General features: G+C 35.4%; 1 pseudogene; it reads right to left on the bottom strand.

Annotated features, from left to right (window-relative positions):
- Positions 1 to 39,158: 39,158 nt before the first annotated feature.
- On the bottom strand, positions 39,159 to 57,108 carry LOC149540148 (uncharacterized; annotated as a pseudogene).
- Between the last annotated feature and the right edge of the window lie 14,981 nt (positions 57,109 to 72,089).

The following is a 72,089-nucleotide window of genomic DNA, read 5'->3' as shown; positions in this document are numbered from 1 at the left end:
TTTTCAATTATGTTAAGGAAAAGTAATTTGATAGGTTGAAGTTTCGAATTCATTGTTTTATGTATTAAAAGGAAATAAAAAATCCTACATTGTGGACAAAATAGTTATCTCTTCCCTTGTTAAATTATATCATGGACAAAATCAAATTTATTAAGAATTATTCATCTCCTTGATTTCTAAATGAAAGGATCATATACACTTTTTGTATGATGAATTATAAAACATAAGTTATAACAAGAATAATCTTAGTCTCATCCTTGTAGTAGGATGCTTGTTAAAAGGAAACAATGTTGTTACTAAAGGAGAAATCACTCCTTGTATAACAAAGAAAATATAGCAAGAAGAACATACCAACACTTCGAAAAAAATGACTGGCTTAAAATTTTTTTTTGCATTTCCAAGTCTAAAAAACTCTCTGGAAAATGTATGGCAATTTTTTTTTTAATTCCCCCATGTCACAGAGAATATTCTCTGAATTATTTCCCTTTGAATTTCATCAAAGTCATTGTTAGACCCTTTAAATATTATAAAGCAAAAAAATTCAAAAAAACATATCCCTAAATTAATATGTTAATGTTTTATTTATTCTCCGTTCTCAACAATAAAACTTTTAGCATTGAAGTGCATGTAGCTTAAGGCAAGGTACTTTCCTAGGTCATCATACTTATTTACATTTTTTACTCAAAAATCTAAGCTACCCACTAAATTAATAACCCCCCCCCCATTCTCTTACCATTTTCCTCTATCCCTTAAGGGCTAGGCCTGGGCAAGGGTACTGTTATCATCACGCCACTTATGGTACCTCATGTCATTTGGGGGAGCAGAGAGAGAGTCCTTTCTAAATCCAACTTAAATGTTTTTAAAACAAAAATCAAACTTACCCCATTTTATCATTCTCCCCATGCGCTGGATCCAACACATGAAAATCAATCGTGCAGGGGGCAGGGAGAAGGTTGCAGACCTGGGTCAATGCATGGTACTTTGGGTAGTGCGCTCCCCCTTTGGATGTTGGTTCACGTAGGAGTGCAAGCCATTTGGGCATCATGTTATCCTTTGGGGTAGGCCACTTGGCTTGGGCTACGGGGAGAGAGCGTAGGTCTTAGGATAAAAAGGGAGGTAATTTTATGTTTAATTATGTAGTGTAATTAACAGGTTAGTGTTAGGCATGGTTTATATTTGAGTTAATTTAAATAAACTTAGATTAGTTTTATTATGTGTTATTAGTTGGGATTAGATTTGTTGAAGTTTTAAGTTAGAAAGTTAGTTTAAGTTTTATCATTTAGCATTAGCATTAGCATGTTGTAGTTAGTTCATATTAAATTTGTTTTAGTTTAAAAAAAATTGTTGTGTGTTTTGCCCATATATTTTGGGCATGACATTTTGGTATTAGAGCCTATGTTTGAACACTAGGAACCTAAAACCATTATGCTTCTAAAACTTATAGCTAAACTTTAAATTTTGTAGGATGCCTCATGTTACTTGATGCAACCGATAAGGTAGAGGTTGTAGGGTGAGAGGTGGTAGAGCGAGATAGGAGGATGGACCACCTCCACCACCACTGAACCTAAACCAGGACATTTTAGATGATCTTCAGAGTTTGATAAGTGTAGTTCAATGGAGGGTAGTACCTATAGATCAGCCTGGATAGTAGATTACCATAGTGGAAGCAAAGGGACCTAGAGGAGGCAGACTTAGAGGTAGAGAGAGGACTAGAAGTCCCCCATCAAGGCAGTTACAGGGTCAGGTTGAGCACAAGGGTCAGTTAATACACCAGAGAGGACCCCCACATGACAAACCTCCTAGGCATATAGGAGATGATATCAAGGAGTTGATACATTTTGGACCACCATTATTTACCAATTCTATTGAGAGGATATTAGCATAGGCCTAGTTACAAAGCCTACAGTGGTGCTTTGGGTTACATCATTATGGGAGTAATCTAAAGGAACATCTAGCAGTCCATCAACTAAGAGGAGATGCCTCCAATTGGTGGCATTAGGAGGAGACCATAGGACAACTGACGATGGATAACCTCACTTGGGAGTTATTCTTGGAGAGATTTTGAGAGAGGTATTTATCAAAGCATTTCAGATAGAAGTAGATAGAGGAGTTTCATTCTCTATATCAGAGGGGCCTTCCGATAGCTCAATATGAAAGCAGGTTTCCTGAGGTCCTTCCTTATGATGAATACATGAAGGATAAGAAATTGTGAGTGCATCGCTTTATCATGGGTCTAAATTTCTCACTTCAAGGTCCAGTTCGTATGGCCTTCCCTACCACCTTCAGATAGGTAGCGGAGATAGCACTAGTGGTTGATGATACTCAAGGTAGGCAGGAGTCACGGGATCAGTCTCAGAACACTCTACCTGATAGAAACCCCCTTGGAAAGGGAATCATAACTATATCCTAGGCTCCTCTAAGGGCCAACAGTCTCAGCAACAGTAGTAGTAGTAGGAACCTTCACAGGGCTATCAAGGCTCCAAGCCCAGAAACTAGTTGTCACAAAAGGATCAAAAAGTACATGCCCCATAGTTACAATCAAAGATGACTCAAAAATCTTCCAAGGGAGAATACATTAGGTCTAGTAGGTCAGGAGGCCCATAGTATTCTGGATTATAGGATGCATGATCTTATATTTGAGGGCCATGCTACACTTGTGGTGGCATGTTTCATATAACTAGAGAGTGTCCACAGGGACAGTCATCCAGTGGTCGGAGAGGGGTTTTTTTAGAGCTGACAATTGGAGGCATGGGCAAGTCCCACAGAGTTTTTATAGTGGTTAATAACTATCAAGCTGAGCATTAGGCTACAATTATTGAGGCTACAAGTGGAGTTAGATAGGTGGCTAGCACTAGAGCCTATTTGTATTATTGCCCGTCAGACCCTAGCACTTTGAGGTCGAGAGCTGGACCAGGTTAGGGCCTAGTGTGATTGTTGTGATGAGGTCACATCTTCATGGTTATCTTTTGATGAACTCTAGGAGGAAGTTCATGCCTAGAGGGGAAGGATGTGAGGCCCCAACCCCAACCCATCCTAGCATCGATGATAAATTATTATTTTCTATATTCATGACACGATATGTGAGAACATTATTTGATGCACTGAACATTATTATGTTATTTATGATGTGTGATGCTTTACTTTTAGATATTTGTTTTCATTATTTAATGCTTTATGAACATGTACGATGATGAAGTAGATGAATGCAAAACTAACACTTTGATTATGCATTTTTAACAGTAAACAATATGAGTAGAATTAGATAAACAATTGATTATTAGAGAAATGGATGTTTTAATTTATATGATTTTTTTGATATATAAATTACATAATGCATGTGATTTCTTGAACCTACTGATATGTGCAATGAGTTTGCCAGAAATTTAGCTGAAAAACCCAACGGAAAGACATAACTAAAACCCCTTGTTAATTTGTGCCATTTTTGCATTGTTTTCCTTTGAAGGTTGTTATATAGTTTAAAACCCTCCTATCTTTTTTTGGGTTCTATTAAGTCTTTAAGGCATAAAAATATTCAATTTAAGTTCCCTAGGGGTAAGGGTATGGTTGGGGAGTACTTTCCACCACCTTAGCCTCTTTGTTTGACTTTTAGGGTCACTCAAAAACCCTATTTTTGGTTGATTGTGAAAATTGATTGTCTCCTCCAAGTGTTGGTGACTCAAACTCCATCTTGAGTTTTCTTGAAGTCTAGTTGAGTTAAGGATCATACTTAGAGTATTTTTGAGTAGTTTTGGGGTTGTTACCCAATCTATAGATTTGGAGAAAGTTGGAAGATTGAAGGAAGAAAAGGAAAATCTCCTCTCAACTAACCATTTTTTCCATAACTCTTTTGGTGAAGGTAGGAGTTCTTCATTTCTTTGAATTGTTTTCTTCATTTGTTCATGCTTGAACCTTGCTTGAATCATGCATAAGGCATTGTGTTTTTTTTGTATTGCTTGCTTGTGTGTTGGGGTTGATTGGGAGGGATTTTAACTTGTTCTTGATGTTTTTTTCTTATGCTTGTCTTGATGATTTTTTTTTTAGGGGATTTCATGGGAATTGTTTTGGCATTACTCACCCTTAGATAGGGAAGAAGTGGGCATGTATGGGGGAAAGGCTTTAGTTGGACCTAAATGGTGTACAGTCTCCTTTCATGGTGAGAGGAGGGAAAGAGAGTAGGTCGTATGGGCCCCTACTTGTCATCACATACCTTGTTGATATTGTGAATACTTGAATATCGACAGGAATGAAAATTCTTGTGGAAATAGCCTCGAAAGGGCCTTGTAGAAAAATGAAAGTTCTTGAAGTTTTAACCCCGAAAGGGCTATGTTATGGAATGGTGATTGACATCTCCCATTGAAAAAATCCACCTTCCCCCTAGTTAGGTTCTATGTTTGAACCTATTGTGTAAAACTAGGTTGGGGTATGCTTGAAATGCTCTTGATGTTGTGATGTTTCACCGCGGGTCAGCTCTTGTCTTCCCCTTGTTTCCTTGAAAAATTGAATATATTGGAAGGAAGAACTTGTGAAGTATTTAGAAGTGAATTCATTTGAATTGTAATATTATGTAAAATGTATTTTAATTTTGATGTATTGGAAAAGACATCAAATTTTCTTACTGGTTCTTTCCTGATAGAGCCTTGAACCAGGTTGAATAATAGACAAAGAAAAAGATTGTGAAAACCTTCTTGCATTTCTCTTATGTGATTTCAAACTTTGCATATGAATGTTAGAAAATAGATTAACAAATAATGTTATTGAATTATGAATTCTCAAGTTTTCAATTATGTTAAGGAAAAGCAATTTGATAGGTTGAAGTTTCCAATTCAATGTTTTATGTATTAAAAGGAAATAAAAAATCCTACATTGTGGAAAAAATAGTTATCTCTCTCCTTGTTAAATTATATCATTGACAAAATCAAATTTGTTAACAATTATGCATCTCCTCGATTTCTAAATGAAAGGATCATATACCCTTATTGTATGATGAATTATAAAACATAAGTTATAAAAAGAATAATCATATTCTCATCCTTGTAGTAGGATGCTTGTTAAAAGGAAACAATGTTGTTACTAAAGGAGAAATCACTCCTTGTATAACAAATAAAATAGCAAGAAGAACATATAACCACTTAGAAAAAAAAGACCGGCTTCAAAAAAAAAATTGCATCTCTTGGTCTAAAAACCTCTTTGAAAAATGTATAGCAAAATTTTTTTTAATTCCCCCATGTCACAAAGAATATTCTCTGACTTATTCCCATTTGAATTTCATCAAATTCATTGTTGGACCCTTTAAATATTATAAAGCAAACAAATTCAAAAAAAATATATCCCTAAATTAATAGGTTAATGTGTTATTTATTCTCCGCTCTCAATAATAATACTTTTGGCATTAAAGTCCATGTAGCTTAAGGAAAGGTACTTGCCTAGGTCGTCATACCTATTTACATTTTTCACTCAAAATTTTAAGCCACCCACTAAATTAAACCCCCCCCACCCCCCCCCCCCCCCCATTCTCTTACCATTTTCTTCTATCCCTTAAGGGCTAGGCCTGGGCAAGGGTATTGTTATCATCATGCCACTTATGGTACCTCATGTCATTTGAGGGAGTAGAGAGAGAATCCTTTCTAAATACAACTTAATTTTTTTTTAAACAAAAATTAAACTTAGCCCCTTTTATCATTCTCCCCATGTGTTAGATCCAATGCATGGACATCAATCATGCAGGGGGCAGGGAGTAGGTTGCAGACCTAGGTAAGTGCATGGTACCTTGGGCAATGCATTCCCCCTTTGGGTGTTGGTTCATGTAGGAGTGTAAGCCATTTGGGCAGTGCATTGTCCTTTGAGGTAGGCCACTTGTCTTGGGCTATGGGGAGAGAGGGTAGGTCTTAGGATAAAAAGGGGGGTAATTTTATGTTTAATTATGTAGTGTAATTACTAGGTTAGTGTTAGGCATGGTTTATGTTTGAGTTAATTTAAATAAGCTTAGATTTGTTTTCGTATGTGTTATTAGTTGGGATTAGATTTGTTGAAATTTTAAGTTAGAAAATTAGTTTAAGTTTTATCATTTAGCATTAGTATTAGCATGTTGTAGTTAGTTCATATTAAATTTGTTTTAGGTTAAAAAAAATTGTTGTGTTTTTTGCCCATATTTTTTGGGCATGACATTTTGGTATCAGAGCTCGTGTTTGAACACTAGGAACCTAAAACCTATATGCTTCTTAAACTTAAAGCTAAACTTTAAATTTTGTAGGATGTCTCATGTTACTTGAAGCAACCGACAAGGCAGAGGTTGTATGGTGAGAGGTGGCAGAGTGAGACAGGAGGATGGACCACCTCCACCACCACTGAACCTAAACTAGGACATTATAGATGCCCTTTAGACATTAATTTTTTTAGTTCAGTAGAGGGTAGAACCTAAAATTTATCCTAGATAGTAGATTCCCATAGTGGAAGCAAAGGGACCTAGAGGAGGCAGACCTGGAGGTAGATAGAGGACTAGGAGTCCCCCACTAAGGCAGTTAGAGGGTCAGGGTGAGCATTAGGGTGAGTCAATACACCAGAGAGGTCCCCCATGTGACAGACATCCTAGGCATATAGGAGATGATATCAGAGAGTTTATATGGCTTAGACCACCATTATTTACCAATTCCACTAAGGGGATAGTAGTAAAGACATGGTTACAAAGCCTACAGTGGTGCTTTGGGTTACGTCCTTATGGGAGTAATCTAAAGGAACGTCTAGCAGTCCATCAACTGAGAGGAGATGCCTCTAATTGGTGGCATCATAAGGAGACCATACGAGCAATGAGAATGGATACCCTCACAAGGGAGTCATTCTTGGAGAGATTTCAAGAGAGGTATTTATCAGAGCATTTCAAATAGAAGCAGATAAAGGAGTTTCATTCTCTATATCAGAGGGGCCTTACAGTAGTTCAATATGAGAGCAGGTTTCTTGAGCTCCTTACTTATGTTGAATACATGAAGGACAAGAAATTTCGAGTGCATCACTTTATCATGGGTCTAAATTTCTCACTTCAAGGTCCAGTTCGTATGGCCTTCCCTACCACCTTCAAATAGGTAGTGGAGATAGCACTAGTGGTTGAGGATACTCGAGGTAGGCAGGAGTCACGGGATCAGTCTCAAAATTGAAACTCTACTCGACAGACACCCCCTTGGAAAGGGAATTAGAACTATATACAAGGGTCCTCTAAGGGCCAATAGTCTTAGCAGCAACAGTAGTAGGAACCCTCACAGGGCTATCAAGGCTCCAAGCCCAGACAATGGTCGTCACAGCAAGATCAAAAAGTACATGCCCCATAGTGACAGTCAGAGACGACTCAACAATCTTTCAAGGGAGAATACATTGGGTGTAGTAGGTTAGGAGGCCCACAATATTATGGATCATAGGATGCATGATCTTATATTCAAGGGCCATGCTACACTTGTGGTGGCATGGGTCATATAGCTAGAGAGTGTCCACGGGGACAGTCATCCAGTGATCAGAGAGGGGTTTTTTCAGAGCTGACAATTAGAGACTAGGCAGGTCCCATAGAGTTTTTGTAGAATTTAATAACCACCAAGCTGAGAATTAGTCTACAATTATTGAGGCTATAGATGGAGTCAGATAGGTTGCTAGCAATACAGCCTATCTGTATTATTGTCTGTCAGACCCTAGCACTTCGAGGTTGAGAGTTGGACCAAGTTAAGGCCCAGTGGGATTGTTGCAATGAGGTCATGAATTTGTGGGAGGATACAGCATGGATGTAATCTTAGTACCCTTATCTTTTGATGAACTCCAGGAGGAAGTTCATTCCTAGAGGGGGAGAATGTGAGGCCTCACCTCGACCCATCCTAGCATCAATGATACATTATTATTTTCTATATTCATGACTCAATATGTCAGAACATTATTTGATGCACTGAACATTATTATCCTATTTATGATGTGTGATACTTTAATTTTAGATATTTGTTTTCATCATTTAATGCTTTATGAACATGTACGATGATGAAGTAGATGAATGCAAAACTAACACTTTGATTATGCATTTTTAACAGTCAAAAATATGAGTAGAATTAGTTAAACAATTGATTATTAGAGAAATGGATGTTTTAATTTATATGATTTTTCTGATACTTAAATTACATAATTCATGTTATTTATTGAACCTACTGATGTGTACAATGAGTGTGCAGGAAATTTAGCTGAGAAACCCAATGGAAAGACGAAACTAAAACCCCTTGTTAATTTGTGTTATTTTTGCATTATTTTCCGTTGAAGGTTGTTATATAGTTTAAAATCCTCCTAGCTTTTGGTGGGTTCTATTAAGTCCTTAAGGCATAAAAAAATTAAATTTAAGTGCCCTAGGGGTAAGGGTATGGGTGGGGAGTACTTTCCACTGCCTTAGCCTCTTTGTTTGACTTTTAGGGTCACTCAAAAACCATATTTTTGGTTGATTGCAAAAATTGATTGCCTCCTCCATGTGTTGGTGACTCAAACTCCATCTTGAGTTTGCTTGAAGTATAGTTGAGTTAAGGATCATACTTAGAGGATTTTGGAGTAGTTTTGGGATTGTTACCCAATCTCTAGATTTGGAGAAAGTTGGAAGATTGAAGGAAGAAAAGGAAAAGCTCTTCTCAACCCACCATTTTTCCCATAACTCTTTTGGTTAAAGTAGGAGTTCTTCACTTCTTTTAATTGTTTTCTTCATTTGTTCATGCTTGAATCTTGCTTGAATCATGCATAAGGCATTGTGTTATTTTTGTATTGCTTACTTGTGTGTTGGGGTTGATTGGGAGGGATTTTAACTTGTTCTTGATGTTTTTTTCTTATCCTTGTCTTGATGATTTTTTTTTAAAGTGGATTTCGTGGAGATTGTTTTGGCATTATTCACGCTTGGATAGGGAAGAAGTGGCCATGTACGGGGGAAGGGCCTTAGTTGGACCTCAATGGTGTAGAGTCTCCTCTCATGGTGAGAGGAGGGAAAGAGGGTAGGGTGTATGGGCCCTTACTTGTCATCACATACCTTTTTGATATTGTGAATACTTGAATATGGAAAGGAATGAATATTCTTGTGGAAATAGCCTCGAAGGGGCCTTGTAGAAGAATGAAAGTTATTGAAATTTTATCCCTAAAAAGGCTATGTTATGGTATGGTGATTGACATCTCCCATTGGAAAAATTCATCTTCCCCATAGTAAGGTTCTATGTTTGAACCTATTGTGTAAAATTAGGTTGGGGGTATGCTTGATTTGCTCTTGATTTTGTGATATTTCACCCTGGGTCAACTCTTGTCTTCTCGTTGTTTCCTTGAAAAATTGAATATATGGAAAGGAAGCACTTGTGAAGGATTTAGAAGTGAATTCATTTGAATTGTAATATTATGTAAAATGTATTTGAATTTTGATGTCTTGGTAAAGACATCAGGTTTTCTTATTGGTTCTTTCCTGATGCAGCCTTGAACTAGGTTGAATAATAGAGAAAAAAAAAGATTGTGAAATCCTTCTTGCATTTCTCTTATGTGATTTCAAACTTTTCATATGTATGTGAGAAAATAGATTAATGGATAATGTTATTGAATTATTAATTTTCAAGTTTTCAATTATGTTAAGGAAAAGTAATTTGATAGGTTGAAGTTTCCAATTCAATGTTTTATGTATTAAAAGGAAATAAAAAATCCTACATTGTGGACAAAAAAGTTATCTCTCTCCTTGTTAAATTATATCATTGAAAAAATCAAATTTATTAAGAATTATGCATCTCCTTGATTTCTAAATGAAAAGATCATATACACTTGTTGTATGATGAATTATAAAACATAAGTTATAAAAAGAATAATCTTATTCTCATCCTTGCAGTAGGATGCTTGTTAAAAGGAAACAATGTTGTTACTAAAGGATAAATCACTCCTTGTATAATAAAGAAAATATAGCATGAAGAACATACCAACACTTAGAAAAAAATGACTGGCTTCAAATTTTTTTTTGCATTTCCAGGTCTAAAAAACTCTCTGGAAAATGTATGGTGAAAATTTTTTTAATTCCCCCATGTCACAGAGAATATTCTCTAACTTATTTCCCTTTGAATTTCATCAAAGTCATTGTTAGACCCTTTAAATATTATAAAGCAAAAAAATTCAAAAAAATATATCCCTAAATTAATATGTTAATGTTTTATTTATTCTCCCTTCTCAACAATAAAACTTTTGGCATTCAAGTCCATGTCATGTCATTTGGGGGAGCAGAGAGAGAGTCCTTTCTAAATCCAACTTAAATGTTTTTAAAACAAAAATCAAACTTACCCCATTTTATCATTCTCCCCATGCGGTGGATCTAACACATGAAAATCATTCATGCAGGGGGCAGGGAGTAGGTTGCAAACCTGGGTCAGCGCATGGTACCTTGGGTAGTGAACTCCACCTTTGGATGTTGGTTCATGTAGGAGTGCAAGCCATTTAGGCATCGTGTTTTCCTTTGGGGTAGGAAACTTGGCTTGGGCTATGGGGAGAGAGCGTAGGTCTTAGGATAAAAAGGAGGGTAATTTTATGTTTAATTATGTAGTGTAATTACTAGGTTAGTGTTAGGCATGGTTTATGTTTGAGTTAATTTAAATAAGCTTAGATTAGTTTTAGTATGTGTTAGTAGTTGGGATTAGATTTGTTGAAGTTTTAAGTTAGAAAGTTAGTTTAAGTTTTATCATTTAGCATTAGTATTAGCATGTTGTAGTTAGATCATATTAAATTTGTTTTAGTTTAAAAAGAATTGTTGTGTGTTTTTCCAATATATTTTTGGCATGAAATTTTGGTATCAGAGCCTTTGTTTGAACGCTAGGAACCTAGAACCATTATGCTTCTAAAACTTAAAGCTAAACTTTAAATTTGGTAGGTTGCCTCATGTTACTTGACGCAACCAACAAGGTAGAGGTTGTAGGGTGAGAGGTGGTAGAGTGAGATAGGAGGATGGACCACCTCCACCACCACTGAACCTAAACCAGGACATTTTAGATGACCTTCAGACTTTGATTGGTGTAGTTCAGCAGAGGGTAGTACCTATAGATCAGCTTGGATAGTAGATTACCATAGTGGAAGCAAAGGGACCTAGAGGAGGCGAACTCAGAGGTAGAGAGAGGACTAGGAGTCCCCCACCAAGGCAGTTAGAGGGTCAGGGTGAGCACAAGGGTGAGTTAATACACCAGAGAGGACCCCTACGTGATAGACCTCCTAGGCATATAGGAGATGATATCATGAAGTTGAGACAACTTGAACCACCATTATTTACCAATTCCATTGAGAGGACATTAGCATAAGCCTAGTTACAAAGCCTATAGTGGTGCTTTGGGTTACATCTTTATGGGAGTAATCTAAAGGAAAATCTAGTAGTCCATCAACTGAGAGGAGATGCCTCCTATTGGTGGCATTAGGAGGAGACCATAGGACGACTGATGATGGATACCTTCACTTGGGAGTTATTCTTGGAGAGATTTTGAGAGAGGTATTTATCAAAGCATTTCAGATAGAAGTAGATAGAGGAGTTTCATTCTCTATATCAGAGGGGCCTTACAATAGCTCAATATGAAAGTAGGTTTCTTAAGCTCCTTCCTTATGTTGAATACATGAAAGATAAAAAATTGTGAGTGCATCGATTTATCATGGGTCTAAATTTCTCACTTCAAGGTCCAGTTCGTATGGCCTTCCCTACCACCTTCAGATAGGTAGTGGAGATACCACTAGTGGTTTACGATACTCAAGGTAGGCAGGAGTCACAAGATCTATCTCAGAACTAAAACTCTACCCGATAGAAACCCCCTTGGAAAGGGAATCATAACTATATCTCAGGGTCCTCTAAGGGCCAATAGTCTTAGCAACAGTAGTAGTAGGAACCCTCACAGGGCTATCAGGGCTCCAAGCGCAGAAAATGGTTGTCACAGAAGGATCAAAAGTACATGCTCCATAGTTACAGTCAAAGATGTCTCAACAATCTTCCAAGGGAGAATACATTGGGTCTAGCAAGTCAGGAGGCCCACAACATTTTGGATCATAGGATGCATGATCTTATATTCAAGGGCCATGCTACACTTGTGGTGGCATGGGTCATATAACTAGAGAGTGTCCACAGGGACAGTCATCCAGTGGTCAGAGAGGGGCTTTTTTAGAGATGACAATTAGAGACATGGGCAAGTCACAAAGAGTTTTTATAGTGGTTAATAACTACCAAGCCAAGCATTAGGCTACAAATGGAGTCAGATAGGTGCCTAGCACTAGAGCCTATCTGTATTATTTCCCGTCAGACCCTAGCACTTTGAGGTAGAGAGCTGGACCAAGTTAGGGCCTAGTGGGATTGTTGCGATGAGGTCACAGCTTCGTGGTTATCTTTTGATGAACTCCAGGATGAATTTCATTCCTAGAGGGGGAGGATGTGAGGCCGCACCCTGACCCATCCTAGCATCGATGATACATTATTATTTTCTATATTCATGACTCGATATGTGAGAACATTATTTGATGCACTGAACATTATTATGTTATTTATGATGTGTGATGCTTTACTTTTAGATATTTGTTTTCATCATTTAATGCTTTATGAACATGTACGATGATGAAGTAGATGAATGCAAAACTAACACTTTGATTATGCATTTTTAACAGTAAAAAAATGAGTAGAATTAGATAAACAATTGATTATTAGAGAAATGGATGTTTTAATTTATATGATTTTTCTGATATATAAATTACATAATGCATGTGATTTCTTGAACCTACTGATATGTGCAATGAGTGTGCAAGAAATTTAGTTGAAAAACCCAATGGAGAGACAGAACTAAAACCCCTTATTAATTTGTGCTATTTTTGCATGTTTTTCCTTTGAAGGTTGTTATATAGTTTAAAACCCTCCTAGCTTTTTTTGGGTTCTATTAAGTCTTTAAGGCATAAAAATATTCAATTTAAGTTCCCTAGGGGTAAGGGTATGGTTGGGGAGTACTTTCCACCACCTTAGCCTCTTTGTTTGATTTTTAGGGTCACTCAAAAACCCTAATTTTGGTTGATTGTGAAAATTGACTGTCTCTTCCATGTGTTGGTGACTCAAACTCCATTTTGAGTTTGCTTGAAGTCTAGCTGAGTTAAGGATCATAATTAGAGGATTTTGGAGTAGTTTTAGGGTTGTTACCCAATCTCTAGAGTTGGAGAAAGTTGGAAGATTGAAGGAAGAAAAGGAAAAGCTCTTCTCAACCCACCATTTTTTCCATAACTCTTTTGGTGAAGGTAGGAGTTCTTCACTTCTTTGAATTGTTTTCTTCATTTTTTCATGCTTGAATATTTCTTGAATCATGCATAATGCATTGTGTTGTTTTTGTATTGCTTGCTTGTGTGTTGGGGTTGATTGGGAGGGATTTTAACTTGTTCTTGATATTTTTTTCTTATGCTTGTCTTGATGATTTATTTTTGAAGGGATTTCATGGGAATTATTTTTGCATTACTCACCCTTGGATAGGGAAGAAGTGGCCATCTATGAGGGAAGGGCCTTAGTTGGACCTCAATGGTGTAGAGTCTCCTCCCATGGTGAGAGGAGAGAAAGAGGCTAGGGCGTATGGGCCCCTACTTTTCATCACATACCTTTTTGATATTGTGAATACTTGAATATGGAAAGGAATGAAAATTCTTGCAAAAATAGCCTCGAAGGAGGATTGTAGGAGAATCAAAGTTCTTGAAGTTTTAGCCTCGAAAGGGCTATGTTATGGTATGATGGTTGACGTCTCCCATTGGAAAAATCCACCTTCCCCTAGTCAAGTTCTATGTTTGAACCTATTGTGTAAAACTGAGTTGGGGGTATGCTTGAATTGCTCTTGATGTTATGATGTTTCACACCAGGTTAGCTCTTGTCTTCTCCTTGTTTCCTTGAAAAATTTAATATATTGGAAGGAAGCACTTGTGAAGGATTTAGAAGTGAATTTATTTGAATTGTAAGATTATGTAAAATGTATTTGAATTTTGATGTATTGGCAAAGACATTGAGTTTTCTTACTGGTTCTTTCCCGATGGAGCCTTGAACCAAGTTGAATAATAGAGATAGAAAAAGATTGTTAAAACCTTCTTGCATTGCTCTTATGTGATTTCAAACTTTGCATATGTATGTAAGAAAATAGATTAATGGATAATGTTATTGAATTATGAATTTTCAAGTTTTAAATTATGTTAAGGAAAAGTAATTTGATAGCTTGAAGTTTCCAATTCAATGTTTTATGTATTAAAAGGAAATAAGAAATCCTACATTGTGGACAACAAAGTTATCTCTCTCCTTGTTAAATTATATAATTGACAAAATCAAATTTGTTAAGAATTATGCATCTCCTTGATTTCTAAATAAAAGGATTATATACCCTTGTTCTATGATGAATTATAAAACATAAGTTATAATAAGAATAATCTTATTCTCATCCTTGTAGTAGGATGCTTGTTAAAAGGAAATAATGTTGTTACTAAAGGAGAAATTAGTCCTTGTATAACAAAGAAAATATAGCATGAAGAACGTACCAACACTTAGAAAAAAAGACTCGCTTCAAAAAAAAAATTGCATCTCCAAGTCTAAAAACGTCTCCGAAAAATGTATTTGGAAAAAAAATTTAATTCTCGCAAGTCGTAGAGAATATTCTCTGAGTTATTCCTCTTTGAGTTTCATCAAAGTAATTGTTAGACCCTTGAAATAATATAAAGCAAACAAATTCAAAAAAATATATCCCTAAATTAATATGTTATTTTTTTATTTATTCTCCCTTCTCAACAATAAAACTTTTGGCATTAAAGTCCATGTAGCTTAAGTCAAGGTACTTGCCTAGGTCATCATACCTATTTAAATTTTTTACTCAAAAATATAAGCTACCCAATAAATTAATAACCCCGCCCCCGCCTCCCATTCTCTTAGCATTTTCTTCTATCCCTTAAGGGCTAGGCATGGGCAAGGGGACTATTATCATCATGCCACTTATGGTACATCATGTCATTTGGGGAAGCAAAGAGAGAGTCCTTTCTAAATCCAACTTAAATGTTTTTTTAAAAAAAATCAAACTTACGCCCTTTTATCATTCTCCCCAAGCACTAGATCCAACACATGGACATCAATCATGCAGGGGGTAGGGAGCAAGTCGCATACTTAGGTCAGCGCATGGTACCTCAGGCAGTGCACTTCCCCTTTGGATGTTGGTTCACATAGGAGTGCAGGCCATTTGGGTAGTGCACTGTCCTTTGGGGCAGGCCACTTGGCTTGGGCTATGGGGAGAGAGGGTAGGTCTTAGGATAAAAAGGGGGGTAATTTTTTGTTTAATTACGTAGTATATTTGCTAGGTTGGTGTTAGGCATGGTTTATGTTTGAGTTAATTTAAATAATTTTAGATTAGTTTTAGTATGTGTTATTAGTTGGGATTAGATTTGTTGAAGTTTTAAGTTAGAAAGTTATTTTAAGTTTGATCATTTAGCATTAGTATTAGCATGTTGTAGTTAGTTCATATTAAAAAAAAATTAGTTTAAAAAATTTTGTTGTGTGTTTTGCCCATATATTTTTGGCATCACATTTAGATCACTGCTACAATGGTTAGACAGTAACAATGAGATGACCTAATTTTTATTGCAAGTAAAGTGTTGATTATAGATCTCAATTTTGGCTTGTATACTTGATCCTTATTGATTGAACATATCTTTGTATCTCAACAAGGATATTCTACTTATCCTTCTAATTTTCTTCCTCTTAGCATTATCAAAATTTTTATTATGTTCCACTTATGCTTCTTCTTCTAATCCTTAACTTGACCTTATATTTATATATTACACATTATCAAGTTGGCTTGAATACAACTTATAATAATTAATATCCATCTTCTCAATCAACTAGAACCAATAGACAATTCAATTGAACTCAATATTCTAAAACAAGAAAATCCTTCGTTAGCCAACCCTGCTTGGTAGAAACTAACTCAAAAACAAGTTTCTTGTGTAGATCAAGTTAATTTGGTCAATACTACATATTCACAAAGTTCCTTTGCTAACCATGTGAGCTTAGTTAACACTAGTTCCATCCAAGATTTTTTTTATTAATAGAGTGAGCTCATTTAATAGTCAACTTCCGTTAACTTTCCTTTGTCACCCGACTGAACTTAGTAGACACTACCTTTTGAAATAGGCAAACTATTGAATTTTCAAAATAAACATAAAACTATCTTCAATGCGTAAGTGAGTTCAGCATGCACAGACTAAAAATGATATGTAATTTTGGGTAACATCAAAGAAAATACACAATTAATCAATTATTTCCAACAATCTCCCTCTTTGGCATTGATGGAAACACAACATGTCATAATACAATAAAATTTTTGAGCAAAAATAAAGTAAGGAACATATCCTTAGTTTCTTTCTAATTCCCATCCATGAGAACTCCCTCTATATGTATGAACTCCTTCAGCCTTTAATTTCTTCCTCTTTCAAAAAATATTCCTTCAACACCTTCTTCTAATAGAAAACTTTTTCTTTGATATGAAACTAGTTCAATATTCTCCCTTTTTTGACATCTCTTTCTCTTTGTATTTATAAAATTTCTATGAGATATAACATCAAAATTCACCCTCTTTGACATCTCATGCTAAAGACAATATCTAGTATATATCAATGTACCTCATGTACTAATTCATTTTCAATATGCCCTTGTCAATACTAACCAACTAATTGTTCGTCAACATGCACTAGTTTATGCATCAATAAACTTCATTTATTGAGTTCTAGATAGGGGAATGACCCCTATCTTATCTCTTAGATACATAAATGTATCCTTAGGTAATGTCTTGGTGAATATGTCTACAATTTGTTCTTTAGTATTCACATATTCCAATCTTACTTCTTTATCTTGTACCAATTCTCTCAAAAAATGATGTTTTTATTTTGGTATGCATCACTAGATTCTTTGATATATTAATTGCACTGCTATTATCATAGTATGTAACCACTTGATCCTTGATCTCTATCTTTATACCTACCAATAGTTTTTTGAACCAAATAATATTAGAACAATTCACTTCTGCTACTATATATTCTACCTCTGCTATGAACTAAGAAATACAATTTTATTTCTTGCTTGTCCAAGACACTATTCTTTTATCAAGAAAGAATTCTCCACCAATAGTGCTCTTTTTTTTTTATCAATACTTCCTACCCAATCAATACTACTAATGTAATATAAGACATTGTATGGGTATGTGCAGGATCATGGTATGCCAAAGAGTGGCGATTTGAAAAATTTATAGTTCTAAAATATCTCAAACCATTTCAAAATATATTCTAAATTTTTTCCCACTCATCTTGATACTAAATGAAAACAATTAATATCTTTATAAGGTCTACTATATCTTTTGATACCAAACTTATATGGTCAACTTTAAAAACATCCTTAAAATGTGCTTTTGGCTTGTTTTTATGTGATTTTTACTTCAAACATGTAGCTGGCGACTTTTTTTCACCAAAATTTGATGAAATGAAAAGGGTTTCTTAATAATGTTCTTATCTTTCCATAATGTAAGGTTTGTCAAATTATGAGTTTAGTAAGTAATTATTGCTTATTTTCTAATAGAGTTATATATAAAGTGCTGACTAACACACTACTTGAAAAACAACTATAACTTTCAAATGGTACAACATTTTTTAAAACCAAAAGATGCATCATGTTCTATGTTTCTTCTACTATAAGGAAAAAATATGAAATATTGAAGTCTGTAGAGTTTTGAAATAGTTGAGGTATTCAGATACAAGAGTTTTTATTTAAAAAATACTAAAGTAAAAAATTATTTATTAATTATTTATTATGAATAAAAACATCCAATAATATGTATCAAATCTAGGCATGAGTCTATTACTTATATCTAGAATATTATTAAAATTTTGATTAAGGTAGTCAGACATATGTCTACTTCTTATTTTTGTTCTAAAATTTTTGTAATATTGCATTGAAATTCAAAATTTTGACCAATCAATTTTTTAATTTTTTTGAGACAAGTCCTAGTAGTTTAGAAACTACATTCAATTTGCTAGAGATTCCTTTCTCTCAAATTTTTTATATAAATTTAATAACAAGTAGAAAATTGCATGTCAAGTTGACATAACCCTAAATTTTTGATTTTTTATTACCACTTAAGAGCATAGTTTGGTTGACCATGATCCTGCACATACCCATATGCATTACATATTGATATTTTCTAATCTTTTGGTGTAAATAAGTATTTACTATTTACACTTTACTTAGATTTATTTAGGTTTTCTTAGGTTAATGCATTATTTTATTATATTGCATTATTTTATTATTTATTTAGGTGAGATACTTAGGAGTTTGTGTACTCTTATGAGTTTTCATATTGACAACACAAAAGTACACAACTCTAATTCAACAAATGGTGTCTATAAAAGTTTAGTTTGCATCATTTACTAAGTTATCATGTAGACAACATAGTTATTTGCACTCCCATTTTAGCACATGTTATCTACAAAATTAATTTGTGTGCTGCACCATTGTAGGTTGATCCTCACATCATCACACTTACTCTCATGCTTAATGGAGCATAACCCATATCTAGTGGACATGTTCTTGGTTGTATGACTTATCATGTTGTTGACTTCTATGCATTCTAGAAGCTCTCCAAAGGCCTTTATATATAGGCACTCCTAGTGTACTTTCATATAGAATATTTAATGAATATATCATCATTCTAATCATACTCTTTCCAATCTATTTTTGTTCTTGTGTTTAAGTTCCCTGGTCTTGGATGAATTCTACCCTAAGGAAAATTCTTACACAATCATTGATTAATCTATGGTCTGATCTACCTCTTTAGAATAATCATTTTTGGAAACATTAAATAGACATAGGAATTCAACTAGTCTTGAGTCTTCCATTTCAAATTTCTTTAGTATCTCCTTGATATATTTAGATTGAAGAATGTTCCATTTTCCTTCTATTGGATCTACAATACAACAATATTTTTTATCTCTCCAAATATAGACATCTCAAATTCTTTATTCATTTCTTCTAATAATTCCTTGCACAAGTCATCATTTCCCATGAATAAAGTATCATCCATGAATATTTCTGTCAACACAATCTTCTTGTCTAGTCCTTCTTTGACATATAGACTATTGTTAGACCATATAATGCTTTGTATAATTTATAGACCATATCTATTTTTCTAGGATAAACCTTAAATCATTTTTGAGCTACATATGTTTGTAAAATTTTAACACCTTTTAATCTTGCAAAAGGAGAAAAAGTTTGATCATAATTAATAACTTCTTTTTGAGAATAACCTTTACATACTAACCTTGGTTTGTTTCTAGAAACTTCTCCATCTTCATTTAGATTATTATTGAATATCCACTTTTTGCCAATTACATTTTTGACCTTGGGTCTAGAAACAAGAGTCCAAATTTTGTTCTTCCCTATCCGTTCTATTTCCTCATTCATTACTTCAATCCAACTTTCATTATCCAAAGCATCTTTAATATTTCCAAGTTCAAATTTAGAAAGTAAACATGTAGGTCTTTTAATTTATTTCTTGTCATTGTTACATTAGGTTTTTAGCCAAACCATAGTTTATAAGGAGTTTGATTTGAGTTTTTCTTCAACTATACTTTGTTCCAGGTATGCACTATAGTATTGATTGCTTCCTTCTAGTATTTGATTGCAACATTCTTCTCTATCATCAATGTTCTTGCATAATCCATGATGGATCTATTCCTTCTTTTACCTATATCATTTTTTTGGGGTGTACCAGGGGCTATTACCCATCTCTTAATTCCTTTTTCAATGCAAAATTCATTGAAATCATTGGATATACATTCAACACCTATGTCTAATCTCGAACATTTCAGCTTCTGTCCAATTTATTTTTCTACTCTTGCCAGATACCACTTAAATTTTTGAAAAGATTCTTATTTTTCTTTTAGATACATTATAGTCATCATTCTAGAATAATCATCAACAAAAAGAATGAAAAACTTATCTCCACTATAACTTTCTATTCTAATAGGTCAACATAAGTTTGTATGTACAAACTCTAAAACTTCCTCAGAATGATAGTTCTTGCTTTTGAAACTAGTTTTTCCCATCTTACCAATTTTATAGTTTTTGCATAGACTGATATCAGGTTTCCTCAAGCTAGGGATACCTATTAGTCTTCTATATTTTCTTATCTTGACCAGGTTATCAAATATCTCATGACATAATCTTTTATGCCATAACCAACTTTCTTCCACTTGAGAAATAGAAAATTTAATTTAATTGAGATCTAGATATAATAGATTACCTTTTGTTTATTTTCCAAATCCAACTAGATCTCCTTTTCCATCCAACAGTTTAGCCTTCCCATTCATAAATTCTACCTTGAATCTAATGTTATTTGATTGTGCAAAAATTAGTAGATTATGCTTTAGTCCTTCCACCCAATAAGCCTTGTCACATCTAAGTTCTATGGTTAAAGTTGTCACTTAGGTTTGCACCCTTCTCCAAAGCCTATGCATGAGGACAACCTAATGAAACATGGAAAAAACCTCCAAGCTGTGGGATTTGAACTGTGAGGTTGAATCTCCAAATAAGGTTGGCTTCCTCTTACTATCAGGATGCACCTAACTACTCTTGGAGGGGAAAAGGGAGAAGGAGAGCATGAAATAAAATCTACGTAATCTAATCTAAAGAGATGTTTCACCAAAATAGAGTGTTCGAACCAAACTCTGCCCATATATGCACTATTAAACTAGAATGAAACTAAGGATATACACATTCAAACTTTCTTTAATCTAATAATCACATGCAGATCAGAAGACCAAGATGAATGACACAAGGAAATAGAGATTCGCTTACCTTATCATTCATAGGCCAAGGAGATACAGTCATGCAAATCATAGATCTCTACAAAACACAAGTAAGAGGTAGTTTAGAGGCACAAGGGAATTTACACTAAGAATCTATAGAGCAGTAATAGAGAAAATAGAGAAAGGTCTAACCTTTACAAAATTCACAAAAATTTCCTTTATAGTTTAGGCATAACTAAGATTTTCCCTCAGAAACTATCTTGCAACCAAAGTCATCAAGGTTCTACCAAGAACAATCATGGGGATCTGAAGAAATTTGATCTAAGTATAACTTTTGGTACCATGAAATCTGATTGTTAACTAAAATAGGGCCTTGAGAAGATAGATTCGGTGCCATTAAGCTATCTTGACTAGGTAGATGGATCAACTGGGGGGGTGGTGGAGTGCTCTTCCTTGTCTTGCATTGACTTCTGGTGGTTGGAATTGATCATGAAGATCAGATTTATGTAAAACCTCAATTTCTTATCACTTTTGGTGCATGAATTAGTAGAGTTAGTGAGTTAGCCAAACACTGTAAGCAAAATAGGCCACATGGACCAATCAGTTCATTTATCTTTGCCACCCACAAGGTCTTCCCGAGGTTGACGAATCTTTCTTTACTAACTGTGTCACCTTGCAACCCTGACCATGATAGTCACATTAACTATCGACCACTAACCATTACTGCCTCTGTCAGACCCATTAGGACACATGTCATCGAGGTGCTATGTCACTATGTATATCCTTTGATTAATTTCCCATAGCGAGATAGCGCCCACCGTGGATTTAGACTAATCTGACGATCATGAAGACTCACCGTATTACTACGCTATCTCCTTAAAATTTTTGGGTCCACAAAACACTTGGCAACCATCTGGCACAACTTGGCATCCTCATCTTGGAGAGACCTAGCCCCACTAATCCATGTGGAAAAATGGTGCTATGTTGCTATGGGTAATATCCTCATAGCTTTCCATAGTGAGATAGTGCCTACCATCAATTTCTTTAGATCTGATGATCATGAAGACTCATAGTATTACTAAGCTATCTCCTTAAAACTTTTGGGCCCACGAACCAACTCAGCACACCTAGCATCTAACTCAGCCCAAATTGGTACCATCCCTATGGTTTTCATAACACTCGACCCCACCCTACCATGTGTCGCTATGGGTAATATCCTCATAGCTTTCCATAGGAAGATAGCACCCACCATTGGTCAAGATTGATCCAAGGGTGAGGAAATCTTTGCGTGTTCTAAAGGGGCATGGGTCCAGGTGACTACTAACATCAATAAACTACCTAGCTGGTGACAAATTAGAGCCTCATTCCAAGCATAGTCATCCTTCCACATTGCCTGTGGTCCCACCTTGTGTGCCAAATTTCATCACTAACATCCGATGGGGCATACTTGGGATCCACCTTGTTTTTGATGTCGCTACAGTAACACTTTTTGTTTGGGCGCTATGTCGCTAACAATGAAGAATAGAGATTTTTTGATAGTGCCATAGTGCCCTCTAAGGATCTATCAAAACTCGGTGCTAGAGAAACAATAAGGAAAGGGAGGACCCACCTAACATGCAACCAAAAGGCACTATGTTGCTATGGAAAAACAATGTGCAACTTCCTATAGCGAGATAATGCCCACCATAGATATCTCTTGATCTAACGATGGGGACTTGTGGGCCCATAGAAACATTAAAATGCATAGGAAAGAAATATCATAAGGTTGACCATAAAGTATTTTGTGCCCCTTTTGAATATTCAGATATTTAAAACTTATGAACATTACTACGTTGAATTCAAATGTGGTGATTCTAGTGAGAAGGCAAAATGAACAACAAATCTGGCAACTTAGAGGGGATGCAAGCTAGCTATGCGTAGACCAATTACCTCATGCATCCATTGGGCTATAGAGTCAAAAAGATGTGGATCCTATGTATACTGTGAAACCCTAACCCTATCTCTGAGAGGAAAACCTTGAAAACTCTGTCTCTACAACTAGAACTCGAGACGAAACCTTCTTTCTGCAACCTTCAAAATTTCACAACTTGCTATCTCATGGAGACAATCCCATGCTCATGCAACTAAACTAACTATGTACATTGAATCTCAAACCCTTAGAAACATGGCTTGAGATAGATCCCATTGACTAGGATGGGCAAAATTTTAGCACTAGGCATGCTTAACTAGAAAGCATTGGCCTACTTGCAACTAACAATCAAATAGGGACCACTCCATAATGCATCAAACTTTGAGTGTCTTCCTAGTTTTTCCCTATCTACATCCCATTTTAGACCCAAATCTCCCTCTCTAAATATTCTAACCCTAGCCTTCCTATCAAAACTCATTTTTACTTGCTGCTGGTGTGTCTCTAGGGTCTGTATAGCTTTATTTCTCTTCTCTTTTGGCTCCATCAGCTCTGCCATTCTTACTATCATGGAATCATCTTCAATCAACTCCAGCTGATGAGCTAGCTCTAGGGATGAGAACTCTAATGAAATTGGAAACCTTGCTTCTTTGCCATAGACTAACACAAATGGTGAATTTCCTATTGACCTTTTAGGCATTATTCTATTAACCCATAGTGCAGTCTTCAATTTTTTATGCCAACACCTCTGGTTATCTTCTATTGTCCTTTTCATGATCCTGATTAGGTTCTTGTTGGATGACTCAGCTAGGCCATTACCTTGAGGAAAGTAATTTGAGGATGTGCTCAAATAGATATTATGATCCACTTCCCATGGACAAATCTGAGCTCCAACAAAAGACTTTACATTATCTAAAATTATGGTTGAAGGGGCACCAAAATTGGTCACAATTCCATCAAGGAACTCAACAACTGAAGATTTAGTGGCATCCTTCAATGCAACTACCTCTATCCATCTGGTGAAGTAATCTATAGTAGCTAAAATCCATTTGTGACCTAAATTAGAAGGAGGATTGATAGGGCCTATGAAATCCAATCCCCACTAAGAAAAAGGCTGATCCACCTGAATAGGATGAAGGGGAAGGGCTGCAAGTCTTTGTTTGCTAGAGAAGAAGGCACATTTTTCACACTTCCTCACATACTTATGACAATCATGAAACATAGATGGCCAATAATAACCAACCCTCATGATATTCATTGCAATTGTCCTTGCTGAGAAGTGGCCACCATCAAGACCATCATGAAGTTCTTTGATCTTTCTTTCAGCTTGGTCAGCATCAAGACATCTTAATAGGGCTCCATTAAAATCTTTTCTAAAGAGGACATCATCAATTATGACATAAGGAATTGACTATAATCTATACTATCTCCTTTTAGTTCTATCTAATCCTTGAGGTTACCCATTTCCTAATAAGAAATTCATCATATCATCCATCCAACTCTTTTGGTCGCTATTTCTTACCTCTTGTTGCTTTGTCAGTATCATAGTAGCTTCATCATCAGGTTCCTAAGATGATAACATCTATTTACACAACCTCCTCCCTCTTACCAGCTTGGTAATCTAAATTAAAATATCCTATTCCATTACTTTAGTAATCCAGTCAACTCTTTTCTCACTAATATCTTTGCTCAAAAGGAAATCCTTCACACTGGCATGGGGTACTAACAAATTAATCTTATTATGAGACAAGAGGTGTCTAAATTTCTTTAAAGCTCTGATGATTGCAAGGGCTTGCTCCTCTACATAGCTATATTTATCTTCATATTGTTTAAGTGATTCACTAAAGAAAGCTATGGGCTACTCGTCACCTTTATCATTTCTTTGAGTTAGGATAGCAAAAATGCTTGACTCACCACCTAAGGTATAAAGGATGAAATCTTTCTCAAAATTTGGATTCATGAGAGTAGGGGCTGATGCTATGGTTGTCTTGATCTCTTCAAAACTTTACTTCCCTTCCTTGGTCCATGCAAACACCATACCTTTCTTAAGAATAGTTGTAAGAGGTTTCACCATGGTAGCAAGATTAGGGATAAATCTTCTCACAAAATTTATCCTACCTAAGAAACTTTGTAGCCCTTTCTTGTGTTTAGGAAGAGGAAGGGTAAGTATTTCTTTTTTCCTCTCTGGATAAATGGTTAAGCCATCCTTAGATACAATATGTCCCAATAATTTTCCTTGGTTAGTAGCAAAGACACGCTTGCTTTGGTTAAGGGAAACCCCAAACTCTCTACATCTTAAGAATACCTGTCTTAGATGATCAAAATGATCTTCTACATCCTTCTAATACACAGTGATATCATCAAGGTAAACTAAGACACACTTGTAAATCAATCTTTTGAAGGCCATCTCCATTGCCTTCTAAAATCTAGCACTTACATTGGTTAGCCCAAATGGCATCTTACAATAATCATAGGTACCCCATTTAGTGGTAAATATAGTCTTGTACCTATCAGACTCTTTAACCAGCACTTGATTGTAGCCAAAAAATCCACCAAGAAATGAAAATCTCTTTGAACCACTAACCTTGGACAAAATATAATCCATAGAAGGGAGAGGATGGTGATCTTTAAGGGAAGCTTGGTTAAGGTCCCTAAAGTTCACACACAATCTAATTTTACTATTCTTCTTCCTAACAAGGACAAGGTTTGCTACCATGATGAGTGTTTGATAGGGAAAATTATGTGGGCCTCAATCAATTTGGATAGCTCCTTTCTCATTAAGGGTTCAATTTTAGGATTCACTGATCTCTATTTTTGTCTTATTGGTTTTACATCATTAATTAAATCTATGGTATGCTGAAATAACCTTGGATCAAAGCCCTTTAAGTCATCATATGTCCAAGCAAATAAATCATTAAATTTTTGACATAGATGAATAAAATTTTCTTGTTCAATTTCAGAACATACCTTCCCCGTGTTCAAGGATTTTCCATTAGCAACCATGACTGGAGTGTAGTCACCTTCATCAGTAGCTAGGTTCATGGCCCTAACTCTTGCTTGGTCATCAGGATTAAAATCACTCTCTAAGGTAATGAGACCCTTAGGAAATTTTTTAGAGATGAGGTGAATGATCTAATCACCATACTAATCCTGTAGTCTTGACTGGTTTCTCTTTGAAAATTTTGCCTCATTCTGCAAGAAGCTAACAATTTTCTCATTAGATTCAAACACTTTCCAATGGATGTTGTTATTAGGGATAGCAGGCCTTACTACCACTCTGATTTTTTGCTTCTTATCCTCCTCAAGATTCCCTGGCACATCATAAGATGCACCTATTACTTCAAGTCTATCAGCATGTATGTTTTCCTTTCTAGGGATGCTTTGAATATTAAATGCATTGAAACCTTCAAGAAAATCCCATACCCTATTTTTATAAGACTTGAGCAAACCATTCTTAGTGGTATTCTAATTTCTCACTTGATTCACCACCAACTCACTATTTCCATACACCCTTAAGGCTTGGATTCCTCTTTTTTGAGCAAGTAGGAGACCTTGAATCAAGGATTCATACTCGGCCACATTATTAGTGCAACTAAATTAGAGCCTAAAGGAGAAGTAGTACCTTACTTGTAAAGGAGAAATAAACATCACACCAGCCCCTGATCCATTCTTATTCCTTGAGCCATCAAAATACATACTCCATATCCCACTCATATCTTCTTTAGTCTCCACAAGATTGGGAACTAGAACATCTTTCTCCAATATACAGTATGTACTGAGACCTGTCTCAAGGGTCTCTGACATAGGGTCAAATTGATATGCATTAGCCCAATAATCCAAGAAAAAATTAGGTATCTCTACTAGGGAAGTGGTGGGCTCATTCACTATGTCATTCTCCTCCATCTCTAGGATAGGGGAATTCATGTTGAAGAGATGAGGGGGGTAGGGTTCAGTATGATTGAGAGCTTGAGGCTCTACTCTGATTGAAGCATTGGCTCCATATATCATTTTAAAAGACATATATGACCAATCAAAAGATATAAAACCACATATTTGGGTAGTAAAGTCTCTTGACAGATAGATGGCAAAATATGGCTTGACATTAGCAACAGAGATATATTGGGTTACAGTACAACCAGGGCATGCATGTAAGGCCATCTCCACATTCCTAAGGATCCCTATAGTCTTGATAGTACTACCATCTAGCTGTAATACATCCCTAACAATGGGCTCATATTTCATTCCCAAAGCATCAACAACACACCTAGGCATCATTGAACTTGTAGCCCCTAAATCAATCATGCAATTATGGACTAGTTTGCCCCATATAATTAGAGAAACATAGAATGGAGGAGATCTAAGATTTTTACTTGTTTCTACCTCCCTTGATGGTTGTACTAGGCTTGTGGCACCTTCAATGCTGAGTGTCTGATCCTTTGGTTCAATTCTTTCCAATTCTTTCCACAACTACCTCTTTTGCATGGGTATTGTAGCAACAACATCCCACATGGAGATATTCACATTTTTCTTCTTCATTTTCTCTACCACACTAAATGGCATAGCAAGTTCTTTGGTAGAAGCTTTGGGAGCTACAATTGTATGAGGTTGAGATGAAATAACTTGAGGATCACTTGTATCTTTTCTGCCATGATTTTGCCTTTGTTGTTGAAAGGTACTTGATTGATTTCTTTTTTGCATGCTCATGAGATATCGCATTTGAACTTGAGGCCTAATTGGGAGGAGGAGGGACAACATCTTCCATAGCTCTTCTTTTGCTTCTAGTGTTATAAGAAATGGAATCCTATTTTACATTACAATGCTCCTCCATTTGATGATTCATAAAAGAGCAATCACCCTACCTTTGCATAGCTGAAGCATCTTTAAATTGGTCCTCATTGTATGATTGTTTTGCTACAATTTCTTGGACTGTCAAAGCCATAAAAGATTCAGCCTTCTGACACATACAATAGGCATAGGAGTAGTTACAAGAGGGACAAAAATCTTGATCTTGAGCCATATTGTTTTGAGGGACTATGGTCTTACTTTGGTTTACATTTGAGGTTGAAGCATGGCCACCCTGCCTACTCTGATTAAAAGAATTATTCCAATGATTAGGATTTGGAGGCCTACCACTACTTGGAGTTTGATATTGCAATTGATGAGGCTTACTACCTTGGGCTTGCTATCTTTCTAAAGTCACCACCTTGTTGCATACTTTTTGCATCATAGAGGAGTTATCCTCCAGCTTCTTCCCATAATCTTGCAATCTTATCTCTAGGTTCTTTTCTCTTTTATCCATGTTCTACATCAGAGATTGCATCATCTCTTTGATTTCATCTATCCCATTTGAAGATGTGGAAGCTTGAGGGACTGGGATAAGGGATTGTGATGTAGAAGTTGTGGGAAGGGGAGCCATTGCTAGTTGATGATTTGGAGCATCAGGGAAGAAAGGCTTAGGAGGCCTTGGAGCTAGCTTACCTCCTTGTATTAGGATGTTCTCTGATTTTACTGTAATGTCATAAGCATTAGGCAAGGTATCTCCTCCCATAGTTTGGATTGTAGTGGCAATATCACTATTAAAAGCTCTAAGGTAATGCAAGAAGGCATTACCAGGGGTAGGCTTCACTGAAGTAGGTATTCTATCCCATGTCTTTTGAAATCTATAATTAAAATCAGTCATACATTCATGGGGGGCTCTTTTTATAGTAGTCAATTTCTCTAAAAGTGAAAAATAGTAACTTTTATCCTCAAAATGTTTGCACAATCCTGCTCATAATCCATCCCAATCTATTATAGAACCATGAGCTAAACTTCTATACCATCATAGTTCTTTTCCTTTCAAGGATGAGGCTAGGAGCCTAACTGCAACATCATCCTCTATAATACCATGGATATTGCAGACATTTGCAACCTCTTGAATGTGTTCTGAGGGAGACATAGAAGTTTTACCAGTAAACTCTAGTATACTTTTGAGGGTAGCTACTGGTATGTCATGTCTTTGGGCTAATAAGCGAGGGCTCCCACCATTAAAGGTGGAAAAAATATGAGCTCAAGGAGATGCCATATAGACAAGTGATCTATTGATATGTATTGATGGCAGTCTAGGCTGAGATCTAATAGTAGGAGGGGTAGAGATAGATATTGTAGGTGTATTTGTTACTATTGCACTCCTAACCGGTGATAAAGATATTCTAGTCTTCCTTCTTCTAGGGTTTGAAAATGAAAGCTCTTGATACTAAAATTTACCTCTAGAAGATGCCCTTATTTCAGCTCTCGGCATGAATCACTACTACTTTGGTCTAGAACCAAATATGTATTTGAAGCTCAGAGTCACCAAGTACTTTGAAGAATCAGCCTCTTGAAGGCTTAAACATTGAAGCCAGTACTATCTCCTCGGTATTGATCTTGAAATCTTCCCTTTTGACACCAGTAGGCTTGAAGTTTTCTAAAAAGTTGTCCCACTAGGCATGCCAAAAAAATTTGTCACTTAAGTTTGCTCCCTTGTCCAAAGCCTATGCATGAGGACAGCCTAGTGAAACATGGAAACAACCTCCAAGCTGTGGGACTTGAACTGTGAGGTTGAGTCTCTAGAGAAGGTCGGCTCCCTCTTACTATCAGGATGCACCTAACTACTCTTGGAGAGGAAAAGGGAGAAGGAGAGCACAAAAGTAAATCTACCTAATCTAATCTAAAGTGGTGATGCACCAAAATAGAGTGTTTGGACCAAACTCTACCCATATATGCACTATTGAACAAGAATGAAACTAAGGATATACACATTTAGACTTGCTTTAATCTAATAATCACATGTAGATCAGAAGACCATGATGAATGACACAAGGAAAGAGAGATTCATTTATATTATCATTCATAGGCCAAGGACATATAGTCATGTAGATCATAAATCTCTACAAAACACCAGTGAGAGGTAAAGAGTTCTTACAGTTTCATACTAATGGTTGAAAGAGATAAGGTAGAAAATCATGTAGTTTAGAGGCACAGGGGAATTTACACTGAGAATCTATAGAGAAGTAACAGAGAAAATAGATAAAGGTCTAACCTTTACAAAATTCACAAAAATTGCCTTTATAGTTCAAGCATAACTGAGATTTTCCCTCCAAAACTATCTTGCAACCACCTCCATCAAGGCTCTGCCAAGAACAATCATGAGGATCTAAAGCAATTTGATCTAAGTATAACTTTTGGTACCATGAAATCTAATTATTAACTAAAATAGGGCCTTGAGAAGATAGAGGCAGTGCCATTAAGCCGCCCTGACCAGGTAGATGGATCAACTGGGGGGGTGGTGGAGTGCTCTTCCTTGTCTCGCATTCACTTCTAGTGGTTGGAATTGATCATGAAGATTAGATTCATGTAAAACCTTAATTTCTTATCACTTTTGGTGCATGAATCAATAGAGTTAGTGAGTCAGCCAAACACTATAAGTGAAATAGAACATGTGGACCAATCAATTCATTTCTCTTTGCCACCCAGAACATCTTCTCGAGGTTGACCAATATTTCTTTACTAATTGCACCACCTTGCAACCTTCATCACAACAATCACATTAACTATCGATCGTTAACTGTTACTGCCTCTGGTGGACCCACTAGGACACATGTCACCAAAGTGCTATGTTGCTATGAATATCCTCCAAGTAATTTCCCATAGTGAGATAGCGCCCACCATGTATTTAGACAAATTTGATGATCATGAAGACTCACCGTATTACTACGCTATCTCCTTAAAAATTCTTGGCCCAGGAAACACTTGGCAACCATCTGGCACAACTTGGTATCCTCATCTTGGTGAGACCTTGCCCCACTGATCCATGTGGCACAATGGCACTATGTTGCTATGGGTAATATCCTCATAGCTTTCCATAGTGAGATAGCACCTACTGTTGATTTCCTTAGATCTAATGATTATGAAGACTAGTTGTATTATTGCACTATCTCCTTAAAAATTTTGGGCCCATGAACCAACTCAGCACACCTGGCGTCCAACTCAGCCCAAACTAGTACCATCACTACAATTTTCATAACTCTTGATCCCACCCTGCCACGTGTTGCTAAGGTGCTATCTTGCTACGGGTAATATCCTCCCAGCTTTCCATAGTGAGAGAGCACCCACTGTTGATCCAAATTGATCCAAGGGTGAGGAAATCTTTATGCATTTGAAAGGGTTGTGGGTCCAAGTGACTACTGACATCAACAAACTGCCCAACTAGCAATGAATCAGAGCCTTGTTCCGAGCACAGTCATCTTTCCACATTACCCGAGGTCCCACCATGTGTGCCAAATTTCATCACTGACATCTGATGGGGCATACTTTGTACCCACCTTGTTTTTGATGTCACTACAGTAACACTTTCTGTTTGGGCACTATGTTGCTAATGGTGAGGAACAAATATTTTTTGATAGCACCATAGCGCCATCTAGGGATCTATCGAAACTTTGTGTCAGAGAAACAACAAGGAGTGGGAGGACCCACCTAAAACATGGCCAAAAGGCACTTTTTCGCTATGGAAAAACAACGTGCAACTTCTCATAGCGAGTTAGCGCCCACCGTAGATATCTCTTGATCTGACAATGGGGATTTGCGGGCTTGCATAAACATTAAAATGTACAAGAAAGAAATATCATAAGGTTGAGTGTAAAGTATTTTGTGCCCCTTTTGTATATTGAGATATTTGAAACTTGTGAACATTACTACATTGAATTCAAATGTGGTGATTCTGGCAGGAAGGCAAAATGAACAACAGTTATTGAGATACATCCCTTTCCCTTTATGCAACAAGGTTAATTATTTCCAAATTTCACACTACCACCATCATAATGTTCCATGTGCTCAAATTTTTTTTTTTTTCTAGTCATATGATGCAAACAACCACTTTAAATAATCCATGTATCATTTTTGGTAACATGAGAGACAAGTACCATTTTATCTTCACTGTTATTAGAATCTTTAGTCATAAAACAAGATTTCATACCTTTTTCCTTGTGGTCCTTGTAGTTTTTGAATTCCTTCTTTCCTTTGTAATTATTTATTTTCTTTTCATCATTGTCTTCTCTATTTGGGCACCTTGCGACAATGTGACCAATGTCTTCACAAGAAAAATAGATTAGCAGAATCTTACCTTTGTACTTTCCTCTACCTTTGGAATATTTCCTTGCAAATAGGGATTTAACAAATCCAAGATCGCTATTTGAAATTTCTTCTTATTCTTCTTCCCTTCTTGATTAATTGGACTTTGATTTCTTACCCCTTTTCTTGAGTGAAAGCTTGGCTTCAAATGTAAACTCAATACCTTTGAAACTAGGGACATAGTTATTATAGTTATCCAACTACAAAGATATCAATCTTCCAACTAGAGCATCCAAAGTTATTTTTAATTTGGATCACATCTCATCTCTTGAATAGTAGAAACTCTAATTATATAGATAGGAAGAAGGGTTCTGAGTACCTTTCTTAAAACTATTTTTTCATCAATATTTCCTCTAGATGCTTTGATTGCATCACACTTTCTTTAATTATTTCAACATATTTTGCAATATTTTCATCTTCTCTCATCTTCATCTGATAAAATTTTCCTTTGAGACTTTTTCCTTTAGCTCTTCTTACATTATCATCTCCTCCATAGATGGCTTTTAGTTTGATCCACATATCATAAGTTGTAGTACAACTTTTGACTTCATCAAATTTAGCATAATTAATAGTAGAAGTAATGCCAATCATCACGATGTTATGATTATTCTTTTCAATAATATCTACAACTAATAATGTTCCTATAGGAGTCTTGTATTCATTATCAAGATACTTACAACCCAAATCATTGATAGTTCCCAAATGTAACCTCATAAGTCCTTTTCATTCTATGAAGTTGTCTCGGTTTAGCTTGGGAATCTCTCTTATGTAAGACATCCTGATCTTTATCTTTGGTCCTTAAAACCTTCTCTGCAAGTACCAAACACTTTGATACAAATTGTTGGAAATATAAGGAGTATCTAAGAGGAGAGGGGTGAATTAGTTACCACAAAAATAAATCCCAGATCCCTTAGATGTTAGTAAAAAACAAACTTTGTGAAAATACAACTCTACTAAAGCTTGACAAACACACAAGAAAAATGTTGTAACTCAGTAAACACTGAAATAGCTTAGTAAATGCTTGGCATGCAAATCTTTTGGTATTATCTATGGTTAATATTACATTAACTTAGTTACAAATATATAAGAAAAATAGCATGAACACACTTGACACCATAATTTAACATGGAAACCCAATTTGGGAAAAACCACCAATTGCAACTAGTTACTAATTTTCACTCTTATGAAGTGAGCCCTATTAAGAGCCAACATTGTTAAAGGTTATAAACCACACTATTAGGTGTGACCCTGCTAGAGAATTTAATCACCCTATTAGGAGTGGCCATGTTAGAGCTCTTTTGATAATTCAATACAAATCCTACTTTGTTAGAGGATTTACAAATAGTTGTTAAGTCAACTCTGTTAAGAGATTTAGATAATTGCTATAATGGTTAGAGAGTAACAATGAGATGATCTAATTTCTTGTGCAACTAAATTTTTGATTACAGATCTCAATTCTCACTAGTATACTTGATCCTTCTTGATTGAATGTATCTTTGCATCACAACAAGGATATTTTGCTTATCCTTCTAATATGCTTCCTCTTAGCACCATCAAATCTTTAATTATGTTACATTTATTATTCTTCTTCTTCTAATCCTCAAATTGACCTTATATTTATATCTTAGACATTGTCAATTCAGCTTGAATACAACTTAGAATAATTAATACTCATCTTCTAAGTTGACTAGAACTAACAAACAATTCAGTTGAACTCAATATGCCAAAACAAGAAAATCCTTTGTTAGCTGACCCTGCTTAGTAGACACTAATTTAGAAATGATTTTCCTATGTTAACCAAGTGAACTCATTCAACACTACATATTCAAAAAGTTCCTTTGGTAACTGAGTGAGCTCAATTAATACTCAACTTTCACATACTTTCCATTATCACCCAAGTGAACTTAGTAGATACTATCTTCTAAACTAGGCAAACACTAAAATTCAAGATAGATACAAGAAACTATATTTAATGCTTGAATGACCTCAGCATACATTGGCGGCAATAATATGACATTTTTTTTAACCTCATAGACAATACAAAATTGATCATTTTTTTTTCCAAAAAAAAGGACTTTATGATTAAGAGATTGTTGTTGAGACTAATGCAACAAAATTGGTTCAAAATGGCAAGGTACCAATTTTGGGTTATACACTGACTAGTTTCTTTCCATAGTGAACCATGATTTTTTGTTGATGGATGAAGTACATACTTGGGCTAAAGTCCTATGAGATTTGAAATCAATAAAGGTTCAAAGGTATCATATGTTGATGGAGGTGTATACTATTGAGGACCAAGACAAGCTTGATGACTAGATTGAGAAAATATTAGTGAGGAATAAAGTAATGGAGGGATTATACACAGAGATCCAATAGATTAAATACAAAACTTGAACATTTTTTTGGAAGTAAAGAGGTAATATAATGAATTTTTCCTTGAAAGTTTTCAAGATGAGTCTAAGACCAAGCTTATTATGGTGCAATCAATGGTCCAACAATTTAGAGAAACATTTGAAGATGCTTCATTAGATGAAGACATAAGATAAAAATTCAATACTGAAGAGGTATTTTTGGAGCTATACACCAAGCTTGAAGATTTTGTAGAAACTTTTATAGAAGTCAGTAATTATAAGTAGCTAGTGAAGAATAAGTATGGGGGTCTAGATTTACTAGAAGCTACTCAAGTGGTTGAGATAATAGAGAAGTTTAAGAAAAAACATTGAGACATCATTTTGGTATAAAGAAGAAGAAATCCCAAATGTTGGAAATTTAGTTTGACACTTGATAGAATTTTGGATTTTTTGGAACTTGTCACCAACTTGCATAAGTGCACTTTTCATAGAGGTGTGTTGATAGTTTTGAAGAAGCATTGTAGTGAGAGTTAACTGCCAATTGCTAATTTAGAGCATTCCATTCAACAAAAACTCATTTTGATGGCAGTTCAACTCTAAAAAATGCCTAGAGAAGGCTAAACTTCTATTTTTATAGCTTCCAGATAATCTTATAGATGCACTCTTCTTATCTTCTTATTCTTTTATTGTTTTATGTCATGTGAAGGCTCATGCACCCTTTAATGGATATAAACAAGGGTGTAGAACTACTTAGCATCATTTAGAGAGTCAATTTATATATAATTAGATTTGTTTTATTGGTTTTTACTACGAGTGTATATTTTAAGAGCTCTTACTCCTAACATAAATTGAGGAGATTATTTCTTATAAATACATGGATGTAATATGTACTCTAGCTTGTTATTTTGATGCAATAATATATGCTATTGGTGCTCTCATTCTGAGTTTATTTATTATTTTTGGAGTGTGTTAAATTTGTGAATACATGTTCATAAATAATAATGGAGCCAATGGTTTTATTTTGTTGTTATGATTGTATGGCCTTTTAGTTCTAGTATTTGCATCATGTTAACAAATTATGTTAATGTAATGAATTGGAGAAAGGATCATCTTTTTTCTTGCATACCTTCTTTTTTGGAAATACAAGAGAAGTAACTAAGAGGGGAGGGGTGAATTAGTTACCTCTAAAAAAATTCCAAATCCCTTAGATGTCAATACAAACTTCCTTGAAAATGATATCTCAATTAGAACTAAATATTCACTATAACTTGATTAACAAGGAAATATGATATTCTGATGTGTATTAACCTTTAGTATCTTAGTTGTAGAAATATAAAGTAGTAAGAAAATAAAATGAACACATGAGATAACAAGGTTAAACATGGAAACCCAATTTGGGAAAACCACCAATGCAACTAGTTACAACTTTTCATTGTTCTGAAGTGAGCAATGTTAGGAGCCAACCCTATTAAACATTAAAAAACATGTGATGCTAGGTGTGACCCTATTAAAATATTTAAATCACCCTATTAGGAGTGGAATTTTTTGGGGTCTTAATAAATTTCAATATAGAAATTCCACTTGGTTAGAGTGTTTACAAAATGATTGTTAAGTCAACTCTATTAAGAGATTTCTTCAATGCTATAACTGTTAGATAGTACCAATGATTTCACTTATTTATGAAGCAATTGGATTGTAATTTTAGATCATTTTTCTATCTTATCCTCTAGGTCCTCCTTGATTACAATATTTTTGTAGCTATTTGGATTCTCTTCTCTTAATTAAAGATATCCTTGCCTTTTCTCCTCTTCTCTTATTCTCCTCTTACACTCTTTTCATTTGACATCTTGACATTTCATATATATTAAATGTAATGTCAAGTCAGGTTGAATACCCTTAGATACAAACAAATAACATCCATTGAGTCAACTTGCATAAACCAACTAATGAATATAACTACTTTGCTGAAGGTTGGCTTAAACTCGGTCACTCGGTTATCACTGAGTTCCTTGGTAACCGAATTGACTTGGTTTACACTGAACTCCTTTATTAACTGACTTGAGTTAGTTTACACAAGAATTCCTAAACTTGGCTTCTCCTAAACTATTTTTTGGTGAATACTAGAGGCTTCTAAACATAGTTCAAACTGGCAGTGCTTGGTAAGAGTATAACATTTGTGTAACATCAATGACAATATAAAATTGAATAATTATTATCAAAGATCTCCCTCTTTGGCATTGATGGAAACACAACATGTCATTAAGATAAGAAAACTTAGAGCAATCAAATGATTTCTAAGATTTTATAATATCCTTAGTTTCATTTTGATTCTAAATTCATCTATGAGAACTCCCTCTAAGATTCTCCCTCTATCATCTTATCTTCAAACTCTACTAGATTAAGTTCACCCTCTTGCAGATTATTGCCTTTGATTCTTCTCTAATTACACCAATCTCTCTCAATGAATATATTACATAATTCTCTCCCTCTTTGAAATCAAATGCTAAAGACTTGACATAGTGATTTTTTAATGTATCTGATGTACTAATTCATATGCAATGAGTTCTAACTTCTTGTATCAATTTGGTATTTCTTCAATGAAGCTCAATTGATGCACCACTAATGTGTACTCTACTGAGCATCAAATAGGGGAATGACCCCTACCTTTCCTTTTAGATACAAAAATGCATCCTCGGGTAATGAATTGTTAAATATGCTAGTAACTTGCTGCTTTGTGTTAACATATTCCAATGTAACCTCTTTACCTTGATCTAATTCTCTAAGAAAATGATACTTGATTGCAATGTGTTTTTTCTTAGTGTACATCACTAAAATTTTAGATATGTTGATTTTACATGTGTTATCACAATATAAAACTGCCCAATCTTTGATTTTGTCCTTTCATTCTTGATAATAGTTTTTTGTAGCTACATCCTCAAATATTCTCTTTGAATAATCTCCTTCTATGAACTAGATTATTGCAAATATGAAGGCATCATTATTAGTTCTATATTCTTTTCTTTTCTCCAAGAGCCTCTTCTTCACTAATTGAGGATAGATGATGTATGGATATGCATTGATATCCTACATATTACCCTTCTTGTACAGCCCTGGATAATATGTGGCCCTCGCTGCTGGCAAGTACACCAAGTATAATGTCATATAAAATCTCTTTTTGTTCTTTGCTACCACCAACTATTCACACAAATTCTCACTAAGAGTAGAAGCCCAGTCTAGTGGCATCTCTAATTTATTTATTATTTTTATGAATTTACCATGAAGATATTCAGGTGTCCAACTGCACATAAACCCATGACTCGACTCAAAAGTATGATGGAGTATTTGATATCTTCTATCATATACCCTCTAGTCATATCAGCTATGCCAGTCTTCTTTCCCAAGGGAGTCTTCTCTATGTGGTAGGATGATTGAAAGATCTTAGAGGCCTCCTTGATATGTTCTCTATACCACCTTTCTACCTACTCATAGGTGAGCCTGATGAACTGATATGCCCATGGGAGATGAAATACTTTATTAATATTTGTTGGCCACAAATGAAGGACAATCTCCCCCATTATACTCTTAACAACCCTCTCCTCAGTGATAAAGTGTTTTTCAAGTGTCATAATGAGCTCAAAGGATTGTACTGACAGCGAGTGTGAAGCTACATTTACACATCCTGATCTAATGAGTGTGAAGACCATTTCTGACCTCTTTGTGGGTTTTTTAGATAACTTCAAAAATTCTCCCAAATCAGTGTGTCCTAAATCATGATCTCTGATATTTGAGTTGTCATCTAGAAGCCTTGACTTCAAAAAAATTCTTTGGAAGTTAAAGACCATAGGTTTTGGTGCTATTTTTTTCCTGAGGAAGATGAAGAGGATGTCATTATATCTACAAAATGAACACCCATTTGTTTAGAATTGAGGAAACAATGAATAAAATAAATGGTAGAACAAAGTCAAAAAAAACCAAACCCTCAATTGCTCAAAAAACCCAAAAAACTATTTAAAACCCTATGAGTACAAGATCGATGCACCAAGTGCTCCTCAGAGGTGCACTTGATGTGCAATTATCTTAAGTCTTATTCTTGTCTTTTAGGTGTGCAACAGGCACCTCACAAGGTGGGCTACTATGCACCAATTTCTTTTAAAAAAAGTTTAAGTTACATTTTGATGTTCATTTTTGTGGGTATGGGTTTGCATCAGCACACTTGGGTAGGTGTTTCGATGCACACCCATCTTTGAAGGTGTTTATGAACCATTTTTATAGATCTTTTAAGTTTTGCATATGAAAATTGGTGCACATCAGTGCACCTAGGGAGGTGCAATGATGCACACCTTCCTTACTAATGTTTTGTGTGTTATGTTTTGTAGGAAAAGTGAGGAGGGAGCAAACCTAGATCAGTGCATAGGTGCGAACAAGGAGTTGGAGATGTGGCACAAGCTAGTGCAAGGGAGACAAAGGCCAAAGAAAAAATGAAGCAAAAAGACAAGGTGAGGAGGGAGGGGACCTCCCGCCCTTTAAATAGATTTTGATCACACCTAGCACAATTGTGTAGCAATGAAAGTGTGCAACTATGTAGCTACAAATCAATAATGTGCAAAATGCCTATCTCCAATTTTTGGTTACACTAGGTGCAAGTAGGTGTGCCTGATGTATAGTTTTTTTGTAATTTTTGGCTTATTAGTTGTTAGAATTTTGATTTCTGAACATCCAAGCTTCTCAGTTAGTGACTTGAATTAGACTAAGGAGATTAAGTAAGACCCTAAAATGACTCAAACCCTAGACTAGGATCTTGAAAAGCCAAAAGATAAAGTAGGGATTCCCACTTTTGATTGAAATGGGGCATGCATTGTGTAACCACAACAATGTCCTCAATAAATGGAAATATTTGAATCTTACAAGATATAGGCACATATAGATTAGATGCTAGATGCATTCTTCACTACTTTAATAATAGCCCAATCTACTCTATTACTTCCATCTTGTTGATCCCTAGTTCTTCCATGGATGGAAAGGAGAGATTATCTTTGCATAGGATATGGTGTCCTCAAGAAATGGAAATATCTAAATCTTACAAGATACAAACACAAATAGATTAATTGTTAGATTCCTTCTTAACTACTTTAGTGCTAGCCAAGTCTTCTCTGTTACTTCCATCTTTTTGATCCCTAGTTCTTCCATGGACAACAAAGAGAGAGAATCTTTGCATAAGCTATGGTGTCCTCAAGAAATGGAAATATTTGAATCTTACATGATATAGGAAAATATAGATTAGATGCTAAATTTTTAACTAGTGACTTCACTAGAGGCAAGTTGTCCATCAAAAAAGCTCCATAATTACCTCATTTGGAGATTCATTGTGGGTGCCCCAAATTAATATCATTGTAATTACAATAAGGTTGAAGAATTTGAGAAAAATGAAACAACCATTCAAGGTCATTTGCATACAATTGCACAAACAAAGGATGATCTTCGTTACAAGTAGTTAACTCAACACTAGGTCTTCGACAAAGAGACAGGAAAAAAGCATAGGAGTATAACTAGTTGTAGCTCCATACTTTCTACAAAGGATTCTAAAAGGAAGCTCAGATTCATCCACCATGGGTGCAACTATTTGTGTGCTGAAAAAATGTACAAATTGCTGGAAGCCTAAGGAATCATGCTAATTTAAAAGAAATTCAAAAAAACAACCAACAAACCAAAATTCCAACCACCTCTACTACTCAACAAGGGTAGCTATGTGTAGCCATTGTTGGTGTACCTTTGATGGAGGGTGTGTTTGGTATGCTCTCACAAACACAAAAATAAGTAAATCCCTTGTGTGAAAGTGCAAATGTGAGTGTGAGTGCAAAGTGAAAGTGCAATATGATCATAGACTATATGATAAGAAGAATACTTTCAGGATATGACTATGGAGGAAGTCACACTCAAAGGTATTCTATGATGCAATGAACATGAAATTATGAAAGCTATCTATGGATGCAAGCTATAACTAGAATGAAAATTAAAACTAGAATGTAAACTAAATATGAATGCACAACCAAAATTAAGATGCAATACAAAATGTAAATCTTACCAACTATCAAATCACTAATATGCAGCCTATGACCTCCATATGGAAATGTAGCTATAATGCAAGCTCTCAACGAGGTGATTCTAGACTCAAAGTGATGGCATGTCAATGTAATCCAATAATCCTCTATATGCAATGCTTGAGACAAGGCTTCTATTTTAAGACTCTCAGGAAACATCTAGACGGTGTCTAAAAGATAAGGATAAGTATTAATAATTAAGCACCTTATCTCATATCCTTAGTTGGGAGGATAAAATGATGAGGTGGCACATGTATGTAGAAAGTTCTCAAGTTGTAGACATCATGTGCTTAAAAAGAAATGTAAACCCTTATGATGACAACTCATAAGAGTACACATACTCGTAGGCTTATAGATTAGGATAAAAATTAAATTAAATAAAATTTAATTTAATTTAGGTCTAGAAGAAATTAATAGGATAGGAGGATTTAAATAAATAAAATTTATTTAAAAAAAAAGAAGAAGGAATAAATGGAGAATCATGTGTTAAATCAAATTTAACACATTAAGGCTAGGAAGTATTTAAATTAAATTTAAATACTTAGGCCAAAAATGAACCTATTTAATTAAAATAATTTTAATTAAATAAGTAGAAGAATGTCGCCATTATTAATTAAATTAATAAAGTCATTCGAGACAATTTTTAGTGTCTACATTTTGCCCCTCTTTGATGTGGTGTCGACACGACATCATATCACATAAAATAAAATGTAGGTTGCTCCAGAGAAGGAAGGAGAATCCTAATGCCCCCTCATGGAAATTGTGCAAGAAATACAAATTTGGGCAATTCTCGTGAAAAGGTCTTGGAATGGAAAGAAGGGAAAGAAGAAATGAGAAAAACAGAATGAAAATATGGAGGAATCATGAGACAGACATGACTCAGAGTGGAGAAGGGCGCAAATCGGGTCAACGAGACCTACATAAGCCTCTAGGGGACCCATAAGAAAGTCATTGTCACACCACGAGAAGAGCATCCAGAGCAGCTATGGACCTGATCGAGAGATTGCAACTTGGTGAGCGCGTTTGAGAGCACTAGAGACCAGCCACGATGGGGGCACTGGTGAGTCATTTGATCCTCCTGGTAATTTGATAGCTAAACTAGGTTAGAGGCATTTATGATGCCCTAAAAGTGACAAAAATTGGTCCCGAGCGGAGACGACAGTCTCCACCTTGTCATTTGCGCAGATGACAAAGAAGGGATACTGCGCCTGTGGAGCCGACAAGGAAAATCCTGTCTACTACGTAGATGCTAAGGCTGTGAAAAAACTAACATAGATGATAGACAATAGTCAGTCATCTATGCAATAGGGATAACAACGTCGGAGATGACAGACCTTGCCATGTCGTCTTCGAAAGCAGAGCAGAGACGACAACACATGTTTTACATAAGCGCAGACCAATGTCTCTGCGGATTTGCATCTATGTTGATCAGCGTCTTTGTTGATCAGCATCTCTACCTGATGCAACAAAAATGAGAAATGGCGAGCATGAAATGCCACATTTCTGGAAATGAAATAACTTACTTATCACATGTCCATGTTGCAAGAGGGCACGGTGCTTTTTAGGTCACGAGAGCACTATCCACCAACTATGACTATACAGGAGAGACTCACAGACACGGTTTGGGGACACGTGCGGCTGTGTGGACTAGAGCATGTCCATAAGTGGCCAGACTTGAGAGCTCACACAGCACAGTTATCGGCTCTCATAGAGCGATGGCATACGCCCACGGGGAGCTTCCATCTATCGACAGGGGAGGCTACCATCACTCTCCTGGATGTATGGCGGATCCTTAGAGTGCCTATTAGAGGCACATATCTAGAGTATGTAGGTGAGGGAGCTGATCCCTTCCTGACAGAGTGCTTCGGTAGGTGACAACAGAGACTACTAGTAGAGCGATCCTAGCTATCCTAGCGGGGAGCCTTGGAGCAGAGAATACCGAGACTGGCAGTATTCCTAGCCTCTTTGATATGGCTGATGCTACTAGATCATGCAGGACATGGGTGGCCTATTGGCTGGGCATGGGTGTTGAGCACCCTATTACAGGAGGATGGCGAGGTCTACTACTGGGAACAGACTATCCTAGCAGAGTTGTATCATCATTTACATATGTGTGCATACCGAACACAGCGCACGATGGGACCAAGACTCACACTATTGATGGTCTGGTCTTGGGAGCACATTGGAGTTACTCGACCCATCACACGGAGAGAGACCAAGCAGCCTAGAGAGCCATATGCATGCAGATATTGGCCTCCTATCTAGTATACATCGACAGAGTCAGTGGGATTCTGGCACAGGTGCCTTGATGAGATTATCATGTTTGACTGGACTCCTTATGATGGAGCAGAGCACTGGAGGAGAGTACAGGCAGAAGGGGGTGAGGATGATACAGAGGATCAGATGTATCACCCATTTACACAAACCGATTGATGGATTATTGGTCGATCCACTCACGTGATCATGCAATATATGCCTTCTCAGGTGCAACGACAGTTTGGGCGTATCCAAGATGTGGTTCCAGATAGATTCTTATATCTTGTAGTGACTCGTGAGTATGGTTGGTTATGGGGTGGGAGGACGACGCTACGATTTTCTTGATCATCATGGTTACCAATGGATAGAGTGCCATGGGTTCATGGTCAGGATAGGGGAGATACTGGTATGACACCGACATATGCGCAGTGGTGAGTAGCACACCAGCTAGTCAGACTCACAGTGCTTGGAGTAGTTCCACCAGTAGAGTAGGTACAAGGAGAGGGAGATGGTGTAGGAGATGGGGGACAGGCTGCTATGGTAGTAGTGCTAGCTTAGGGGGCACAACATGGACCACATGGTCGCAGGGCAGTTGCTAGGAGGGGTACCGTAGTAGCACAGGTGCCACCGTAGAGGGGACCTCAGATATAGGTACAGGCACAGGCACAGGTACCACCACAGGCACCTCTATAGAGATAGGTACCGGGAGAGGAGATGGACATAGTCAGGGCTGAGCGGGATAGTCTACAGGCAGAGGCTACTAGGTTACAAGCAGAGGTACAGCTGCAGAGAGTCAAAGTAGATAGCACACATAAGGCACTAGCAGCTTTATAGGCACGAGTGGATGCAAGGGATTTTACGGGTATGGCAGTGCATGTTGACGTTGTCAAGCTAGCGAGGTTACGGGGAGAGGTGTCTACCTTGCATGCCAATCGGGCAACATATCAGGCTCAGATTGATGAGTATCACAGGCAACGTGACATAGCAAGACAGATGGTTATGCCAGGGGCTAGTGTGACAGTGATGCAGGAGGCCATCTTAGCCAGGCAATCTAAGGCATGGGTAGTACGAGAGGCAGCCTATTATAGGTCACTGGATCATGATGTCATACCTGCCAACCAGCGACAGCCTGATTTTGAGAGAGGGGCAAGTTCCTAGACCACAGGTGGTAGAGCTAGATCAGAGCTGTCAGTAGGGCAGAGCTAACCACCTCGAGGGGGTGACACAGGAGGAGCAGGAGCCTCATAGCATGGCTCCTGGATTTTGTATAGAGATTCAATATTTTGATAGATATGTGCAGATGATGCATTTGTACTATATGATTCTATATGTATTTGGACCATACAGACATTGATTCTTTTGTGATATATATACATGAAATGAGTTGATGATTCTATATATGTATGAGTGTTTATGATGCATATGTATGGATTTTATATGATGCTTATGAGACTAACATTTATTGATGCAAGATGTGATCTAACTTTTCTATATACTATATGATGCTTAACATGTGTGATGCAGATTGGCTAGAGATTATGAGACTTATGCATTATGATATGTATGTGCCCCTAAATGTAATGCTAATGCTAAAATGAACTAGACTATTTAATGAGCACTAAGAAACTTAATTTGATGAGTAAACGAATGCAATCTATATTGAAAAATTAATGTAACTTAAAAGGATGAAAAATGAACACTCCATCTAAAGATGCAACCTAATGAATATCTATCAAAATCATCGCCTATAAAGATCCAGGAGCATAGCATAGGAGGAGGACATAAATAGAACCTTGTCTGAAGCATGACTCGAATGAAACCCTATATTACATGGACCCTAACTAAGTGAAATCAAGGGATTATGTTGTGTTTATGTGGAGAGCACACTATTATTTTTATTTTGCAAAAGAGTGTATACATTATATGCTATAAAAGCATAAATGTTAAAACTTCTTTGCGTAATTGCCCCCATTGTGGCAGGCATTAATATCTGAGACATACACATAGTAAAACCATAAAAGACATAAAGAAAATACGACAAACCAAACAAAAGAGACTTCATGACCAAGTAGTCATTTATCTCACAGTTCCTGCCAAGAGCCTTAAGTCTTGGAAAAGTGAAAGTCCCCATATCGCCTACAGGAAGGACTCAACCTACGGGGAAATGTTGAATCAAGGATTTTGTGATAATATGATTGTGTGATTCTGGCAGGGGTTGGTGAAACAAATAAACTTCTTGAATCATTAAGCCTCCAAAAGGTGATTTTATGTGTATCCAAGTGTGGTCACTATCGTAAGATTGTACAATAGAATGCAATTAAACAACCATTTGACAGGAAGCATGCAAGAATGGAAATGAAAAATGAGGCCTCGCAGACAAGAGGTCTTTTGTTGGATTTAGCAACAAGCAAAAGACTAAGTACTACTCTACACAAATAAATAAAAAAAGAATAACAGTAGGACATGAAAGAAAGGGTTTGGATAGACAATGGATTGGAATTTTTTCATTTTTTTAAAATTTATTTTTATTTTTGTTTTTTTTGTTTTTTCAGAACTTTTAAAGACTGTACAAGATTTACAAATTCTCAAGCATAAAAGTGCTTGAGATGCTGAATATTTACAGGTTCAGGGAGTAGATCCCCCTCAGGTGTAGCAATTTGATATGCCCCAGAACCATATTTGGCTGTAACAATGAATGGACCTAACCAATTTGCCTCAAATTTTCCTTTCTTTTCACAGCTCTGGAGATTCCTCATATTATGTTGTAGCACTAGATCACCCACTTCAAATTCTCTCGGCTGGACCCTCTTATTATATTGTAGTTGGAGGCAATGTTGATACACGCGAAGGTGGTTAAGGGCATAGAGGCATCTCTCATCAAGGAGTGCCAACTCTTGCAAGTGAGCAACTCGGTATTCTTCATCAGATATGAAGTTTTGTAGAGAGACTCTAAGGGAGGGTAACTCAATCTCAATGGGTAATATGGCTTCAGAATCATAGATGAGGGAGAATGGAGTGGCTCCTGTGGGGGTGTGAATGGAGGTTCGATAGGCCCAAAGTGCGGGAGCAATCTGGAGATGCCAATTATGGCCAGCTGCATCAACAGTTTTCTTTAGGATTTTTAGGAGGTTTTTATTTGTGGCTTCAGCTTGGCCATTGCCTTGAGGGTAGTATCTGGTGGAGAAATGGTGGGTTATTCCAAATTTTTGGCATAACATGGCTACCTCTTGGTTTTTAAACGGGGTTCCATTATCAGTGATAATATCTTGAGGTATACCAAAGCGGAAAATAATATAGTTTAGGATAAATTTAGAAATTTGGTTGTCGGTGATGTAGGTTAAGGGAATGGCTTCAACCCATTTCGTGAAATACTCAGTTGTGACAATAATATACTTGTGGCCATTAGAGAAATTAGGATACACTTGACCAACAAGATCAAATCCCCAGTAGGAAAAGGGCCATGGTGTGATGGTAAGTTGCAAGTCTTGGGCGGGAGCATGTATCAAATCGCCATGCTGCTAACAAGGGATACATCTTTTCACAAAATGATATGCATCTGCTTCCATAGTGGGCCAATAATAACCTATCCTAAGAAGCTTTTTTGCTAACGTAAAGCCGCTAGAGTGGGCACCACAAATCCCTTGGTGAACCTCTTCTAATGTTGTTTTAGCTTCATCTGAATTGAGACATCAAAGGAGGGTTCCATCAAAGTGTTTTCGGAAAAGGGTATCACCTATAATGGTATAGCGAGCGGCTCGGCAAATAAAGGTCTTACCTTGGTTTGGAGTGAGGGTTATGGGAATAGTTTTATGATGTAGATAGGCAAAAATGTCAGCATACCATGGAGACTCAGGACCAACAATCTCGCACACCACTTCAGAATCATTCTGCTTATAAGCAGGAGTAACAAGATTCTCAATGAGAAACTCACATTTTGGACTATATTCTGGCATGGCAATAATAGAAGCAATAGTGGCCATGGCATCTGCTACTTTATTGTTAGCCCTTGGAACTTGTTGAAAGATAATTTCTGTAAAGTGTTGTTTAAGATTCTCAACAATTCAGTGGTAGGGCAACAACTTCTCATCTTTGGTGTGATATTCATCAGTCACTTGTTTGATAACCAATTGTGAGTCTCCAAAGACAAGAAGATTCTTAATATTCCATTTAATGGCTTGACACATTCCTGTCACTAATGCTTCATACTCAGCTATGTTATTTGTGCAAGGGAATGAAATTTTGTAGGACTTAGGAATTAAATCCCCTTGTGGTGTTACAAACAAAACTCCTACCCCTGATCCCTTTTGTGTGAAGGATGCATCAAAAAATAGTTCCCATGATATACTAGGGGCTATAGTCATAATGGTATCATCTAGAAAGTCTACCACAATAGGGTGACTACCTGGAAGAGGTGCTTCAGCTAACTGATCTGCAATTATTTGTCCCTTAATAGCTTTACGATCCTTATACACAATGTCAAATTCACTTAGGATTAAGACCCACTTTGCTGCTCGACCAGTGAGGGTGGCTTTTGACAATAGGTATTTGAGTGGATCAATTTTGGCAATGAGAAATGTAGTATGATTAAGCATATAATGATGTAGTTTCTATGTACAAAAGACCACGGCCAAACATGCTTTTTCAATAGCAGTGTAATTCAACTCATAACCAACTAGTGTTTGACTGAGGTAATATATGGCTTGTTCATTTCCATTATCATTTAATTGTGCCAGGAGTGCTCCTAAGGCAACTGAAGTAGCTGAAATGTACAAGATCAATGGTTGTCCTACTACTGGAGGGACTAAGACTGGAGGATTAGTCAAATATGTCTTGATTTGTTCAAATGCTTTTTGGCACAAGCAATCCCATTGAATCTAATTTCCTTTATGAAGCAAATGCTAAAGGGGATGAACTTTATCAGCTAGCTGTGACACAAATCTTCTGATTGATTGTAATCTTCCTTGAAAACTATGAAGCTCTCTTAATGTTGTAGGATGAGGCATATCCATGATGGCCTTTACTTTTGCAGGGTCTACTTCAATTCCTCTTCTAGATACAATGTAACCTAATAATTTACCAGATTTGACGCCAAATACACACTTTTTTGGATTAAGGCACACTTTGTACTTCTCCAATATTTCAAAAATAGTAGTAAGGACATCAATGTGGGCTTCTCTAGTCTTGGATTTTCCTAAGATGTCATCAACATAGTCCTCCATTATGATGTGTAGAAGATCATGGAATATGGTAGTCATCGCGCGTTGATATGTGGCGCCAGCATTTTTCAAACCAAAGGGCATGACTTGATAACAAAAGGTTCCCCAAGGCGTGATAAATACCGTCTTATGTTGATCTTCTTCTACAATCCTGATTTGGTTATAATCAGAAAATCCATCCATCAAAGACAACATCTCATGTCCAGCTGTCAGATCCACTATGATGTCTATGTTGGGTAGTGGAAAATCATCCTTAGAACATGCAAGATTCAAATCTCAAAAATCAAAACAAACACGAATTCCCCCAGATGCTTTTCCTATCGAAACAATATTGGAGATCCACTCAGGATAGTCAATGGGTCAAATGAATTTTGCTTCTAGCATCTTTTGTAATTCTGCCTTGACTAGAAGTGCTACCTTAGGATGCATTTTACGCAACTTTTGTTTTACTGGCTTGATTTTGGGATCAACTGTCAAATGATGTACTACTAAATCTGTATATAATCCAGGCATATCCTTATAGGTCCAATAAAAGTTGATCTTTCCTTTTTTCAAGAATATTGTCATAGCTTTTTGTTCTTCAGGACTCAAGGTGGCAGTAATGTAGGTAATCTGTGGATTATCTTCTGTACCCAAGTTTATTGGAATAGTGTCTTCATTCAAAATGGATGACTTTTTTGGTAGCAAGGATCTGAATGGAAAATTCAACTCTCCCTCTTCTAGCACCTCTATGAGGTTTTCACCGAAATATGCGCCCTTTATTTTATCTTTTCCATCATCCAAAAGCGCCCTAGAAGGGTTTTCACTAGAGGATGTTTCTTTGATTTTTTCATTTTTATTTTCCTTTTCATTTTTGTGACTAGGAGAGTTGATTTGGCTACCAAAGTAGGCTTTTTCATCATATTGGATCTCATGCTCTTAATCTCGAAGATTCTTAGGCCAAAAAGTGCCATCACTGCCTCATCAGACTTACAAATGTCCAAACTTAGTGGCATATCTTGAAGGTCCCAGTCTATCATGTCAAGTTTAGTGAGAGTTAGATCAATGGATGAAAGATCATTTATGGTAATGGTATGGACACGATTATTTAGGTCATCTTTGACCTATTGGAAAGGCACTTCGAAGAATTCCTCCTCTTTAGTCTCAGATTCAGGTTCGGCCAAATAGTTGTCAACAAAGGTAACCTTAGGTTTGAGGGAACCCAAGCCGTGTCTTTTAGGATAGCTATTAGCTTCTAAGGGTTGTCTAATTCCATTTTCATTTGGGCCAAGACCAGTACCATGATATGACATGCTTTCAACAATGGGAAGTGCTTTGACATATTTTTCCTTAGGAAACTCCACAGGTTCATCTTTTCCATCATAATATAACCAATCTAAAATATTATCTTCCATGTGTTCATCACTAAGGGAACCCCAATGTTCAAATGTCATTTTGTTAACTTACATGGTTTCCTTATTAGTAGAGGATGGCAATTGTGAAGGCTTTCCAAGGGAACGAGGGGAAAGTGGTAATTGTCCCACACACAAGGCATTTTCGAACTTATACTCTCCCATTCCCAAGTCAGCAAAGGTGGTCTTTTTCCTTGTAGTGCTAACTTTAGCATCTTCAACTTTCTCTTTTCCTTTACGGGAATTTGAGTTGTCATGGGCTGCTTCTAGTACTGTAGGGGAAGTAGTTTCTTTAATGACAAGAGTTAGGTATGACTCCAGAAAACTCACTTATGGGATAAAGATTTGCCAGAGTACCTTCCAATCTTCTACAAAATTCAAAGGGTGTAGGATCCCCTAGAATTGTAACTTCTCTTCCTTGGTGCGGGAATTTCAAACATTGGTGGTATGTGGAAGGTACTACTTTGAGAGTATGTATCCATGGTATACCAAGCAAGATGTTATATGGAAAATCTAAATCTAGGACATGGCATTCAGTATTGATAATGGCTATTCCAACTTTGAGAGGCAAAATAATTACTCCTTTTGATTCCCTTTCTCTTTCATCATATGCATTTATAGTAATTCTTTTGCTAGAATCGAGGAGATCCTCTAGAAGTCACAGGAAACGAATCATCTTTAATGTACAAAGATTTAGACCGAATCCATTGTCTATGAGCACTCTTTTTATTTTATGTCATTGTATGAGGACTTCAATATGGAGTGACATATTATGGTTGGGATTGGGAGCTTGGAAATCTTTATCTGTGAAGACCAAATGTTGTTGAGTAGCAAGGTTTCCAATCATGGCAGTGAATTGGGCAGCATTAATATTATCAGGGACACGAGACTCTAAAAGGGCCTTTTCCAAGATTTCCTTATGTACAGGCGAGGTGGTAAGAAGCTCAAGGATGGATATTTGTGTAGGAGTCTTACCTAGTTGGGATAATACATCATAGCATGAAGCGGGCCTTTATGGAGTGGACAGCGCAGTAGGCGCATGTGGAGCTAGTGAATTACTGTTATTAGGAGTAGCTTCTTGCAAAATGAGTCTTCCACGTTGAGTGGTTGCATCACAATCAGCTGCTTGTAAGACAAGGGTATTCACATGAGTGTCTACCCTTTCGATGTGACCACATAAGGAGTCAAAACCACATATATCATTGGTATCTATTTTACCACACAAGGAGTCAAACCCTGATATGTGGTTAGTAGAGTAATCATAAGGTACAACATTTGATGTGGAGGCTTGATTCATATTATTGTTACCATCATTGTGATCAGGAAATGACTTTTGAAATATTTTCAACTTAGCATTCTTAGAGGAAGGACCTCCTTCCACTTCAATTTCTCCATTATCAACAAGGTTTTGGATAAACACCTTGAGTTTGAAACACTTCTTGGTATCATGTCCTTTGACGCGATGGTATTTGCAATATTCATTTTCTTGATACCACCTAGGTTTTGGTAGATTTTCATCAAAAGGACGTGTATTAGGAAACACCATCAAGTTATGATCTACCACCTTTTGAAAGACGGCTTCCAATGGTCCATGAAAGTTGTTGAATGTCCTATTTTAATCATAATCATGATTGTAATTGTTACGCGGAAAGAATCGAGTTTTCTGATTGCCCTGGTTGTCTTGATTTGAGTTATTGTTGTTACGGTTGTGGTAATTATTGTTGCTACTTCCTCGAAAGCTTTTGACATCTATAACACCATCATGTGTAACACCCCTATTCTTAGACCATGATCTAGGATTGTTATCGTTGTTCGATTCATTATGGGAAGATGAAGAACTATAATGTTTGATGGTGCCCTTTTCTAAAAGTTCACTTTCAATGTTTTTACCCTTTTTGATTAGAGTAGGAAAGTCCTCAGGACTCGCCACTTTCAAGTGAAAGGACATTTCAGGCATCAAATTTTTGATGTACATATCAACAAGATGAGAGTCCTCGATTTTGTATGGCATATGACTAGAAAGATGTCTCCATCTTTGCAAGAAATTGGCAAAAGTTTCTCCATTTCGTTGCTTAGTATTACACAAGTCACTTAATGAAACTTGATTGTCTGTGTTGTAAGAGTATTGTGCTATGAACTTATTTGCCAATTCATCGAAGGTAGTATGAGAATCCTTAGGCAGATTTATGAACCACTCAAATGCAAGACCTCCGAGACTTCGTGGAAAGAGTCTCTTAAGGTAATCATCACTGTATGCCACCTCTTGACACAAAATATAGAACTCCCTTACATGTGCGATAGGGCATGTTTTTCCCATATATTTTTCAAACTTTGGAATCTCAAAACCAACCAAGAATGGAGTAACAGGAACAAATTTATCAAAAGGAAAAATCTCATCAAGAGACAAGTGTTTTACCCCTTTATTATTTGTGCTGCGCACCTCATTTCATAGTTCATGAAACATTTGAGTGAGATGTGTTACTTCATAGTTTGTTTGTGCTTATGACTGCTAGGGTGGTGGAGTTGCTCCATTTGAACCACCCTATCGATATGCACTCATTGCATTTGGCATTGATGTTGTTACCATGGTCATAGGCACATGCAACTGAGGTGAAGGTGTAGGCTGTATAGAAATGACCATTGGTTGAGTTGGTGCTTGACTAATACTAAGGCCTCCTACATTTGAAGTTGTTGAGATGTTTTGTGGAGCATTAGCATATGTGGCAAGATTTGATAGAGCATTTATGAATTGTTGAAATATTTCAAGGTTGGTTTGAAGCGTTGGTTGTGGTAAAGTGCTAGATGTGGGCATTGCACTAGTTGTCACCGTAGGTCCTTTTCCTTTACTTGATGTTGGCATTGTACTTGAACTAGGTGCTAAGGGAGCACCACCTTTCTTGACTTGAGTAAATAGGATGTTCTCATCAAAACTTGTAGGAAATTTAACACCGTCCTTGATCAAATTTAAGAATATGTCGGTCTTGTTTGCCTTAATGGATTTCTCCATCATCTCTACATTGTAAGGGTCTGCAAGGAAGGTCTTAACTTCACTAGAAATATCACCGAAATCAATAGGGTCTTCATCTTGGTATACTTCTTCATCATTATCACCTGGATTGCTATTATGAAAAGTTTGTTGTGGCTCTTGGATATTAGGCATACCAAGATTCGGATTAGAGGGAAGCACATCCCCTAATGAAGTTGCAGCTGAGGGAGGAAGATTCTCCATTTCTGATTGCTTTGTTGATTCCCACAAATGTGTTTTGGTATTGAATATAAACCTTCCTGATCATGTGTTTACCATACAAGAATGGCCAAATGATGAATGAAGGCTTATGAGAGAAATAGAAAATGAAAATGAGAGCTCTTAACCTTAGATGATCAGTGGGTCAAGTACCCAAATTTGAACAAGAGACCTTAGTTTACCAAAAAAAATGATATTGAAAGATAATAGTATCCTTTTCTTACCAAAGATAGTCAAATATGATCTTGTAGGAAAGATAAGACACCAAATGGATCACTTACTATTTGGAGACTGACTTGTGGTCCCAAATAAGCAAGGTAAGGTATTGAGTGGATTGTTTACTATTTGGAGATTGACTTGTGATCCTAAATAAGTAAGACTTGAGTATCTTTCTCTCACCAAAGATAGTCAAATATGATCTTATAGGAAAGATAGGACACTAAATGGATTGCTTGTGATTTGGAGACTAACTTGTGGTCCCAAATAAGAGAATGTGATTAGGATAAAGTGTTTGCTTATGGATGTAAGGTCTAATGTCACGATAAAAAATGTTTTTTACATTTTTAGCTCCCTTAGAAGAAAGTTTGAAAATGGAAGAAATGGAAATGAATAAGAAAGATGAAAGTATGATGGCCACTTATACGGTTGATTCAATTTTTGTTTACAGGAAATAAGAACCTTGGGTTTACACCTGGGAAAGCAAACCAGTTCCGAAGTTTTCTATTATAGGTGATCTTATTGTAGCGGTCTTTCCTAGCTTCCTCTTTTTGAATGTCCTTGATTGTGTAGCTGAATTTTTTGTCACCATGTGTTAGTCTCTTCCTTTCTTTTTAGATAGGTGGTTTGGACAGTTTCACTTTCTTATGCTTGATTTGGTTGACTTTTTTGGTCATGGCAAGAACAAAACAAGACTCAAACTTTTTGACATCAAAAATAAACTCAAACAAAACTCAAAATGTGACTCTAGTGAAAAAACTTCCAAAAGATGACTATGCGTCAAAGAGACCTTAGCTAACCTATCTTATTGCAAAGGTTCCCTCACAATTTCACTCATTTTTTGGCTTGTTTGAAGTTTTTGTTTTGTTTTTTTTTTTTTTGATTTTTTTGATTTTTTGATTATTTGAAAAAACACACCAAACACAACAACAATCCTAATAAGGCCGATACTAGGCTGTACAAGGCTTAGCTAAAGGGCATCCTCGATATACACTAGGTACGTGAGGCCCAATTCTATAGATGAAAGGAAATACTGCCACACAGTCGGGGGGAGATGGTAACCCAAATCTCCTCCTTCACTTCCTAAAGGTATAAAGTTCTTTGGGGCTTAGCCAAGACTGACAATATTTACACTTCTAAGAGAGGTGTCTTTCGATTCACCTCCTGATTCTTATACTCTGCCAGAATGCTGGAGTTGAGGTCGTCCCAAGGGGTGATGAAATGAAAAAATGAAAAAAAAATCCACTTATTTCTTGTGCACCCAAGGTCGCCCAAAAGTGCGAGGGGAGAGAATACGTAAGTGGACTTGGGGTTTAAAAGAAACTTGTTCGTTATCCACAAAAATTTAAGTTTGCTACTCTAATTGAAGACACGTGTGTTTAGAGCATACAAGGTTCTTTCCAACTTTAAATAGCAAAAAATAAAATACTAACAGAAAATGCTGAAATGACAATGCTGAAATGAAGTTAATTTTCCTTAAGGCTTTGAATGTGATTTCATTTTAAGGCCCAAATCCAAATGTACTCTATACTAAATGTACCCATTTAAAATGCTCCAATTTCAAATGTAACCAAGTCTTTTACACTCTAGTTCATCCTCTAACATAAATCCTCGACTTGCAAACTCACAAAATGCTCAAGAAACCGTTAACCGTTAGTTTAAATCTCAATAGTCATAGACGCTAATAATAGAAGATGCTAAAACATGAAGATGACAAAGTACAGAGCGCAGACGCCAAAGTACAGAGACCAAACGCCAAACTGTAAAGTGCAGACGCCAAAATACAGAGTGCAGACACCAAAATGCAGAGCGCAGATGCCAAAGTACAGAGCGTAGATGCTAAAATAAAAAATGGAGATGACAATTTTGGATCGCAGATGACAGATCACAGCACAAAAATGACAGAGAAATAAGCACAGACGACAAAACCCTAACTTAGATGACAGAATAAATTAGACGGAGATGCAAAAGAAACAAACTTAATTTTTTTGGCAACAGCGCAAATGCTTGTTCTTGGAGACGCTGATCTTCTGAGACGTTGATATGCGTAGACGCACAACGCAGACGAAACTGAGACTATCATAGACGACAAAATGCTAATCCGAACTCCAGAAAGTTTTATTAGCAAACTTTTGAAGTGAGATCAAGGACGTGGGTCCCACCGAGCTTGCCAAAATGTGTACTGAAAAAATGTACAAATTCCTGGAAGCCTAAGGAATCATGCTAATTTAAAAGAAATTCACAAAAGCAACCAACAAACCAAAATTCCAACCACCTCTACTACTCAACAAGGGAAGCTATGTGTAGCCATTGTTGGTGTACCTTTGATGGAGGGTGTGTTTGGTATGCTCTCACAAACACAACAATAATTAAATCCCTTGTGTGAAAGTGCAAATGTGAGTGTGAGTGCAAAGTGAATGTGCAATATGATCGTAGACTATATGATAAGAATAATACTTTCAAGATATGACTATGGAGGAAGTCACACTCAAAGGTATTCTATGATGCAATGAACATGGAATTATGAAAACTATCTATGGATGCAAGCTATAACTAGAATGAAAACTAAAACTAGAATGTAAACTAAATATGAATGCACAACAAAAACTAAGATGCAATACAAAATGTAAATCTTACCAACTATCAAATCACTAATATGCAGCCTATGAACTCCATATGGAAATGTAGCTATAATGCAAGCTCTCAATGAGGTGATTCTAGACTCGAAGCGATGGTGTGTCAATGTAATCTAATAATCCTCTATATGCAATGCTTGAGACAAGGCTTCTATTTAAAGACTCTCAGGAAACATCTAGAGGGTGTCTAAGGGTAAAAGCACAAACCTGTGTCACCTTTTATAAAGAAAAGTGATATCAGAATGTGACAGTTCAACATTAATGACAAAAAAAATGGTATTTGCGTTTAAAATATGAAGATGATGTAAACTGATGAAATGTGTAGAATTGTATGAATTTTATGCCTATAATTTTTATTATTTTTTTGACTAAGAATTTATTCATTTTATTTTATTTTGAAGTCCCTTTTTTAACTGTAAAAAATATAGGATGTAGTTCCCGTCAAACAAGTATGTGCAAATCATCTTTTCTTGTTATGATTTGAAAATATTTTATAGATGACATGTATAGCTAGTGCACAAAATTTTTATTATTATTTTTGATGTATATTTTCTTTGTTATAAGTACTCAAGTTTGACCTTGTCAGAACCCAACAGTTTTTCCTCCCATCAAAACTTCCCTATCAAATCTATACCTTCTTAAAAAAAAATTACATATTCATGAAGAGGATTCTCTCTAGTGATAAATATATTTTTAAAATTTTTTTGATATGATTTACTATTTTTTTTCATTTTTTGAGAGAGCATCTTCTGAAATGTTGAAATATCGACTTATAATATTTTTCGATTATAACATATTATAACTAATCAAAACACTCAAAAATTTATATAATGATGGTATTGAATCTGAAATCTATAAAAGGGTATTTTTAGTTTCTTTTGAAAATTGAGTTTTGATAGACAAATGAGATTTGATCAAAACAGGTTTTTGTATCACAAACGGTGACACAGATCTATGCTTTTACCCCTAAAAGATAAGGATAAGTATTAACAATTAAGCACCTTATCTCATATCCTTAGTTGGGAGGATAAAATGATGAGGTGGCACATGTGTGTAGAAAGTTCTCAAGTTGTAGACACCATGTGCTTAAAAAGAAATGTAAACCTTTATGATGACAACTCATAAGAGTACACATACTCTTAGGCTTATAGATTAGGATAAAAATTAAATTAAATGAAATTTAATTTAATTTAGGTCTAGAAGAAATTAATAGGATATGGAGGATTTAAATAAATAAAATTTATTTAAAAAAAAAAAAAGGAATAAATGAAGAATCATGTGTTAAATTAAATTTAACACATTAAAGCTAGGAAGTATTTAAATTAAATTTAAATACTTAGGCCAAAAATGAACCTATTTAATTAAAATAATTTTAATTAAATAAGTAGAAGAATCTGACCATTATTAATTAAATTAATAAAGTCATTTGGGACAATTTTTAGTGTCTACACTATTAATTTTGGTCTCTCCCAAATTCCTCTATTGTTTCCACACCCTCTCCACTCACCCTCCATGTCCCAAGGGGCTCTCAATTGCATTTGATGAATATTTACCCTTAGCCTCCTTTCTTGGCAAGATTGCACAATATATGAGCTCACAAACAACAACATTTGAGGAATTTGTAGAAATATTGCATTCGTTGAGAGTCAAACAAAGTATGTCCTCCTCCATTGGCATCATCAAACTTCTAGAAATCAAAGAGTGCAAGAGGTTTGCCATCATATAACATGGAGCATTGCACTCGATGTGGACATTTGAAATTGAAGCAAAAATGTGTGTAAATGAAGTGGATTTAACATTGAACCAAATCTTCTCCATTTTTCCTTGATACACATCTATAATTTATTCTAAGTCTCTTTTCACCAAATCATCTCATGTATATTGATCATGTTACATGAAATTTCACATTATGTCAAATAGTTGATGTGTCTTCTTTGCGACCATATTTTGTAATAATATCAGCCATATCATTTTTGACCTCAATATTGGGCCAGATTCTCTATTGTTTATTTTGTAATGGATGTCCATATGTTGTTCTTAAATTCCCATTCTGTCTCATACAAAGATGGTATTGACAATGATTGAGAAATTCAATTTTAGACTACACATATCTTTAAAAACAATTCCACATTTGGTAAACATATCCATGAGAGAAGATTTCTCTAAATCATTTTGACAAATAGTTTGTATATATAGAGCCAATAATAATTATTACTATTTTTAGAGAGAATTAGATTTTTAGAACTCAAAAAATATCATAATATATAAGTAAAATTTGTACCAAAATTTAGGGTTTCCACCATAAGCCAAGATTTTAAATCATTTATTGAACTAAATCTCAAGGAGGGAAATTGGGGAGGTTAATTCTTATGATTTCAAGATGGAGGAGCTCTATAAGAAATGTTTCTCACTCTTTCATTAACTTCAACATGCATTGCATTTAATTGCTCTATTTGGGACATCACATCTACAAGATCTGCCAAAATTACATGGTTCACTACATAGAAAATTCATGATCCTTTGTAATCCTCTCTCATTTTCTAAAGCAATTGATGCTTGAAAAAATTTAAATCCAACCCATCAAATTCATAGGGTATCATTGAACTATTAATAACAGCAAAATTCTTCACACTAGATTGAGGATTGAAATCACAAGAGAAGAAGTATATAGCCTCTTACTTTTTATTCAATCAAGGTTTGGATTATTTGATAAAAATGGAAACATTTTAGGTTTCCTTAAGATCTCATGCTAAGTTCTAGCATTTTTCTAATCATTAATTTTTTCTAATTTGTATAATATCTCAATTGTATTTTGTATAATATTTTAGAAACTTTCCCATATGAAATATTATAAAAATGTTTCTCATTTTAAATTATAATAGTTTTAAGTCCTAGGATTAAATATTGAAATCTTATTATGAAACTTTTCTTTCGTTAATTGAAATAACAATAAGCAAAAATTATAAATTAAATTCTAAGAAACTCACTCAAACTTAAAATTCACATAAATTTGGTCCAAAAATAACATATTATGCATTAATTATATGATAAGCATTGTATTGATTTTGGTTTGGATGAGTAAAATTGTTAAAATTTATCTAAAGGTATATCAAAAATATATGAGAAAGATACATAATTATTTATGGCTAGAATTTTCTTTTACGTGCTCATAATACATTTAGAAATTTAACTTGGTCAAAAAATTTGAGCAAGCCAAATTACAATAAATTTATTAGGATTCAATTATGTAGGTTTTGAGTTAAACTAATAATTGCATGTTCCATGCTCATACCAGTTCACACAAATCCATCTCTCATGTGAATGAATGAAACACTTAACACTCATTGCATCTAGGAGATGCTTGCAGAGGTGAAGAATATAAAGTTCTTATGAGGTCAACCATCCTAGTATTCCTCTAGCTTGAGCATGCTTAACTACAAAGATTTCTCTATGCTAAATTCACTTTCATTGAAACCTCATGTACAAAAGTTTCACCAAGTTTTGCACCTTATAAACCATGTTTTTAAAAACTCTTTCAGCTCTTCAATTAATAAGAAAGAGACATTTATCATATGTCATATTATCATATTTCTATCATGTTTGAACTGTGTTTCTTTTGGAGTCAAACTCATTGACCCATGTTCCATGTGTAGTTGTTCACATTAACCTATCTCTCATGAGAATGAATGGAACACATAACACTCATTGGATCTAAGTGATGATCATAGAGTTGAATAATTGAGACTGTATAGGAGGTCACCCTTCCAAGTACTACTCTAGCTTGAATGTGCTTATGCATGACTAGAAATGAAACAATGAGACTTTGAAATGAACACATGAAATTTTCAAGACTAAGTGACCAAAATTGGTATGATTATTACATAATTTAGATTGTAGGGAGTAGAAAAATTATATAATGATAAATATTATAATACTTTATTAAGATTTTACTTAATGTGCAAACAATTTTATATAGATCTTTGAAGAGAAAAACAAAATCTCATTTTTTAAACAAAATTTATGGTAAATAATTAATTACAATAATTATTCATTAGTACAAATTGTTTAATGAAAAAAAATAGAAAATATATTAGAATAAGTTAACAATAACTAATGTTAGATGTGAAATTTCATTATTTTAGATGTTATCAATTATTTTATTAATTTTAAATATTTTAAAAAGCATGGAGAAAATAAATACGTTCTAAAAATTATATTTTTTTCTTCAAGTTCATTTTTTAAGAATTTAAATTATTTTAGCAGATCTAATCTTCAACATGAAATCATCCTTTTGTATTCAATTCCATTTATTCACCCTAATTCTTAGATTTAATACATTTCTAGTTTGAATATGTTTTATAAAATAATGTTAAATTATAAATTAATGATTTATTCTATATTAATAAATAATAACTACCATTTTTTTACAATAAATAATATATAAAAATTAGTATCCCCTAAAATGTATTCTCATATCTGAAATAAAATAAGTGAAAATTAAAAGGGTAACATTTTTAAAAAAGAGTTGACCTCAAATCTTGATAGCCACAAAGAGTAAATAATAGTTTACTTATTTCCTTTTTAAATTTTTAATTAGGAAATTAATTTATGGAAAATACAATTACATTTCATTATGTGTGAGTGCTATATATTTAATTAATGTCCTTGTTGAAAGTTTTTCATTGTTTTACTTTTCTTTTATTTATTACTATTATTTTTTGTTTTGACATTACACAAAACATTAAAACTTCCTTTTTAAGATTCTATTATTAAATTTTAAAAATATGTTATTGGATTTTATATTTTTAATTTAGATATTATCTTTCGCATCCATAAAAAGTTTAGAGTTTATATTATTTATATATATTTTTGAAATATTAATATTTAATTATAATAAATTAAAAGCTAAGATCTTTAAAAAATAAAATTGAAACTAGTTTGGTATTTTATTAGAAGCACTATTTATATTTTAAAATTAAAATTTATGTAAGGAAAATCTTATGTCATTTTTTTCCTAACTTTTCATCCTAGTTGAACTTCATCCAAATTTTATTATTGTCAACTCAAGCTAGTACTTGAACATTGTAATTTAGGTTAGGGACTAGAAGCAAAACTATTGCCATAGTTTTTATTATAGTTATACCAATTGATTCATTATTCCCAATTATGAAGGAGGCCCATGTCACCTAATAATCATCAACAATTTAAGAGTTATGATCTCCGTTAGGGTTTTGAACATAGATAGTCTATGGGGGCTTTTGTGATCCCAATAGAATAAAATTTGGATTCACCCAATTCCAACCATTCCCTTTAGACTTAATCTAAGAGTGTTAAGTATCTTTTGGGAATGTTAATTAATCCTAGAAGCTCAAAGCTTTGGGAAAAAAATGGAAGAAACAAATTTGATGGCTCGCATAGTGGTTGGCTTTGAAAATGTTGAGATTATATATTTATATCCATCAAGTCTTAGTTTGTGGTTATTTTTAGTTCTTTATGGGTATGTGCAGGATCATGGTGTGTCAAAAAGTGGCGATGTGAAAAAAAAAGAGTTTGAAGACACCTAAAAGCACTTCAAAATCTACTCTGACTTTTTTTCACCTATCCAGGAACCAAACTTGGAAGGTAAAACCGAGCCTTATCGGATATCCGATAATATTGAATATCCAATTTTAAATAGAGTACTCGACATGTGACCGGATATCTGATAATTAGAGTATAATATTATGCCACTATTATTATTATTATTTCATATTATTATTATTATTATTATTATACTATAATAATAATATTATACTGTATTATATTATAATAATATAATATAATATTTAATATATTATAATATATAGTAATGTAATATAATATATATATATATAAGATATAATATAATAATATTATTATTATATAATATAATATTTTATATTATAATATATAGTAAATTAATATAATATATATAAAATGTAATATAATGTAACATATATTATATGTTATATGTTATATTATATATATTATACTCATTATATGTTATTGGGCCATATCGGATATCCGATATAGTATCGGATATCTGATACCTATGCATTGGATTAAGTAAAATCACAAACCTGTGGGCCCTCATTTTACGTGAATTTGGGGCTAGTATTACCATTGTGGATCAGATATTAGATATGAGATCGGATATCAAATATTCAGGTATGTTTTTTTTTTCCCCAACTCATTTTTAACCTAAATTTAATATATTTTAGGATGATTTTGTTTGTTTTAGTTGAATCTAAGGTTTTTTTGACAAAAGTGGTTAAAATTTGGATTTTTTTAAAAATATATATTATGTTTTACAATTCAATAGGAATGGCTGATCAAAATGATGACACTGAGGCAGGAAATAATATTCCTTGTAACCCAGCACCAAACGATCTAGTATCCCCACAAAACCATCCACCAAATGATCCTCTACCTCCTCAAAACCCTCCTCTAATCGAGGATTTGATAAATGAAAATCTCACCGAGTTGAGAGGTTTGCATAGAACATATAATAATGTACCTACACTGGCTCCTATGTTATCCACGTTAAACACCATAGTGGATAACATTGAAACCCTTATGAACCAACAAAATGCCGCTCTTCATTGGCGTGATGAAATGTACCAGATGTTTGATGATGGTTTGGATTATGATGAGGTTGTGGCCCTCAACATAACCAAAGATAATTTGGCTAGCCTTTTTGCTAACCCAAAAATGCGTATACCAGTTGACCCAAAAAAAACCAAACTATTGATTAAATGGTGCACAAATGACGCCATACGTGCAAATTTTTGGGATCATTGGTGGATGGTCTTTGATATCCTTCCACATTGAAATTTAGACATACCATTTTATTTCCTTAGAAAATTATATGGAGAATTTGTGTTGAAACTTAAAGTGAACTATTGGAGCATGAAGCCCAACATGGGCTTAGGACTAGGAGCTCCTCACGATAGACCCTCTTCCCAACAGAAGAAACTTGGCACTTTTGTTGCCCCCCCCCACTGATATATCCCCCCTCCTCGAGTGTAGCATCCAAATATTATGGTAGAGGCTAGCTCTCAAACCATCAAAGCCATTCATAGGCTGAGTAGCCTAATGATATCTCAGGCTAGGTCAGTCTTGCCTCCTCGTGTTGATGATGTTGGTGCCAGTTCATCATCGGCTAGCTCATCACATGTTTGTGCAAGAATATTTTCCTAGGTCCCATAGGTGATCTTCCTGAGTATCATTTTGTATTAGACGAGGATACACCAGATGCACGTGCAAAGGCTATAGACCCTGATGTGAGAGAGGAGGGGAATGCAGAGGCATGGACTCCTTCGGTGTTGGTACGTGTATACATTTTTTTTTTATGACATATACAATTTTAAGTTAATTTTTAAGTCATACTAACTTTTACATGTATGTGATCTTCATTCATGTTTAGTTGATGACCGAGGAGGAGCTCAGACAGATAGACAATGCTACACTCTCGGCTATTTCATTTGGCCTTGAGACATCTACGGTACATTATGTTGTGTTCAAAAAAATTTTCTATTTGATATTGTAGCATATATGGTTGCTAATATTTCTTTTGTCTTGCAGGTACCACCTGCCCTGGCGGGACAAAGTGCGGGGGGTGAGCCAGCATGCACTGACGAAGGAAAGGTAATTAGATGTTTTCTAATTGATTAAATATTGATGCATTCTTGTAAAATGTTTGTGGTAATCTCATTTAATTACATTCTTTATTGTATATAGGGTGTGGCTACTGGCGATGAGCTTGTACAGAGTCGATGTCCTAGATCATCAAGGATTTCCATTCGCACAGAGGGCCCCATTGTATGTATAAGTATCATTTATTTTTTATTTTTCTTATTGATGCAAAGGAAAGTATGATTGTTGTTCTATACAATTTCTGTGATTTTTTCATACCAATAATGATTCATGTCTTGCATATGTTCATTACAACCTAAATAGGCTTATATGCACCTATCCAACTGACCAAGTTGGTCACAAAGGTTTATTTAATCAAACAAATACCAAATTGCTACTTTCCCTCCAAAACTAATATGACCATTTGAATTTGAAATTCAAATTTCAAACTATAGTTTTTATGCATTCCCTAACTTTCTAAACTATTCCATTGACTCAAAATTGGTCATATGGATTTATTAAATGCAACTAAGTATGAAACTATCCTAAGACTACCCCATATGGCTCTTTTGGCCATTTTACATCATGTTGCCCTTAGGTCCTTACTAGGACTTTTATGACTTTTGTCTTTCAAAGTACATTGTTTTTGACATAATTCCATTATTGGTTTTAATATATCCCAATTAACAATCAAAGATGTCCTTGATCCTCTATCTTCATCTGGTACCAAGGCTCTCTTAGATTATTTAATAGGTGCCCCTGCACCAAACACCCCACCTTCAAAGCAACTGTTGTCCCAAGAGTTAAGGGGTACTATCTTCTTTCCTCCCATCCTTCTAGAGGGATGTTTGCAGCTTTGCACCTTCAATGTATTACCCTACATAGTTGCACACAAATCATTAGGAAAAAAAAGAATTGTATCCTTGTTACCAGTCATGGTAACCTTACTGCCTGCTGATTGTGAACAGTCATGTTTTATCCTTGACAAAAGCTGAATAACTTGTTGTCTGAGGTCATGCTGACCCTATCTCTTATCCTTCATGGATATGTTCACTTATTTGTTCACTCTCATCACCAAAGGACACCATACTATTCCTATCATCACTCCTTTTGCTGTCATTGTCTTCTTGTAAGCAGAATTCTGAGTTTTTTCTTGAACAATCTCATCCTTCATAACCAAAAGAGATGGCTTCAGTGGTAGATCTGTCATATCATTTTTACTCTCCCTCTACTCCTACAAGTCCACAAACTCTTTCTTTCCAAAACAAATAACTCTTTCGTCATCATGACCAATGAAAGGATTTAGCTTAAACTTCACACCATCTTTGTGTACTATATAAACATTTGATGAGCCAAAATGAATAGTGTTCCTTGAGGCTTGCCAAGGCCTTCCAAGGATTACATGGCATTATGTCATTAGAATAACATCACATATAACTTGATCTTTATATTCTCCTATAGAGAAATCCACTATTGCTTGCTCCCTTACAACAATATTTTGTCCATCACTGACCCAAGATGCCATATATGGTCTATCAATAGGATACTTCTTCAATCCTAGTTTATTTACCATTTCATAAGACACTAAATCATCAAAGGAACCAGAGTCTATTATCATTTTACAAATCTTACCATGGATCATGCAATTTGTCCTAAAAATGGATGGTCTGGTCTCCTTTTGCTGCTACATTTGTGGTCCTCTTCTCACCATCAAAGATTCTCCTTCAAGTTCAGGGTCTGCATTATCGTACTTCTTTTCTTCCTCTTCTCCTTGGGTCAAGGTGACTCTCCTCTTCTCCTTCCTAAAATCCACACCTTTCTTAGTGCACTTTTAGGATTGATTGCCTACTCCTCCACATGTGAAGCATTTACCTGTGAAAACACTATTACCTCTTCCACTTCCAAATCTTCCTCCCCTGAAACTTCCTCTTGTCTCAGATGTAATCTCTTTTCCTTTATCTTTTTCTTTATTTTTTGAAGTGTCAAACTAACTTCTTACACCTCTTCCTCTCATTGTTCCACCTCCTCTATGATTTTCTTGCCTCTCATTCTTTCTTTTCAACTTCTCCTCTGCTCAGATTGCCAACTGAAAACATTCTCCAAGTGTGCTTGGTACATTCAATCCTATTTCATCTTGAATATTGTACTTGAGGCCATTAATGTATCTAGCCACCTTCTCATCTTCATCTTCCATTCCTCCCAAAATATTCAGGGTATGGAATTGCTCAGTATAGGACATGACATCCATATCCCTTTGTTTCAAATTGTTCCTTCTTATCTTTATTTGGATTGCTAAATTAGATGGCAAGAATTGATTTCTCACCATAGTCTTCATTCTCTCCCAATCTAAAATCTTATGCAATCCCCTTTTGATGCAGAGTCTACAGCAACTACCTTCCATAAGCCAATAAATGGCTTTCACAATCCAACTTAGGATTCTAGGACTTCTCACAAGTCCTCTTACCCACTCTGGGTATACTCAACCTCCAAACCAAACAAGGAAATCTCACTTCAAAAGCCTCACCAACTGTCACCAGAAATGGAGACAATCATGGACATACTATTCCAACCCAAAATTATCAATTTGTTTGGTTCCACCAAACTCTCAACACACCTTTGCACTTCTAGGCCTACAAACCTTGTAGCCTTCTAATTAGCTTCTTTGTACTTTTCTCCCAGTATCCCTTAACAACATAGGGACTTCTCCATAGGTCCAAACACCCTTCTTGGCACCTACTAAGAATACAAAAGCTTTTGGGCTGATCTTGCTCCAACACCCTCCAAACTGCTTCTTGGTACCTAGGCCTAGTTGATCAAGTTAGGCTAGGGCTTCAAGGAAGAATGGGGCAGGTGGGTTCCCAAGACCCAAAACACTTAAAGAAATCTCCAACATAGTCAATGCATCCAACTCCAACACTCAAACTGATCAGAAGTGCCTGCAACCATGACTATCACCAATTACCTTGCAAAAATCGATCAAGCACATGGGCTTGCTTGACCTAGGGCCGACTTAGAAAAATAGTTTCCCTTCTCTCTAGGCCTCCAACCTCTGGAATTATGTTTCCTAGTCTCCTAACTTGCATATCCCTTAGTTTTAGAGGGTGCCACCAGTGGGAATGCAAGTTAGGAATGCATTTGTGGAAGTGTCTAGGAAATAAGGCTTTTCAGACCACCTTCTACTAAAATGCAAATAAATTTTAAACCCCAACTCCTTTTTGAGTCAAACCAAAACCAAAAGTATCCTAACTCACCTCTGCAACTATTTCATACACTTAGCAATCATAAAAGTTTCGTACAAATCCATACCATCATAACAGCCGAGTGATTACTAGTAAATTTGCAAAAAATTGAAGTTTTTATTGTTTTTTCTCCAAACCACCGTACACTCTAATCTCCCCCTTTCAATTGAGATCACATATGACATATATAAAGGTATACATGATTGTTGGAACAACCATATAGGTGTTCCCAACCATAAAACAAACAAAAAACCACTTTTTGCTAATACTGTTTAGATGCTAAATACGCTATTCTAAGGCCTTTTGGTCCCATGGAGTCACTTGGTTTATAACCACACCAAAATTCTTGTGGGCCTTACATGTGCCTTTATTAAAAAACATAGACCAAATTGTAAAATATGGACCAAACCTTTATTCCAACTTCCTAATCTACTTGAATCCTCACTTTCATGGAGTGGCAAGGTGTCCGACAACATAGATACTTGTTCCCCCCTACCACATAGGTTAGATGCCCCACACCACCTTTCCTCTCTCTCATTCTGAACACTAGTCCACCAAGTGAGCGATGTTCCTCTCAGTCTTGCTTTTGCTACTTTTACCTTCTTATTTTCCTCTATGTCTTCAAGATCAAAGTAGTTCTCAAGGGCCTCTATCCACCCTAGCACTTCTTCACTATCCATTTTACCTTGGTATATTGGCAAATCAATATGGTTCTTCCCACCATTACCTTGTACTACCTTAATGATTCTCATAAATCTCCTTTCTTCAGGATCATCTGTTGTCTCATGCTCTTGCCTTGCATTACCAACCTCTTCTTCTTCATGGTTCTCTCCATGATTTCTTCCTCTAACCTCTTCTCCTCTAGGTTCTTGCCTTTCCTTTTATAAGGATTCTATCCTTGCAATAAGCTTCAGCCTCTTTCTTCTCATCTATCTTTCTTCCCTCATTCTAGATGCTTCAAGTTCTCTCCTCTCTCTTTTCTCTCTTGCCAACTCTTCTCTTAATTCTTTAAGTTCTCTAGCCATTTGATTTTGAGGAGGCATTTTCACAACAAGTTTTCTTCCTTCCCAAGGGCCAACTCACTGATTCTCTTTCTTTCCTCACCAAGAAATCTTTGGACACCACTTATGTACCTTTCAACTCTGGGACACAGAAGGAGGAATTAGACATGTCAAGGCTTCAACAAAGGGACCAACACACTAAGGATGACAAAGAATCCTATGATGATGAAATCTACAACTTATCTACTCCCAAAAGACCTTGTTGATGCTCTAATACCATTTGATGCAAAGGATGGAGGATCTAACCACAAACTTGCAAATTCAAGCACAATATGGACCCAACCCCTATGTTTCAATGGTGTTCCCAAATGCACACAATGCCACCAAAGACTCAAAACTTAGATTTGCATTCACCAAGTGTTCCCTCCACCTCTACAAACCTTTAAAAACTTCAACCAACATGTTTCTAAGGCTTCCAAACCCACAAATCTTTAGTAGATACAAAAGAGATCAGCTTTGCCCTTTACTAGGCTATTGTCTTCTTTAGATCAGCAGACCCCGCTTTCTTAATTTTTCTCCCAAACTTTCCAAAATACCAAGAAAATAAAATATGTTTTTAGATACCCTTTTTTGATTTCCAAAAATCAGATATCACTCCTTTGGAAAGATTGTACAGAACAAGGTAGTTTGTCTCAGAATTAGGCCTAATTAGACCACTTTTACAGAGCAAGTACCCTTCAAACTTGCAATCTGACTTAATCCTTTTTCATAGTCTCTATTAATGATCTAAATCAAAGGATTTTAAAGATTATAGGTCTTGTTCACACTCCTAAACACCCAAACTTCAAAACCCTTCTTAAAATGGCTTAAAAACTAGGGCCTGCTTGTTCAAACCCCAAAACTCAATTCTAGAACTTCTCCTTCAGCATTCACCATGAATTTACATATCTAAGATGATATTACCACTCATTCCACTATTAGAAAGAACTTACAAAACAAAGGATTCTTCAAGTTGCTCTTGAAAACCAAGCACTTTCATTCAATTTTCTAAGACAGTTCATACAAATCTAACCCTCCAGGCTGTACAAAATCACAATTTATAAGTTTCAAGGGATGGTTCATAACCCCCTCAACCACCTCCAATCAGTTTCATTTGTTAACTCTTCATAAAATTTAAATTATGGAGTTTCCCTCCAAAAAATACATAATCGTTACTATTCAAATTTCTAACTATTAAACTATGCTTTTAATGGGCTTATTGAACATTTTGACTTGTCTAATGACAAGATATGATCATGACAACATATATGAACCTATCAAATGACTCATCTACCATATGAAATCCTAAAATCATATCTCATGCCCAATTACAACTTTTTTCCACATATGAGTCCAAAATTATAACTTTGTATGCTTCCATGAGCCATAATTGGTGCAAGGATTGCCTAATTGACTTCAAGAGATGCTCCATGACCTCTATAATGCCTTGGATCTTCAATGTTCCCCTGATGAGCATGGGATGCTCCTACATCACTTATCTTCATAAATAAATTCAAAACTAATTTTTGTGATATTAACAACTACTATTTTGTATCTCATAGGAGACTCCTAGTGCACATGAGGTCCGATAGGACAGTTATGTAGATTTGATGACATGGCCACTCACTCCTGAGGAGGAGCCTACAATAGTAAGTTGTAGTTTGAATTCATGATTAAATATATTATAAATTTAGCATGCTATGAATTATAATGTTATAGTTTAAATTGCAGATTCATCTGACAAATGTATTTGAACATATACAACCCACAATCAGAGAGGTACCAACATTGCCGAGGGCATACGAGAGGACTCCTGATCAGCGTAGGAGGTTGACAAGAGAGGTATTTATTATGAAATTTTGATGGTATTAATGTCCATTACGGAAAAGATCATTATGAATTTGAGTAATTCAATGTTAGATACATAGAATCATATAAATTTAGTACTCTAACTTTGGGTTTTCCTTTTTTGTTTATGTAGGAGGCATCCAATCCACCTAGTGCAGCGAAGAGGCTGCATTTTGATCATCCACCAGCACCCTAGGATAGTATAGTTTTCATAGGATACATCATGAGATATTTTGAGATGGCATATGCCACATTGTATATAGAAACATTGATATTATACACATTCTGATGACATGATCAACCACATTTTGTATATGGATCTATGTATTTTGATATATATTTGAGTACTTTGTCTATGGATACATGATCTTTGATATATATTTGTGTAAAATTTTGTCTATGGATACATGTATTTTGATATATATTTTTTTCATTTATGTGCACAACGATATACATATTAATTTAGTATCTAGTATTGTTCAATTTATCATGGATCATGCGTCATGCCCTAAATTTTACTAGTAAACACACTAGAATTTTTTATTGTTTTTGTAGATTATGAAGTCGCATAAGAAATTACATATTGTAAAACAAGGTTATCATTGAATAGGAGTTCAAGACTCATGTGGATAGTGTCATCTGATTGTAACATTTTAGTCATAGGTGGTTTTCAAATAGATTGGATGACAGTCTAGTTCAAGTTAGTGTCACGAATCAAATGAGCAAGTTCAAGATACAACACTCATAAATTAGTGAGGTAATTCATATCCTAAAAAGCCTCTGATACTAATATTCTATTAGGGTCTGTTGGTTGTATCATATGGACTAGGTCATGATTCTAGCATGTAAGGGAAGGGGATCAGAATTACTTATTATCCTCATTACTAATGTACACACATTCATTAATCATTACAATATATATTAATGTCACAATTACTATATGGTGTGGAAATGTAGTATATCTTAATCGATTAAACACATGTATCTAGAGAATTTAGATTTAGTACTCATCACATGAGCACCCTTAGTTAAATAAGAAAATGTGCACTTATCTACCACACTATATCGGATCTAACCATTGGAAATTAGAAAAGATATGCCCCAAAGGTAGCTTCAAAGTCTACATGATGGAGAATGGGCCACTTTCATTGATAGTATCCATCATTCAACACATTAGTTACACAACTTATGGAATAAATAATTTGTTTTATGTGCCAAACGTGTATCATGTGCTTGCATCCATATCTTACTGGTTATAGGTCCTTTCAAAGATTAGACTAATACTGAGTCATTTTCTCCCTCTTTACTCTATTTAGTCATCCTTATGCATTCTATCAACATTGCTTCCTCACCAAACTAGCACTCACTACAGTTTCGTAAACACAAAAATTACTATTTCAATACATAAATTAAACTCACTCTAACAAAAGATAATTACTAACTATCTAGCTCATCAACTACTAACTAATCTAGCTACATTTCCATGCTTTTACATTTACTATTTTAATTACTATAATTACTATACTATTACATTTACTTTTTACATTATTACATCTAATTATTCACCATAAGCTCACTGTCTCACTATCAATATTATTATTATCAAAGCATGTTAAGATTCAAAGTAGTTTCATAGTATGAATTAGTAAGCACATAAAATGAGGAACTCTTAGTAAGTCTAAGGGCCAATTCAAAGTACTTAACTCAATAATAATTCACAATTTGTATTTAAACACATCCTACTACACCATTGTATTGAGTGTGTCAATTTAAATTTGTTAGATGAATTGTTTATGCAAGAATTAGGTGCAAGCATATAAATAAGGTTTGTATATAACATACCTTGTCATTCTAACATATATGTATTCATCATTTCATGCAACTAACATAGTAAAATTTGGTGTACATGAATCATATTATCATTAATTATACATAGGTTACATGAGCTGACGAGCTACCTCTAATGACATGCCTATTGACCCTTATTTCATACTAGCTAACTAATGCTTTATTCCTACACTACATTTTCAAATTGGTATATATATTCTATCGACTTTGATATTCTACTAATATCTTCAATCGAATCCACAACATTCATTATCTAACTAACATTCCCTCAAGCCCAATATAAAATTCACTTGACATTAAATCCAACATCTACACAGGTTTGTCATGCATTCAATTCTATCTAGTAACTCTTATCTATCAATGTGCTTTATTGACTAGATAAAACTAGATTTGAGTTATTATTTTAATCCATCATCCATCCTTATCCTTGATTCTCCAATTCCATCATTCTGACAACTTACTTCATATTAACCCTATTATATGTACATCCAACTATCCTAATTTACAGTCTTAATACTAATTTAATTAAACCCTTTGTACTTAACATCATGTTCAATTATATATGCATTCTCGTAAACTTATTTATTTCATTTAATTTACTTTCCTATATGGATCTTTTCCATTACCATATGGTTTAATTGTTACAAGTTTCTAAATGAGCCCCTTGATATAAACATTACCCTTAAACTAAGGTCAAATAAACTAAGTGTCATTATCCTCTATTCAAGACTTGAAATGATTAAATAATTATCTGATAAAAATAAAAACAAATCTAAATGGTGAATCTCCTATCTATCTTAAATCCTCATCATTCCCTAACTCTTACAAAGGCCACATTTCTTCCTACACGTGGTCCCCAAAAGGTCCCATGTGGGTCATGTGCAGAATTTTGACTAATCTAAGCCTTAGGAAATCTTCTTCCCATCCCTCCAATCAACAATCCTAATGTGAACAAGTCATATTAAATGTCAACTTGACATTCTCCTAAGTAAAAATCCCTTGGGATTGCTATCCCACTCCCCCTTAATTTCAAGTCGACTACCTATGCTTGGGAACACATGACCACTGCTGCAAGAAATTTCAAGTCGACTACCTATTCTTGGGAACACATGACCACTACTGCAAGGAGGGGATGACTAGTGCATAAGAAAAGGATGTGACATAAACCCTT

The sequence above is a fragment of the Cupressus sempervirens genome, chromosome 9 (genome assembly GCF_028749045.1).
Source record: "Cupressus sempervirens isolate cs-2001-9-10 chromosome 9, ASM2874904v1, whole genome shotgun sequence".
Taxonomy (NCBI): domain Eukaryota; kingdom Viridiplantae; phylum Streptophyta; class Pinopsida; order Cupressales; family Cupressaceae; genus Cupressus; species Cupressus sempervirens.
The sequence above is the reverse complement of the archived record's forward strand: the minus strand, read 5'-3'. Positions and strand labels throughout refer to the sequence as shown.